The sequence below is a fragment of the Chelonoidis abingdonii genome, chromosome 1 (assembly GCF_003597395.2).
Source record: "Chelonoidis abingdonii isolate Lonesome George chromosome 1, CheloAbing_2.0, whole genome shotgun sequence".
NCBI lineage: Eukaryota > Metazoa > Chordata > Testudines > Testudinidae > Chelonoidis > Chelonoidis abingdonii.
In genome coordinates, this window is record NC_133769.1 from 163,500,678 (window position 1) to 163,564,379 (window position 63,702).

The following is a 63,702-nucleotide window of genomic DNA, read 5'->3' on the forward strand; positions in this document are numbered from 1 at the left end:
TACCCCCACCCCCTGTCCAGATATTTCACATTTGCTGTCTGGTCACCTTAGGCCTGGAAGAGGAAGAAGATAGCAAAGAGGCATAAAAATAGGTTTGGGCTGCCTTTGCACTTAATGTCTGTAATATTCTATTTAAAAATAGGGGGCAAGATAATTATTCTAGAACCCCTCTCCCCTTGTAATTTCCTGGCTGTCAACTCCATTGTGAGTGTAGGGATTTCTATTTCTTTTATTCAGGAGGTTTTATTATCATTATTGTGGGTTAGTGCACAGCCATGTCATCACTATAAAGGTTCAGCTAGCCAATCAGAGCATGGTTTTGGGCCATCAGTGTTCCCAGCCAGACTCCCAAGAATAAGGGTAAGGCTGATCCTACAGTTTATCTATTTCAAATCAGTGAAGGGGAAACAAGCTAGAGGTAGGCCTGTGCTGGGTTTTTGGTACTACACAGATGTACCTGCATGAGTGCAAATGCACTGCCCCAGTGCAAAATGTGATTTGCACCAGCAGGCTCTCTCTAATTTCAAATTAAAAACTCCAGCGCAAATAAAGGCCATAGTTAACAACCCAATAATAAAGGAAACTGGAATTACTTGCTCTGGTCACTAGGTGGCAATAAAGGGGTAGTCAGTTAAAGAGTATTTTTTAGAAACACACTATAAATTACAGACAAAAACTATGTTAAAAGAACATTACGTTTGCAAAGTTAACCACTCACACGTAAATAAATACCAGATGTGCACTGCTTGTGCAACCTTACTTTGCATATGTGCTTACCTTGTGCATATGCATTATGATACAGTCTTTATTTTGTTTATCAGAGTTTTATACTGACCCCATCACTGCAGTGGCTGAGCACCTTCCATGTAAAATCAATAGGAGCAGCAAAACCCCTCACTGACTTCATACATTGTCTGGTGCTTCTGGGATAAAAACTCTGCTGGGGGAATGGTTTGTTTTTATTTTTAATGATATTTTCTGGTGTGTTAGGTTTGGTTTTTTGGCTGGGGAAAGGGGAAGCTGGTAGGGGTTTGGGAACAGAATTATATGATCACATACTAAGTTTTCCACAGGGCCCCTGCACAGAATAGACAGTGATCACTTGATCAACACACGTTCAATATTTTGTTTTTGCCTCGTCGTTCAATGTGTAGCCCAAGGTGTTGTGGGGGTATGTACACGAGTTCACCGGGGCTCGACCCTCTCCAGCGTGGAGGGGAGCCACGCCAGCTCACTACACACCGATGGGTCCAAGGAAACAGTCCAGCCGGGCTCTCCCTTGGTAGCCCTTACGGTAGTCGGCTGCATGATGGTTATGTCTGGCCCTGGCTCCGTCGAGGCAACACCCACTGGGTCAGGAGGCTCAGGCCCTCGGGGAGGGTTGAGCCGTAACAGTTATGAGCCCCGGCCCTAGGTCAGGGCGGGGCAGCAACCACTGAGTCAGGAGTGCTCAGGCCCTTAGGCAGGGCTGAACAGGCTTCGGCCTCCTCAGGCCGGGGAGAGGGAGAGTCTGCTACCCAGGAATGGGGTGGCAGGGGGGACACAGGCCCTCCCACTCCACTGCGTCCCAGCCTGGGGCCCTAGCAGCGACTGACGGTCCGCTGCTTAGTCAGTGGGGATCCTGGCCACGACACACTGACATAGGCTCCGGTAATGCTGCAGCCAGACTGGGGTCGACTGCCCCCGGGCTACTTCCGTACTCCCCCTCAGGCCTTACCTGGGTCCTGACGTTGGCCTCTGCGGGGTCCAGGAGCATAGGTTCGTCATGGCCGGGGCTGGTTGGCAGGTCCGGCAGCTTCTCCGGGGAGCGGGCACGGGGTAGCTCCGGCCAGTCTGGGCAGCTGTCTTGGGCTGCAGGAGCCTCCAAATCTCGAGCTCCCCTAGGGCGCCTGCTCTCTCTGGTTGCTGGGGACCTACTGAGCTCTGAGGGCTGGCCTTTATAGTTCCGGGTCGCCATGCTGTGCACTGAATGAGACAGGGAAAAAAAATATGTGAACATGCAATGAAAGACTGGATCATAATGTGTATGCACAAGAGGGCCAAATTAAGGGTTGCACAGACAACCTTCATTCTGGCATTCCTGCCTCTTCTCCACCTCTGGCTCCTTGATCCATTCCCATTCTCCTTGCCTACCCTGTCCCAGTCCCTACTCTTCAGGCTTCTCATCCCAGTCCCAGTCTCCTTGCTCACCTAGTCCTATTTTCTCCCTCTGGCAATGATGCCAATTAATCAGAGGTGGGGTCAAACCCCCTTGCCCCACATTTTTGAACTTGCTCAAAGTTCTGTGGGCTGCTGAGCTGGGGGAAGGGAGTTGTTGGCCCTACCACTTTTACGCAGAGGTCCCTTACTAGCGAGTACAGCTACAGCCAGAGCAGTCTGGAGTGTCACTCTAGCTGTGTGATTGTAATGCCACTGAAATTTGACCCAGCTGCCTCTCTGTACAGATGGAGGGGGCAGCTGATCCAAATATCAGTGAGGGGCATTGTGACTTGGTGCATGGGGTTATGGTGCCACTCAAACTTGGCCCAATTGCCCGTATGCCCAGACCAGTTTGGCTGGGCCAAGTGGTGTTAAGACCTGGTACATACTGTGTTCTTGTACAGCAGAGCTCAGGGGAGTTCTCCAAGAACTTGACTCCTGGTAGCACTAGCTCAAGAATCATGTGGGTAAGAGAGTGGGGAGAGTCTCTGGCTGAGGGAGACTCAGGGTTCCTAGGGAGGTGGAGATGAACAGGGACTGAAACAGGGACCTTGCCAGTGATGGGGCAAGGACCAGAATCCCCCCACCCCCCGTACACACACACACACACGCACCAAAAAGAATCTGAATTGGTTGCACTGCAGTCCAGGCTCAGTATCCGAATCTCAATGTCCTCCACCTCCCACCAACTCACAGTCCCAGTCTCTATGCTAATGCCAGTTTACCCCCACCCCTGACTCCTTGACCCCAGTCTCATTGCCCAGCCAATCCTAGTTTCCTTCTTCTGCTTCCTTGTCCCCTACCCCTGTGTCTCCACCCCATCAATGGTTCCCAGTGCCAGTCTCCTTGTCCAGCTACTCCAAGTCCCCTCCTCTTCCCCAGCTCCTCATCCAATCTCAGTGTTCCCCCCCAACTGGCTCCCAGTCCCCACAACTTTCCCTCACTGCCTCCCACTCCCACTCTCCCCACAGCTGCCAGTCCCAATCTCCTTGCACAACAAGTCCTAGTCTTGCCCCCACCCCCAAATTCCCAGTTTCTCTCTCCCCCTTCCAGTCTCACTCTCCCCAGGCTCTTTGCCCTAATCTCTTTCCCCAGTCTGGCTCTTGTCCTCTCTGCAGTAGAGTCAGACAGCTTTCACCTCACTGCCTGCTTGCCAGCAGGGATCAGCCACACTCAGGCCTGGAGCTGCCATCACAGGGAAAGTACAGCTTTACCCTGTAGCCCTGGGCTGGGGCATGGTCATCACTCTGTGGGGATGGCACATGCACAATTTGATCAGCACCAAGATCTATGAGAGGCTTGAGCATCCTCACTGAGAACAGAACCTTTGGAAATTTTAGCTGTTAAACTCTAGGATGTCTCTGAACATGTGCAAAATGAAGTTTTTTCCAAGATTGATGCAAAGGCCAGCCCCTACCACATTTCAAGTGCCTGCTTCAGAGCACAGGAACACTAGTGTTTCTCAAAGAAAAGGTCATCTGCAGAAATGGCTGGAGCATTTAGGGTGAAACTTTCCCAAATTATTGTAACCCTTCTGCCCCTGAGCTGGCAGCAACAAGGGCCGGGTTCAGTATCCAGGGGTTCCGTTTCAATAACACCATGCATAACCGGCTCGAGCCCCCACCCAGTGACCTGGGACACTTACGTACCAACCCCCGGGCACCTCTAGGAGACAATACTTCCCCACTCGCAAGCACGGAGTCTGAGTGTAGCAAAATCCTTTTAATAAAGGAGGGAAACAATGCAGCATCACATTGGAGAAATACCACAAACAGGATTATAACACAAACCATAAGCAAAAACCCACCTCCAAGTACGTTTGGCAATGTCCTTTCCCCCTTGGGGTCTTAAGTCCAATCACTCCAAAGTCCAACAACCAGAAAGTCTCTGGTCAGTGCCACTCCAGAGTTCAAAAGTTTATCTGCAGAGTTTTACCCCCTAGCCTGGGTGGAAATGGGGGGGCCCCCACACAAGGTGTTAAGGGGCTCCTTACGTGGGCCAGGGCCAACTGCTCCGCCTCTCCGTGGAGTTCTGCTGCAGACTTCCCCACGACCAGCTCCACTACACCAGCTGTGCCGCTCCTCCAGCCAACCCGTGAACCACTCCAGCCATCCCTGCAAACCGCTCCACTCCACTCACTGTTCCATGGGCTGCTCCAACATGCTGCAAACTGCTCTGCTCTGCCAGCTGCTTAGTAATAGGTCTTCAGGCTTCCCCACTAGTTAACACAGCACTCAGTGATCTCAGCTGCCTCTAGATGGACTCCTAATGGAATCAAAATTAGCTCTACTCTTTAACAGTGGAGAAAGGAGGATGTGCAATTGGTGATTCAGGCCCTCAAAAGGGGCCCATACCATCACATGTACACACCAATCCCCAGCCTCTCTCAGTTCACTGGGTTTTGGAACCCATGTCCCTTGTCTAGCAAGTACTACTTAATTGAGGTTGAGTCATCTGTCATAAAGCAGTCTCATAGTTCCTCATTCACATAATCAGGGTAACACCACTTTATTCCTCCTGCCCCAGTAACAAAGAAATTGGGGATCCCAGAGCTGTCAAAATAACCATCCCAGGCTGCCGTGGGCTATGCTAGGTGGGATGGGTGTGCCAATGCAAATACCTGAAATTCCTTTCCACACTCCCCATAATTCACCACCAGATGTCAGGGTAGAGCTCATCCTGACTCTGCTTACATTATTCCGCCGGATGCAGCTTGAGAAATTTCACCCCAAGTGGTTATAGTTTGGCAATTGATAAGCAACCAAAAACAGGCTCTTATAATGGGAAGGGTTGGGCAACCTTAAAATAGGTACAGCTATAAGCCCCTACAATAGAAGAAAATGGGGGTATATATTATACTGAGCATACATTTGCATGTGCCAAACAGGACCATCCAGAGGCTTCAGGGGTCCTGGGGCAAAGCAGGGGAGCTGCGGCGCTTGTACTCACTCAGCGGGGGTCCGGATCTTCGGCGGCATTTCGGTGGCAGGGGGCCCTTCAGTTGCTCCGTGTCTTCAGCAGCACTGAAGGGTTCCCCCCGCTGCCCAAATGCAGCCAAAGACCCAGACTGCTGCCGGGCCAGGGCTCGCGGGGCCCCAGGTAAATTGCCCCACTTGCCCCCCCTTCTCGGTGGCCCTGGTGCCAAAGATCACTGAAGATACAGACAGCTGGGTTGCTGAACTGTGCCAAAGCTGTTGATAGAACCTATTCTGTGTTCTTCCCAACAAGCCCCCGTGTACGTTAACAGAAAAGTGTACTCTGTGGTAATGTAGGTCTTAGTGGATCAATGCAGGAGATCCATGAAAAGGTAGATGGGGGGCCAGATCTAGTGCACAATGCCAGAATTTGAAAATAAAAGGCCGCACTTTCAAGAGTGAGCAAAAAGGGAACTGCACTATCAGTATCCCCTACCAATATCAATATTGATGGTGTTTCTATCCACACTGTGCCCGTGTGACCCTGCATGCCCAATAGTTTCATGGCTCAAGAAATCCTCTCTGACTTCACAAACCCATAGAGAACAAAACCCTACTGAGCAAGTGCCGGACGAGGGTGGAGTGTGCTTTTGGGAGATGGAAATTAAGACGGAGATATTCCCTGGCTGCACTGGTATCTCTGTGTCTAAGGTTTTTATTAGATGTCTGCTGCATTTTGCATGGGGATCTGTCAGTCAAGGTTACAGTGACAAGGCAGTCATGTTTGCTCTGACCTGTGTACTACTAAACAGAGAAGTGACTGTTAACCCTGCTTGCAGTCTGCGGTTGCACGTAGTTTGAAACTGAGTGCGGGGGGGGGGAAGTGGATGTAGGGCAACAGCTAGATAATATACCGTAATGCTGGTCTGTTTTGGTGATTTGCATTAAAACCATCCTTGTAAAATTCTCTGTAATTGTGCGGTGCATAGTTGATAAATTATGTATTTGTTTTTATGGTAGTGAGGTTATTTTCTGGCTGTTTTCCAAATTACTTATGATGCAACAGGGAGGCATTGTTTGATTTGCATTAAAGACCAGTGTAACTGATGTGCAAAGTACACATGCCCTTTTGTTTCAAACTCTCACTTTAATATGTGAAGAAGACATACAAACCTGATTGCGTACAGGCGCAATGTTCGCCTTACGCGTGCCTGAAATTGAGGTACATAGTCTCTTTCCATTTATCTGGCACAGTAATTGCATGACTGAGGAAAGGCTGAGAAGGGCAGGAGAAGCTGGTGTAGGTGCCCACTGTGATAAAGCTGCAGTCAATGGGTGTGATTTTGAGCCCAAGAACACCCCCACTGCCCCCATCAGCCTCTGTATACTGCTATGGGCCCAGCCCTAGGAGAATCCCACCAGTGCAGGCATTGCATCAGACAGCTGCAGGGGGTCTTATGAGGCTTCCGCCAGGACTAGAAGGGGTATGCAAATGGCATGGGGTTACAGGAGCAGGGCCAGAGCACTACAGCAATACTGAGTTAGGCTGCCACTCCCAGGCAGTTTGGGTTGGGCTGCTAACCTTAAGTAGCTCCCTGGAGCAGTCCAGAAACAGAAGGGCACTAGGTGACTTTTAACCACCTTTTCCTCGCTTCTTCCCCTTCACGCTTCCCCGTGCCTGTGAGTACATCTAAGAGTACATCTGCACTGCAGCTGGAAGGTGTAAATTCGAGATCAAGGAGACTTACCCGCACTAGCACTGAGTGAGCTAGTGCACTAAAAATAGCAGCGTAGCCCCGATGGTGTCAGTGGCTACTTGCCTAGTGACACAGATGGGATCATACTCAGGGCGTCTAGCCCGTTCCACTGCTTGCATTTCTGTTTTCAGCATGCTTGCTCTAGTGCAGGTCTGGCTCCTAGACCTGGAATTCACAACTTCTAACTCCAGTGCAGACATATCTAAGGCACAGCACAGAATCTCCCCATCTCTGTTGCTTCTAAATAGCTGTTAAACAACTGGAGATGAAGTTCTGTCTTCCCTGTGCATTGCTGTCTCCCTTCTTATGTATTCCAGCATCGGTTCCTTGTCTTCCCACTGGTACCACTCCCTGCTTTCGCAGGATGTGCCTGCTTTTTTCAAAGTGACTGGCACATGAGATTGCCAGTCTGGGAACATGGATTTTTAATAAATCTATCTATTCAGGGGTGCTACCATGTGACTAGAGAACAGCTAACATCAGACCAATATTTAAGAAAGGGAAAAAGTCACCTTTGTCATCTTTGTCCAGCTAGTCATTGTTTGTCCAGCTAGTCATTGTCAACGAATGCAAGTAAACACCATACCAGTCAGTTTTGTTAGGAGCATGTTCTTTCCATTTCTGGCCAGAGTTTTGTCATGGGATCAGCCCAGCGCATTTTCAGTCTGCCTAGCGATCGCTTGTGGTCTCTGGAGATCCAGTTACTGATATGGGTTGTCCACCTATTGTCTTGCCTGCGGACTACATGACCCGCCCATCGTTGCTTTGCGTTGAACATTGCCTGCACTACATCGGTCACTATATCTGTAATTGTATAGATCTACTAAATTCTGAATAAAAGAATAATTAAATTCATGGAGATAAATGGAAAAAGGGAAATAATGCCACATGGACTATGCCAGACTAACCTGATATCCTCCTTTGAGAAGATAACTGAATTTTTAGATAAGGGAAATGCAGTAGATCTGATATAGCTGGACTTCAGTAAAGCATTTGACATGGCATCACCTGGGAAATTATTAGTTAAATTAGGGAAGATAGGGATTAGTACAAGAATTGTGAGGTGGATGAGGAACTGGCTCATGGGGAAAGGACAACGGGGTTGAGTTAAAGGTGAGCTATTAGACTGGAGGGAGGTTACTAGTGGAGTTTCTCAAGGACTGGTCTTGGCACCAATCTTATTTAACACTTTTATTTATGACTGGCATGAAAAGTAGGAATGCACTAATGAAATTTCTTGACAAAATAAAGTTGGGTGGCATCGCCAGTACAGAGGAGGATTGGAACATTGTACAGGAGGATCTGGATTACCTTGAAGACTGGAGTGACAGCAAAGGAATGAAATTCAATAGTTCGAAGTGAAAAGTCATGCACTTAGGATCTAATAATAAGAATTTCTGCTACCAGCTGGGGGCTCACCCGTTGGAAGTGACAGAAGGAGGGAGATCTGGGTGTGTGGGCTGATCAGGGATGACTAGGAGCCACCAATGTGATATGGCTGCGAAAAAGGCAAGTGTGATCCTAGAATGTATTAGGTGAGGCATTTTCAGTAGAGGCAGAAACATATTGATGCCATTGTACAAGGTAGTGGTTAGACCTCCTCTGGGACACTGTGTGCAGTTTTGGTCACCTATGCTGAAGAAAGACAAACTTAAACTGGAACAGATGCAGAGAAGAGCTACTAGGGATGATCAGGGGATTGAAGGGCCTCTCTTATAAAAGTAGACTGGAGGAGCTTGGCTTGTTTAGTCTTGCAAAAAGAAAGCTGAGAGGGGATATAATTGCTTTCTCAAAATACATTGCGGGAGTAAAACTCCAGGAAGGGAGAAGATTTATTTAAGCCAAAGGACAATGTTGGCATAAGAACAAATAGGTATAGAGTGGCCATTAAGAAATTCGGGCTGGAAATTAGAAAGAGGTTTCTAACCTTCAGAGGAGTGAGGTTCTGGAATGGCCTCCCTATAGGAATTGTGGGGAGAACAACTTAATTAGTTTTGAGAGAGCTGGACCAGTTTGAGCGTGATTGTACAAAGGGGTTACTTGTGATGATAGGGGCAGTGCTCAGCAGCCCTGAGGGTCCCTTCGCTTTCATGTCTGGTGTTCCTAAAATCTCCTGCTTGAGGGTTTTCATTTGGTCATCTGCAGGGGTTGAGAAGGGATTTCCCCCCCCCCCCCTCACACACACTATATTCTGGTGTGGGGTGGCTCCTTCCTCTGAGACATCAGCGATGGCCACAGCTGAAGATGACACACTGGATGAGGTGGGCTGGTACTCTCTCAGGGATTCTCTTTCTCAGGGGCTTGTCTGGCTGGGTCTTGCTCACATGCTTGGAGTCTAACTGATCGCCAAATGTGGAGACAGGAGGAAGTTCCCCCCAGGTCAGACTGACAGGCACATTGGCCAATCTCTGCAATGTGTGGGTGCTGGTCATTTGCCAGAATTATCTGGGTGTATCTCATTTAATCATTTCCATGCCACTGCGGGGACTTCAGTCACTGATGCACCTCAGTCCCTCCAGTTCTTTGCCTGTGGTTCATAATATCTTAGGGTATGGCTACACTTGCAGCCTCACAGTGCTGCCGTGGGAGCACTCCTGCGGCAGTGCTTTGAAGTACGAGTGTGGTCACGGCGCCAGCGCTGCGAGACAGCTCTCCTAGCACTGCAGGTATTCCACCTTCCTGTGGGGATTAGCTTACAGTGCTAGGAGCACCGTTTACACTGGCACTTTACAGCGCTGTAACTTGCTGCGCTCAGGGGGTGTTTTTTCCACCCGAGCGAGAAACTTGCAGCGCTGTAAAGCACCAGTGTAGTCAAGGCCTTAGTCTCCTGTGAGTTGTAATACTTTGGTTTAATTTTGGTGCAGGGTTTAGTGTGCAGGGGCTGATTGGTGTGGGTGGCCTGTGACATGCAGGTCAGACTAAATGATCTGGTGACCCCTTCTTGCCTTGAACTCGGACTCTGTGACCTTCATTTTATGCGACTTACCCTCATCTAATCCTCTGAGCTCCTAGTTCCTGTGTGTTTCTGTGAACAGATCCTCTCTGCTTCCTGGACCCCCCGTGAATCATAAATAAGTAACTGGGCTGGGCTGAACTCATGCCGAGCCTGTGATGCTTGTTTATCTGGAATGGGAACTCTAATACTGTAATGGGGGAGCGGGGAAAGAGTTAGAAACTATTGTGATGCTTCATGTAACCCCAAAACACCCGGGAAGTAGACAAAAATAATGATTTCCGTTCACTTGTGAATTCCAGCAATTACTAGGGGCTCCAGTTCCTTTCTGTATAAGATAATCAGGACATAGAATGAAAGCTCAGTCAGGGCCAGCTCTAGGTTTTGCCACCCCAAGGGAGGTGGGAGGGACAAACCTCTGGGAGCGCAACTGCCGAAGCAAAAAAAAAAAAGTGTCCTGAATGCCAGCCCTGAAATTATGCTGCCCCAAGCACGTGCTTGGTTTGCTGGTACCTAGAGCCGGCCCTGCTCATAGTTAGAATTCTCACACAACAGCAGTAAAAGGAGAGGGGTGTGGGTGCAAGATAATGGGACAACGGGATGTAAAGGAGATGGAGTGTCCTTGCAAATTGAGTGACACAAATTACTTACTTTATAGAAAAACAGAATCTCAGAAAATCTTTGCTGAGGATCCCAGCAAAGGAAATTGTTCAAACATTTGAGGCAAGGCTAATGTGTTGGCACTGGAGTTCTTTGCACAGATTATATTGGAAGGCCTGCTCTGTAGCTGCAGAGGCTTTGTTAGCTATATTGAATGTAGAGTTAAAAATAGCTTTGACTAGTATCTTAATTACTAGAGTGGCTGTCCGGAGAACACGTCTATGGGAAGTTTTGACCTGCAGTCCCAGGGTAGTAGGTCTGCATTGAACTACACAGTGGGGGAGGAGGGGAGTTTTCTGTTACTCTTTCTGCCTTACTTGGCTGTTTTGTTATCGACATTATTCCTTGCTAGCTGCCTCTGTCATGTTTTGCGGAGTCACTCTACCAATTTAGATGGACGAACCAAAGTTGAGTCCCTGTTTGCTGCCACTTTGGGAAGGTTCATCCTGAGCTCTGACCTTTGCAGCTCAAGGCCAATCTCCTAATACAGATGTACAAATTCTGAGTGTGAAAGGTCTGTTAAAAGCAAGCTCCTAACCACAGACAATTTAAGCTGAAGTTTCATTCAGTGGGGAAGGCGGGGGGAGGACAGACACCTTACTGAGATGGTTTGTCTGTAAAGCGACTTCTTGAGAAGAGAAACTGCAGTTGCAGCTGCTGATGCACACAATGGAGGAGGGAATGAAGATTTTGTTCAAAACCATGGTCGGTATTTATAGTGTTTCTGGACATTAATTCAGTTGCTATTTGCAGGGCTTAACTGACAAGAATCAAACCGTAGTCAAGGGAAAAAAATTCAGAAAAGCAATCCTAAAATAGATGAGATGTTAGAATGTTCTGCTGAACATCATCCTCTTGCCTCAGCAAAATGCAGCTCAGGGTATTTCCAGGATTTCAGCAGTGTCTCATACTAGGCAAAAATTTCAACATAGTCATCCCAGACAGCAGCTGCAAGCAAGGGCTCATGGGTGGAGCACAGGACTGGAAAGCAAGAATTCCAGCTCTGTCACCAACTCCTTCTGTAGCCTTGGGCCAATCTCAACCTCTTCGTTTCAGTGTCCCCATTTGTAAAGCAGGATGTAACAATCCCTCACTTCTCGGACACCCTCTTGCAGCAGCATTGTTCTCAGGTTGTAGAGTACCCGGCCCTCCAGGTAGGCCCCGTCTCTTGTCCCACCCCTTCTGAGGCTTCACTGTCTGTAACAGTGTTCTTCACCACCATCAATACTTAAATAGTGACCCCTTCCAAATTCTCCCCCCATCAAGATTTACTTTCTCCTCAGACTCTCACCAGAGAGGTGCCAAACAAGCACTCCCATCACTCATTCTCAGTCCCACTGGTTTGAGAACTCCTGCTTCCTTCCAGATTCCCTTTTACCCCTGACCCCTTAGCAAGTCAGTGACCCCTGGGATTTCTTTCCCTCATGTTCTTGCTCCCTTCCCTAGGGCCCACTGTGAAAGCTACTTCCAGGCTCCGGCAGCTTGTTCTTTTTCTCCATCCTGGATCTGCTCCATAGGAGAGGATACAGAGCCTTCTTACCACCACATCTTCGCACCAAATTTGTACCCAGTTACTTGGGGTTTCATCCCCAGTCTGGGACTGAAGCCTTCTCACAGTTCTCTTCCCCAGGCCCTGGATTCCTGCCCAACCCTCTCTTCTCTAGGTATGCTCCAGTACAAGCTATTGGAAAGTTTTCTCTTGAGAGATTCCCCATTCTCACTTTTAATAGCACCAAGGACAACCCCCATCCTCTTAATCTGGTCCAGCTGGGGAACACCTTTCCTTAAAGGGGACAGTCACCCTGCGACATGGGGATAATAGACTTCCTTACCTCAATTCTATCCTATCTACACAGTATTTTAAAGATATAAAGCTTTAAATGTTACTACTCTGATCATCAATATTTTGATCATAAATTCTGACTGGTGCAAGAAAACAGCCAAACTCACAAAAATATCAGAATTTGTACCATCTTGTCTTTTTCCTTTCCCTGACTCCTATCCTATGCTCCCTGCAGTGGAAGTGCAGTGGCAGTGCTGCCAACTCTTTCTTGTGCTATTTGTAGTTTTTTTTTAAAGCCCCAACTCCTGGAATCATGGGATTGTGTGAGATCTCAGCTTTAATCTAAAAAAAGTAAGTTTCTAGCTCTCATGGGTGTTGCAGAGAAAAGGTGTAATATACTGGAAGGATACTGGGTGAGCTTTTGCTCTATAGGACATGACAGTAATGAGGTTCCATGCTAAAGACTCTTAAGCAAAGTAAATCATGGGAAAAGAGGGAAAGTTATCTCCTGGATCAGTAACAAAGAAAGGAAACAAAGAGTAGGAATAAATGGTCAATTTACACAATGGAGCAAGGTACATAGTGGGATTCCATGGATCTGTACTGGGTCCTGTGCAGTTAAACATACTCATAAATTAATTGGAAAAGGGGATAAACGGTGGGGTGGAATTTGCAGAGGTTAGAAAATTACTCAAGATATTAAGTCCAAAGCTGACTGAAGAATTACAAAGGGATTTCACAAAGCTGGGTGGGAGTAACAAAATGGCAGATGAAATTCAATGTTGGTAAATGCAAAGTAATGGAAAAAAATCCCAATTAGTCATACAAAATGATGGGGTCTAAATTAGCTGTTACCACTTAAAAGAGATCATGGAGTCATCATAGAATCATAAGGGACTTTGAGAGGTCATGTAGTCCAGTTCCCTGCACTCGTGGCAGGACTAAGTATTATCTAGACCAATCCTGATGGAGACTCCACAACCTCCCTAGGCAATTTATTTCAGTGCTTAATTACCCTGACAGTTAGGAAGTTTTTTCTAATGTCCAACCTAAACCTCCCTTGCTGCAATTTGAGCCCATTGCTTCTTGTCTTATCCTCAGAGATTAAGAAAAACAATTTTTCTTCTTCCTCCTTATAATAACCTTTTACATACTTGAAAACTGTTATCATGTCCCCTCTCAGTCTTCTCTTTTCCAGACTAAATAAACCCATTTTTTCCAATCTTTCCCCATAGGTCATGTTTTCTAGATCCTTAATCATTTTTGTTGCTCTTCTCTAGACTCTCTCTAGTTTGTCTATATCCTTCCTGAAATGTGGCGCCCGAAACTGGAAACAATGCTCCAGCTGAGGTCTACTCAGTGTGGAGTAGAGCAGAAAAATTATTTCTTGTGTCTTGTTTACAACACTCCTGCTACTACATCCCAGAATGATGTTCACTTTTTTGCAACAGCGTTACTCTGTTGATTCATATTTAGCTTGTGGTCCACTATGACCCCCAGATCCCTTTCTGCAGTACTCCTTCCTTCCCATTTTGTATGTATGCAACTTTCTAGGTTGAGAACTTTGTATTTGTCCTTATTGAATTTCATCTTATTTACTTCAGATCATTTCTTCAGATCATTTTGAATTTTAATCCCATCTTCCAAAGCTTTTGCAACCCCTCCCAGCTTGGTATCGTCCGCACACTTTATAAGTGTACTCTATATGCTATTATCTAAATCATTGATAAAGATATAGAACAGAACCAGACCCAGAACTGATCCCTGCGGGACCTCACTCATTATGCCCTTCCAGCGTGACTATGAACCACTGATAACTAGTCTCTGGGAATGTTTTTCCAACCAGTTTTGTACCCACCATATAGTAGCTCCATCTAGGTTGGATTTCCCTAGTTTGTTTATAAGAAGTACATGTGAGACAGTGTCAAAAGCTTTAGAAAGTCAAGATATACCACATCTACCACTTTCCCCCATCCACAAGGCTTGTTGCCGTGTCAAAGAAAGCTATCTGGTTGGTTTGACACTATTTGTTTTAGACAAATCCATGATGACTGTTACTTATCTTATTATCTTCTAGATGTTTTCAAATTGATTGTTTAATTATTTGCTCAATTATCTTTCCCGGTACAGATGTTAGTCTGACTGGTCTGTAATCCCCTGGGTTGTCCTTATTTCCTTTTTGATAGATGGGCACTTTTATTTGCCCCTTTCCGGTCTTCTGGAATCTCTCCTGTTTCCCATGACTTCTTAAAGATAATCGCTAATGGCTCAGATATCTCCTCAGTCAGCTCCTTGAGTATTCTAGGATGGATTTCATCAGGCCCCAGTGACCTGAAGACATCTAATTTGTCCAAGGAATTTTTAACTTGTTCTTTCCCTGTTTCCTATCATGGACAGTTCTCCGAAGACATCTGGTCCACATGCAATGGCAGTGAAAAAAGCTAACAGAATGTTAGGAACCATTACAAAAGGGATAGATAATATATCATAATGCCACTGTATAAATCCATGCCATGCCCACACCTTGAGTGCTGTGTGCAGTTTTAGTTCTGGAGAAGATACTGAGGACAACAAAAATGACTGGGATATGGAAGAGCTTCCATATGAGGAGAGATTAAAAAATTGGGACTGTTCATTTTAGAAAAGAGACAGCTAAGGGGGAATATGATAGAGGTCTATAAAATCATGAATGGTGAGGAGACAGTGAATAGGGAAGTGATATTTACCACTTCACGTAGCACAAGAATTAGGAGTCACCCAATGAGATTGTAAATGAGCAGACTCAGCACTGCAGCGCCTCCTGCTGGTGACTTCTGGGAATTAGCTCACTCCAGCTCCAGAGCGCCCTCTGTAGGCCAGTGATCCACCTTTCCTCTGGCCCCCATATCCCTCCCTGGACCTGGTGCCCCTTTTACCTGGGATGCTGCCCCCCAGCGGTAGCCCACCAATCTGGGTCTTCCCTCCAGAGAACCCCCAACCCACTGTTCCCACTTTGCCTCAGTTTTGGCTACTGCCCAGTCTCCATCTAGCCCCTGTTCACTGGGGCAGACTGCAGTATCAGCCACTCATCATAGGCAAAGGGGTTTGGACTTGCTGCCTTTGCCTACCCCTGGGTTGCCCCCTGCAACTCCCAGTACCTCTTGGCCTTATGCTAGGCTGTAGCCTGGGGCTTTCCAGGCAGGAGCTCCCCAGCTCCTCTGCCTTTCCCCAGACCTGCTCCACTCAGGTACCCTGGGTCTAGCTTCCTTCAGCCAGGCCCTTCTCCCTCTACAGGCAGAGGAAGACTGACTGAGCTTCTGGCTTACAGCCTCTTACAGGAGCCAGCTGGGCCTGATTGGAGCACGGCCACAGGTGAGCCTACTTTCCCTAATCAGCCCAGGCTTCTTGCCCCAGCTACAGCCCTCTCCTGGGCTGTTTTTAACCCTTCAGGACAGGAGTGGGGGTCTACCCCGCTACACAGATTAATACGCAGCAGGTTTAAAACATACACAAGGAAGTAATACTTCATATAACTCACAATCAACCTGTGGAACTCATTGTCAGGTGATGTTGTGATGGCCCAAAGTATAACTGGGTTAAAAAAAGAATTAGATCTAAGTTCCTGTAGGATAGGTCCATTGCTAGCTATTAGCCAAGATGGTCAGAGACACGACTCCATGCTCTGGGTATCCCTAGGCCTCTGACTGCCAGAAGTTGGGACTGGACAACAGGGAATGGATCACTCGATAATTGACCTGTTCTGTTCATTTCCTCTGAAGCATCTGGCACTGGTCACTGTCACAAGACAGGATATTGCGGTAGCTGGGCCATTGATCTGAGCCAGTATGGCCGTTGTTACGTGCGGTGTTGTTTCAGAATGATCTGAGTCCTACAGAGCAGATCTATAGTATAAATGAACTGTAGAAGTAAAAACAGGGTTTCTCTTTCGCTCAGAGATAAGAATAAATATTTTAAAATACAAACAGAAGGTGACTGCTAATTCTTTATGATAACATAGCTGCCTTTTGCAAAGCCATTGTGAATCCAGGATCAGAAAACCAGGCTAGACTCATTTATATTTTTAATCACCTGGATGACTTAATTCACAGTTTAAATGAATTTACTGCACATAAGAGGTACTGGATTGACAGCAAGAGTGAAATCCTCTATTTGTTCAAAGAACAGGTACAGCACAAACAGCAGCTACTGCGCTACACTGCCACACACACATACACCTCACCCACCAGTGTGAGTGCCTGGGAGGGATCATTTCCAAGGTTAAAGGGGGAGTGCACACTTCAAGACTCATTCAAACAAAAGGAAGTTTCATAGGTGGCAGGTTTAAAACAAACAAAAGGAAGTATTTCTTCACACAACACACAGTCAACCTTGCCAGAGAATGCTGTGAAGGCCAAGATTATAACAGGATTCAAAAAAGAACTAGATAAGTTCATGGTGGATAGGTCCATAAATCGCTATTAGCCAGGATGATGTCCCTAGCTTCTGTTTGCCAGAAGCTGGGGATGAGCAACAGGGATGGATTACTTGATGATTATCTGTTAGGTTCACTCCCTCTGGGACATCTTGCATTGGCCACTGTCGGAAGACAGGATACTAGGCTAGATGGACCTTTGGTCTGACCGAGTATGGCCGTTCTTATGATTTTATTCAGATTTTTGTCTCTCTTCTGACTGGGCCAGTCATTGTCAAACGTAATAGGGTTTATGATGTGGACACGTATCCACTAGGAACTGATGGCCATCTCATGTTTTCACAGTTGTCTTTTGGTAGTAACTTCCCTTCTCTGCCAGCCACCTTTAGATTTGAACCAGCAACCTTATCTTATTTCTTGTCCCCTTGGATCTCCTAATTGTGACTTCCTTTTCTTCCTGATTGGTTGGTATCTAGGTGGAGTGCAGGAGAGAGCACTAACTAGGACTTTGAAAGAAGCTCAAGATCAGTCTAGTGAAAAGTGAAGATTTCTTACTCCACCCAGTAATTGGATGGATAGGATGCAAGGATAATTCTGGCTCATGATATTTATTGTAGGCAGAGCTGGGAGTGCCATCTGCAGTTAAGGCTGTCTGATTCTTCCCATTATACTTCCTAGTTGTTTAGAACTTTGCCAAACTTTAACTCTTTGGGCTGAAATTTTCCATGCCAGGTATCTGCCTCAGGCTGAATTTCTTTGGGGAAATTTCAGCCAAAACAGCCATTTCCAAGGACAAGATTAGGGGACAATGCCTTGTTTTGCCAGTGTTAACAAAAACTCACAACCCTTTTGTTGAGAATCTCTAGCACCTTCATGCTTTGAAGCAGGAACTTGAAATTTGGCAATGTTAAGAATGCACCATTTACTGTCCTTTTGAAAATCTGCCCAAATTTGGCCAAATTAGAAGCCTCTGAAAAACCTCTGTTTACACATATTCAGTGGAGGCTTGTGAGTGCTTGGCAGCTAAATTCTCTGACCAGTCCATCTGCACTGGACATGCTCCACATCCCCTCACACCTCCTGCCTGCCAACTGGGCACTCATGCATCTCCCACAAAGTGACTGAGCCTGCTCCATCCAGGGACTGCTGGACTGAGCAGGACTATCCCTGTACTTGCTCCTCCAGGCTGCCAGGGCACCAGGCACCAGAACTGAAAGTAGAGAGACTCTGTCTCCTGTGTACTTCCAATGCACCCCCTCCACCCAAACCTGGTAGTCCCCGGTAGTGAAGAAGAGAAGGAAGAAACATCTGACTAAAATGCAGGAGACAAGGAATGGGGGGAAGATGTTCTTGACCTGGGGTCCGATTCACAGAAGTGCTGAGCACTCACAGCTGCGACTGAAGCCAATGGAGGCTAAGCTTTGAACATATACAGTGCTAAATAATGTGAAGGACTCTGCAAAATCAAGCCCCAGGGTCTCAAGTTGGCCACCCAAAATTAGTGGACACTTTTTTCCTTTGTGTCTCCATGCCTCATTTCTAGCCTATAAAATGTGGACAACTTACACCACCTCACCTCACACAGGTGTTGTGAAAATGAATTTATTAGTGGTTGTAAAGCACGAAGATACTACAATGGGTGCTGCACAGAAGCCCAGGAGAGAATTCAGTATATTCAATGCAGGGTTTAGATTGTGTGCAGTAAATAATTTGTGGGAGCACATGTTGAATGGGGAGGGTAAAAAGCAATATTGAATAGCTACTCATTTCAGAAGCGCCATTTTTCCTGAGCACTTTGTAAAGCAGGAGTCCTGTGGAAAAAAACAATATGTGAGCCTGTCAATAAATCATTTTACATAGTAGCCTTGCCACATGTCCAGGATTTCCCAGGGCTGTCCCTTTTTCGAGGTAGTCGTCCCAGGAAATCTGTAAGAGGGCTCAGTACATGCTGCCAGTGGGACAGTTTTATGGGTTCAAAAGCATCCTGGATGTCCTGGGGTTTTTTTTACCTAAGAGGTGGCAACTCTACTGCATATACGCAAGTTGACAGAAGGCAGGCTGCCCAGGCAACTGTAAATCTGGCATTGCCTAACTTTTGAGTTGACTTTGCAACCTTAATAATGTTCTTTTCATGATTTTTTCAAGGTAATATGATAACAATATTAAGACAACATGAATAAGTAATGAGAAAATCTTCTTGTGAAACATCTTGAGATTGCCCCTAACTTTCCCCTTTCAAAAGGAATAGAAATCGGTAAGTTTCAAACCTTCCTACATCATATGTGCTTTTATCTCTGAGACAGCAGACCTTTGACCACAGGCTCTTATTCTTTGTCACTTGGTGAACCTGTCCAGCAGAATATCATAGTTTAATCCACCCACATCCTGTTAGCATGTAGGATTTCCTTAGGGTTAATGTCACTGGAAAGCTATGTATGTAGCTTTCTAGATAAGGTATTTATATAGTCTCATTCCCCTAGTATCTAAGTGCTTCAACAATCTGTAAAGTATTTATCTTCACAAAAACCCTAGGATGGTCACCATGGCATCCCCAGAATGCAGGGCGTCCCCTCGGTGCGAGGTCACATTGCAGAGTGGATGCCATGTTGCAGAATGTGCTGCTCCACCCTGGCTGGCATAACCTCGCATGCATGTGCAGAGTGTGTATGAAGTCTGCCTCACAGAGGATGCCATTTTGCAGAGCATGCAGCTCCGTTCCGACTGGCATGATGGTGCATGTGAGAGCACGCCAGCAGAAAAGTGCATTACAGAGAGACTAAGTGACCTGCTCAAGGTCACACATAAGTCTGTGACAGAGCAAAGAAATGAACCAAGGTCTCCTAACGACCAGGCTAGCACCCTAACCTCTTGGTCTTCTTTCCTGTCTTGCCTGTGCTGTTAGTCACAGAAGAGGTCAGGGAAATTTTATGAAGCACAAAGGCCTGATTCTACATACGGTGTCTCCCGGTCACAGAAGACATGGTCAACATGTGAGGCACATAAAACAGAACCCCAAATTTATGATTTTAGGAGGAAAAGAGTTTTCACTCTGACCGAGCTGACGTCTAACCTTTCAGCCAGATTTTGAGTGTCAAAAATTGCTGTTCAAAGTTGAACTGTTGAGAGTAGGCAGGGCTGGCAGTATCACCTAATACTATGGTGGCCTGATACTTCCTGTCATAAGATCCTGTTTTCAGTTGCTTATAACATTACCAAACTTTAACAGTTTGAGCTGAAATTTTCCATGCTGGATGACTGCCTCAAGCTGAACATTTTTGGAAAGTCTCAGCCAAAAAAATTCAGTTATTTCTGAGTATGAAGCTACATTGTTTGCACATTTTAAAAAAAATTCTGTCAATCTTCTCTTCGAGAATTTATAGTGCCCCATGCTTTGGAGCAGGGCCTGAAAAATTGACAGGGATTGGCCTTTATGTCAGGGAAATCCTAGAATATCAAGGTTAGAAAGGACTTGAGGAGATCATTTACTCCAACCCCATGCTTAAAGCAGGACCAATCCCCAGACAGATTTTTGGCCCAGATCCCTAAATGGCCCCCTCAAGGATTGAACTTACAACCCTGGGTTTAGCGGACTAATGCTCAAACAACTGAGCTGTCTCTCCTCCCAGTGTTTTTCCAATCCCCACCCAGGCAACCTTAATTCTGGCTTTTCCTAATGTCTGAGTGCTTGATTTTGCAACCTTAATAATGTTCTTTTAATGTAGTTATTTTGAGTGACATTAAAATATAATTAAAATAGAAAGGGAATGTTATAAGCTTCTGTCTGTTAAACAGGACCTGTCCCACTCTGGGCATGGCTGAATGTATGACTGATGTTCCCTGTGTTCTCAGTTCCAACTTGAGTTGGCCTTTTAGAAGGGTTGAGATCGTGCCTGTGCATTGACCCACAATCTCAGATGTTTCAAACTACCTACGGACCTGCTGACTGGGTAAATTGTTAGGTCCATGGACTTCCTGGGCCTGAAGTTATTGGAATGGGAAGGTTCTTCATTGCCATAAAGGTAACTTAACTGGACCCCATTTAGTGGCACCAGCCACCTCAGAAGAGAATTCCAGTCTGATTCATCAAGAAGCTCCTAAGAAGAATTCCAAGGGGAGGAACAAGCCAGATGTCCTGATCCGTAAAATGGAGATTAATGATGTTTCCCCCTGTGATAAAGTTCTTTGAGATCTCTGGATCACCATACAAGAATTATTCTTATTGTTGTTTTTTACAGGGATATTGATTAGCCTTTTGGGATCACACACACAAAAGCCCCTCAGAAACCTGCTCTGCAGAGCTCTTTAGACCAGTGGCTCTCAACCTTGCCAGACTCCTGTACCCCTTTCAGGAGTCTGATTTGTCTTCTATACGCCCAAGTTTCACCTCACTTAAAAACTACTTGCTAACAAAATCAGACATAAAAATACAAAAGTGTCATAGCGCACTGTTACTGAAAAATTGCTTACTCCCTCATTTTTATCATATAATTATAAAATAAATCAACTGGACTATAAATATTGTACTTACAGTTCAGTGTGTAGTATATACAGCAGTATAAACAAGTCATTGTCTGTATGAAATTTGAGTTTGTACTGACCTCGCTAGAGCTTTTTATGTAGCCTGTTGTAAAATTAGGCAAATATCTAGATGAGCTGATGTACCCCCTGGAAGGCCTCCAAGTACCCCCAGCAGTATGTGTGCCCCTGGTTGAGAACCACTGCTTTAGATGGTCATTCAGCAATGTTACTTTGGCCTGTTGAAGTTCAAACATTCAAATCCCGTACAGGAGAACTGGCATAAAAAATACCCTGGCAGTCTGCTCACTCTTGTTCCCTTTTGCTGTTTGTATCCTCCACCTACTTATGTTCATGCCTTTTTTCACATTCCTCCTATGACTGGAATGATTTCCTTCTTCCTACACACCATGCATCCTTCCTTGCCTTCACCCTCCAAATCCCTCCCTCTCACTTTGCTTTGCACCACTAACTTCCTTCTGCTCCAAGGCTGCCTGCTTCTCTCCTCTTACTATATCTCCATCTACATTTTTAACAGACTATGCAGCTCACTTTACTTTCAGAACATGCCCCTCAGGTCTCTGTCCTAATGGGCAACATAAAAGGATCTAGGGCCTGTTTTTCTGTCACTCTGTAGCTTGTGCTGTCATTTATGCTAATACAAAGCAGGTGTGAAATGCTCCCACAGACAGAATAGTAACATTTTTACACCCACTTTGTACTGGTGCAAACACAAGCACAAGCAGCAGAGCGGCAGAGAGTCAGGAGCCTGATGTGTTATGTTTCTCCATGAACAAGGTGCAAGCAGATACTTCTGGCCTGAATTACTTATTTGAAAAGAACAAGAGAGGAGAACAGTAAAGTATCCATGATGAGAGAACTCAGTTCCTTCCTTCGTGGTCACTTTGTGCTCTGAACTGAACACAAAATGACCACCTTTCTCTTTATTGCAAAGAAAACAAAAAGCGTAGGAGTCACACAGCCAAATAAAGCAAGTGGTTTTAAGGGAAAAGAGTACAAGTTTCATGCTGAAATCCTCCTTTCTGCTTGGGTTAACCCCTGCTAGCCCTACACACCTGCACATGAGGGGTGTTTCTCTCCTAATTAACCCCATCTGCAAATAATCTTCCTCCACCCTCACCTGACCTTTTACAGGGTGAAATGCAATTGAGAAGTTGTTCCTCAAAAGGAGGGCTCAGCAGGAATGTCTGCAAACTCCCCTCCCCACATCATTTCCTTGCTGTGCCTGTGGTATGTCCCAGTTATCCAGTGCGTAAAGTTGGGGGGGAAGTGTTGCAAAGGGTCGCAGACCAGCAAAAAATAAGTAAATGAAAAATCAAGCTAGGTCACTGACGGGTGCTAGTTAAGCACTGTTTTACCAAAGCGACTGCTCCCAGATTCTGATAGCAGCCCCACTTATTTCAGACCACTTTATGCACTGCTGTCATGTGCGAGTGTGCCACTCGTCATTGCTTTTCCACTCACTGCATGATACCAGTGAGAGGTGAAGTACCTCTACCTGGGGAAGGGGGGGTGGAATCCATCATATGCTTTTATAGGATCCCTAAATTAATAAGCCTTTTCACTTCTCTTTGATCAGCAGATAAAAGATAAAGGGTCATTCTTTCAGCTTGTAACTTCAGTGAAGGCCATGGAGTTACACCACAGAGTGATTTGGCCCCTCTAAGCAGGAGAGGCATTTTCAGAAGCGCACAGTTACATCCTTCCTCTAGGCTTTGTGCAGCCTGGCTGCTTTTTTTGTTCCTATTTGTTCTGTTGATACGTTTATGCTGCTTGCCAACAAACAAATACAAATGCTAATGTCACATTAAAGGTGAGATTTTAATCAGACATATCAAGTCAGGAAATGCAAAATTAAGGTTTCCACAGCAACAGCATCTCTACCACACTGCACAGTCTGCTCACAGTCATGCTACTGTAAACCCAGAGTAATTACACTAACTACAGGGGATTTACACTGATGTAATAGAGCAGAATTTGACCCAATGAACAAATTAAAGTTTACATCTAAACAACTTGTACAAATCAAAAATTAGGAGGCTACACTGTTGTATTAGTCAGTCTACGCTGCATTATTGCATTTCTGTAGAGCTCGTCTGTCCCTCCCTTGCACAGACAAACTGATGAGGGCTGGTCTACACTAGGGGAGGGGATCAATCTAAGATACGCAACTTCAGCTACGTGAATTACGTAGCTGAAATTGAAGTATCTTAGAGCGAATTACCTACCGTCCTCATGGCGCGGGATCGACATCCGCGGCTCCCCGTCGACTCCACTACCGCCGCTCGCTCCGGTGGAGTTCCGGAGTCGACAGGAGGGCGTTCGGAGATCGATATATCGCATCTAGATGAGACACGATATATCGATCCCTGAGAAATCGACTGCTACCCGCCGATATGGTGGGTAGTGAAGACGTAGCCTGATGGACTAACCAAGGTTCATTTCATCCACCTGCCTTTGGGTGAACAGCAACACTACCGCTAAAAACTAAGCAAGTTTAGGGAAATAACTGACTTCTACTTGGAGCGTCTCTTCTCCCTGCCTCATAACATAGGAACAAGGCATTATAATGTAGCAACTTCAAAACAAATACAAGGAAATACTTTGTCACTCAATGCACAGTTGGGCTGTGGAACCCACTGGCACTTTATGTCACAGGCCAAAATCTTAGCAAGATTCAAAACAGGACTGGCCATTTACATGGATATCAAGAATATTCTGAATTACAGTAGTGCAAACGTACATCTTGGAAGAGATAGTAAACCTCATGTGTCAGGGCTTAAACCCACCTCTAACTATAAGGGATTAACAGGTTTCATACCCCTTCCTCTGAAGTATTTGGATCTAACAAGTCAGAGACAGGATACTGGACTAGATGGAGCTCAGGTCTGATCCAGTCTGGTAACTCCTATGTGTGGAATTGAAACTGGAGGGAGATATAAAAACACAGAGTGTAATTACCTGTGTAGAAATTTGACCAAGACACTAGAGGAAATACCCCTACCCTTGTAAAAAGTTCCACAAGATCTTTAGCAACCAAACTTGGTCAGGACCTTGGTCTTACATCCAACTTTCTGCTGTGGTATTGGCTCATCGTCGAACCACAGAAAAGAGTCCCATACCACTGCCTGCAGGACCTGTGTCTTCCATCCAAGCACCGGCCCAGTCCAATGCTCCTTAGCTTGGGAGAGTTGTTTGGATCACAGCAAAATGACTCCAGCTTTACCAGGAGGCAGAGCCACAGCTGTTTTAGGAAAAGTAACTGAATTCCCTGACTTATGTGCCATTAAATTACCATCTATTTTTCTCCTCCTCTTCTCCGAACTTTAATGCTGCTCATAAGGCCTAAGTCAGAGAAAAAAGGCAAGAAAAAATACACAAAGTAATAGGAGGAGTTCAACCCCACATAAACCACGAAGTTTGGCAGATAAGTCTCAGACCTAGTCTAGCCTTAAGTAGTCGCATGCCAGTGCAGCACATGTGATGAAAGACAATCCAAGGTCTTGAGAGCCCTGAAATGCTCACATACAATATCATTCCATTGACTTCCATTGAATTATACCAGGGTGGCCAACCTGTGGCTCCGGAGCCACATGCGGCTCTTCAGAAGTTAATATGCGGCTCCTTGTATAGGCACAAACTCCAGGGCTGAAGCTACAGGTGACAACTTTCTAATGTGCCAGGGGGTGCTCACTGCTCAACCTCTGGCTCTGCCACAGGCCCTGCCCCCACTCCACCCCTTCCCACTCCCTCCCCTTAGCCTGCTGTGCCCTTGCTCCCCCTCCCCAAGCCTCCTGCACACCACAAAACAGCTGATTGGGAGGTGTGGGAAGGGAGGGGGAGGTGCTGATCGGCAGGGCTGCTGGTGGGCAGGAGGCACTGGAGCTGATGTGGGAGCTGCTAATGTATTACTGGGGCTCTTTGGCAATGTACATTGGTAAATTCTGGCTTCTTCTCAGGCTCAGGTTGGCCACCCCTGAATTATACAGTGATGAATCTGTCCCAGAATTTCTATCATTTTCTTCCTTGGTTGTTTTAAATTAGAGTGCATAGGTCAGATTTATATTCCATGCAATGCCATTGAAGTCAATAGGAATTGCCTGACATGAAGGTCACTGCAGAATTTGGGCTCATACTGGTATGCTTTCCTTGCAATTATGGGAATTTAACCACCTGATTCCCAGTTAATGTTCCTGAGAGTCCCCTGTCTAAATACCCATGCTGTAGTGTTTCGTTTTTCATAACACAGTAAACGTTGGCTTGTCCTCACAAAGGAATGGTTATGTCATATCCCTGTTGAAAGAAAATTAGCCTCAGGAGCTGTCAGTTGAAGAAATCCAGATAATTCCATCCAGCAGGGCATTTGTACTTCTTAAACTGTCTCAAAGAGAACCTGAGAAATCATCTTCTTCCTTCTGTTCATGTGAAATCAGAGTTATACATTTGTTCTGGTATGATCCTCCTGCACAATTCTCCCCAAGACCAGTAAAACAGAGGTTGGCTCCAGCTGTGCTGCAGACTCAAAAACAGAAGCAGGGGAACTTTCTGGAAATAGCATCATGCTTCCTTTCTCCCATTAACCCCCCCATCTCAGCAACTCATCCAGCCTTCTCCAAGAACTTTCCTCTCCTCAAGGGCCTTCACTACTCAGTCATCAGGCACCCTCCTCTCCAAATGTGCTCAGATCCCTTTGCCCAGCTGGCAGTAGTGCTGGTTGGACATCTTGCTAAAAGATAAGCTCTAGTTCACAGCTGAGCTATTGGACTAGAAGAAGGAATCACTGGGTGATGTTCTGTGGCCTGTGCTGTGCAGGAAGTCAGACTAGAGCAGAGGTCCCCAAACTATGGGGCATGCCTGCCTAGAGGGGGGTGGGTTGCAGCTGGAGCCCAGGCCAGGCCCCATGGGGAGCTGGCAAGGAGTGCCACCCAGCTCCACTCCTGGTTCTGGCTCTGGCTCTGGCTGCTGACCCCAGCTGCCAAACCCCACCTGGCTACCAGCCTTGGCCAATGCTCCACTCCCATCCCCATCCCCAGCTGTGGCCTCAGCCTTGGCCCCCTTACCTCTGTCCATATGTCCCCTTCTCAAGGCTGTGTCCTTGCTCCCAGCTCCCAGCTCACAGGGGGCCTGTGGCCTGTGGCAAAAGGGGAGGTAAATAGTTTGGGGACTACTGGACTAGAGGATCATAATGATCCCTTCTGGCCTTAAAATTAACTTAATGGAGCTGTCAGAATTTACATCCACTGAGGATTTGCCCCTATAAATCTTTGAGAAAGCAGATATTTCATTCTGGAGGCAGAAGGATTGTAAGAGACACTGGTTCAGATCCTGCAGCCAGGGGCAGGACAGGGGAGGAGTATCCAAATAGATTTACATATAAACCCACTCCTCTAAATCTGCCTTGAAATGCTGACAAAAATTCTCAGTCTATCTATGATTATATACAATACAATACAGACAAGAAGGAATTTAAACCTGCAGATTCAAGTTCAGGACAATTCTGGTCCTTCAACTGGAAAGAAAAGAAGCTAAAGGCACCAAGTCAGGGCTCAGTCATTTCAGTTTTGATATGAAATAAAAGCGCCTTTGATATGTGAGGGTGCTGCACTCTGCCTCTGCCCCTTGTAGCCTCCGGGGGGAGTCACAGAAGAAACCATATTCTCATCAGGACTTTCAGGTGTGTGGGTGTTTCCAGGAATAAACAATATCAACTAACCACAGAGCACCTACAAAGCTGCTTCAGAAACAGCCCCAACCCCTTTACTATGTGACGTTCTCCTCCAGGTTTTACTTTATCACTCTGTTAGCGGAGCAGGTTGGTCAGAGTTTGTTGTTATTTTCTGGGACTGAACTGATAGGAAACGACCACAGCTTGATGTCCTTTACAGAGCGCTGCATGTAACTACTGAAGCTGGAGTCTATTATTTTAGCTGCCTTTGCAGTCACATTTCAGGTGGGTTTGCAGGTTAGATTCAAGCTGCTTTGGTGGAACTCTTTGAAGGACTATGACTGGACTAGCAGGGGGGCTGCAGGGCTGGATTGAGGGGCACTGTAGGGTGACCAGACAGCAAGTGTGAAAAATCGGGACGGGGGCGGGGGGTAATAGGAGTCTATATAAGAAAAAGACCCAAAAATTGGGACTGTCCATATAAAATCGGGACATCTGGTCACCCTAGGGCACTGGCACAGCTGTGTGAGGTGAAGAGATGGAACAATGGGAGCGGGGCTGCAGGTCAGGATTCAGGAACATTGGCAGAGCTGTGCGGAGAGTTCAGAACGGGAATAGCTGCAGGACTGCACGTCAGGGTTGTTGTCGAAGAAGTTTGTACAGCATCTGCCCCCACAAAAAATGTCTCTATCCAATGCTTTTGTTAGTTCACTTTTATGACCACACCCAACAAACCCATCAAATTCATCTAGTATTTTACTTAGGGAGGAAAAGAGTTTAAAGATGAAAAAAGTTATTTAGTAAGATCAAAGGTGGAAAAAACTATCAGTAATTGTAAGTCTCTGAGGCAAATCATCAAGAAACAAGAAATTTCTATTAAGCCTGATGCTCCAACTCTATTTGTGTTTGTAGGGGAGTTAGGGGTTCTTTAAATAGACATATCATGGTGAGTAATGCACAATGCACTGGACTGCAAATGTAGCCTTCTTGTCAAAAGCCAGAACCATTCATTTAATTGATGTGACATTGTGTGTTCTGTGCAGTCAGGTGAGAGTATCAATAGTGCAGAGACCAGCACCCTTGATTGATGAGACTTTTCGCATGTATCTATTTAAGTCCAGATTACTTGGAGACATCATCACTCATTGGGGTTTCAAGGCCCAGGACTCTGGGATGCTGTGGTTGACACAATAGGCGAGATCCTCAGAAGTCAGTGGAACTCTACGCCAATTTACACTAACTGAGGATCTCACAAAATAACCACCTGTCAATATTCAGGCTATATTAAGTAGTAATTTTACTCTCAAAAACTTATTTTTTATCTATACTTCGATAGTTACAACGTATCTTCCCAAATCCCACAGCTGCCCTTTATATTGAACGAGTTATTTGATAAGTTCTGTTGTCAGGAAAGGCTTAAGTCTGAGCAAAACCACTTCAAACGGAGCTGATCACAGACTGTGCATCTCTCAGGCAATGTCTGATGATACTTTAATAAATAGGCAGTGGATCTAAAGTAACCCACATTAAAAACCACAATGGAGAACCCATACTTCAGCTACGAGAACAGCCAAGAGCTGGCTTGAGATTGGTAATGTGACAAGTCTGCATTCCATTTCAAAGAAATGATATTGGTGTTGACTCTTTGCTGTAGTGCTATGGTAAAACATGCAACCCCACAGAATGTGTGCCCTCTGAGCCCTCTCAGGACTATTTGGTGCCTGTGATTATACTGCTGTCAGGACTGTACTGTTGTCTGAAGAGATGCTGTCTGAGGAAATCATCACTACCCTCTCTCTCTGAGATTGTCTCCTCCCTTGGCTTCAGAAACGGTCATCTCTGGTGTTCTTCCTCCCTCTCCACCTGCTTCATCAGTATCTCCACTGGGGGATCTTCCTCCTCCCTTTTGTTCACTCTTGGTGACCCTCAGGCCTCAGTCCTTGGCCCTCTTCTTTTCTCCCCTCTGCACTAGCCAGAAGTAACCTCATGCAGTCTCCTGGCTTCACTTACTACCTTTAGCAGAGAGGGCTCCCAGGTCTAGCTCAGCACACTCCCCTCCCCCTCTTTGTCCAGACTCTTCTTGGATAACGCACACGCCACCAGCTCAAGTTCAACCCTGTGAAATCCAGACTCCTCCCATTTCCTGCCAGACCTTTCCTGCTTCTTCCTCATTCCCTAGCCCAGCTGCCAACTCCTCCAATCTCTGCATTGTCTTATGCATCACAATCAACTCCCCACTCCCACCCTTCCTGTTTCCTCACATTTGTGCTGTCAGTAAATCCTCTCAACTTTCCCCTCTGCCCAATCTCCAAATTCCATCTGTCCTCTTCCACCCAACTTATCCAGGCCCTGATCTTCTCTCACCTTGATGCCTACACTCTCCTCCTTGCTGGCCTCCCAGACGTACAGCTCTCCTCACCTCCTTTGTAAAAGAGCCCAAGCTCCTCCAATGTAACAGATATGCCAGTTTCTGGCTGAGAAAAGACAAAGGCATCTCCATTCTCTGGAGTGCAGAATCAAGAGAAAACATAAGTCCATCCTTAATCATTTTGTGTTTTCGTTCCGAGGCCTTTTGTTTATAGGACAGGGTTTTTTTACAAGAAAAAAAAAGAGTTCCAAAGCCCAGCAGATTCACAGTCTCTGAGCTCTCTGGTCTAACACCCTTGCTGCGAACCCCCTGGCTGGTCTCTGAGTTCCCAGGTCTCTCCCAGAAAAGATCAGCACGTTCCATAGCTCCTAAATGGCAGGTCAACAATGTCCACCTGCCAAACGAATTCAGTTGTTTAACCCTTCTTGTCCTGGACAAACCCCTACAGTAAAAGCAAGGGTAGCAGGGTTTCTGTTTGGGTGTCAATTTGGGCTGGGATGCTGTTGACCCAGAAGAGTTACTCCCTTGGCCCCCTCCCCACAGGACCATGACATCCACCCAAAGAATTTCCAGAAAATCACCTGCCTTGCCTGCCTCTATATCCATGTCTAGCTCCTCTTCAAGTCCCTGTGGCTTCTGCATCAAACTCAAGCTCCTTCATGAACAAGGCTCAGTACAACTTAGATCTTCCCTAACTCTCTTTCCACCCTGGTCTCTTAATGTGTCTCCAATCAATCACCCCCTTCCTGTCCCTTTCCCACTCTCTGAGATAATCATATTATCTGCTCACATTACTGGTTTCTAGATTAATGGTAATGACTCGGGAAACAGGCCTGAACAGCAGTGGGGGAAGCTCAGTGAAAACCTCTGCTCAATGCACTGTGGAGGTCTAAAAAGCAAACAAAATGTTCAAATGTATAAGAGATGGAATGGAAAATATTATAAAACAATGGTATGTCCTCCTATGCAGTACTGTGCTCAGTTCTGGTCCCCTGAGGATACAGCAGATTTAGAAATGGGACAGAGGCAGATGGCAAAAATGATTAGAGAATTATGTGTGAAGAAAGACTGGGGCTGTTGACTTCAAAGGAGATGAGCAAGATGGAATATAACAGAGGTACCTGGATACAAAATAACAAATGGTATAGTTAAGGTACATTGAGTGTTTCTATTCACCTTCTCTCATATTACTAGAATAAGGGACATTCAATTAAATTACATTTAAAACTAATAAGAAGAAACATTTGTTAATATAACACAGTTTACCCATGGAACTCATTGCCACGTGATATTATTTGTGGCCAAGGACTCAGGACTAGACCTTTTTATGGGTACTGAGAACATCCACAATAACATTGGGAAGGATAAAAAAAATTGCAAGTGAGATAAACTGTCATGCTTCCAAGCCTTAACTACCCCTCACGGGCAAAGATTAGAAAGAAACTGCCTCTAGGATAATCCATAATTGTGCATTATGGGATTTCTTGCATCTTCTTCTGAAGCGGTTAGTAGGAGACACTATCAGGATGGTGAACTAGACGGACCACTGGACTGGTCTGTTATGGCAGTTCTTATGTTCCCTGCTCTTTTCTCTATGCAAATCTGACACCTGGACCCCACTCCCTGGTCTGATCTGGCCTGACTCCGCCTCTCCTCCCTTCAGTAGGCCCCCAACTTTTCCCAGGAGGTCTATAAACCCTGATTCTACTAGCCAAGAGGTGTTAAAGTAACCACAAAAACATATACCAAAGTCATGGGCTTAACAAAACACATGCTGGGCACTCTGCTCAGTCTGCTTTTAATTGCAACTGTTACTCCCTTTTGGCTGCCATTCTGGATTTTAATTATTTTGGGTTATCCATTTGGCCAGCTAGAAGCCCCAGCACTTCTGTGGGACCAGAGAGTTCTGCATGTGAGATGCTGTCGGCTTATGAGAGAAGTAGCCAACCCTGAACCTGACCTGGAAGGGTCAGTGAGGAAGAGGAGAGATGAGGCCATTGTCCTAGAAAAAAGACAAAAATCTTTCAACCAGGGAGATGGGCCAGAAATTGGTGGGGGAGACAGCTGCCAAGCTTGGAAGGCTAAAGAATTTGTGTCCAAAGTTAAGTAAAAAATAGAAGTCCCCCCCTTTCACTACACATTCTCTCCTCTGAGGTCTGAGCGGGCCTCATTGTTTAAGAGCAAGATTAAGGCCCTGATCCTAACAGGGACAGAGCACCTCCTGAGGGCAATTGTTATAAGAGGTCTTTGTAGAGAAGGTCTTTTAGAATGGAAGCCCTTCAAGGACCAAACTTTTCTTGTCTGTGAAGCGCTGAGTACACTGTTATTACTGTATGCTCAAACTCCCCACGATTAATATTTCCTCTCTGACAGTAAGTCCAGGCTTGAAGAATATGCTTCATTTTTGCTCCATTCTGAGCTCTGCTGTGGAGATTATCTTCACACATCAGCACTGTGAGGAGAGCCAATGAACGGAAGGCACAGCTGCTCAATCTGTTTCCTCAATGTTCGCTTTGGCTCTCAGCACAGGAAGCCTAGTGTCATGAAAAGGCAGAAGAAGGAACCTCTCCACCTCCAAGGAGCTAATCAGTCAGGAGCAGGCAGAGTTGGGGTGGAGGAGAGGTGGGGAAGTGGAAGAGGGAACAGAGACACTGGCTGGCAAGGACACACTCTCACAGAGGGAAGCTCCCCACGTCTGCAGTTGGGCTTACAACAGGATGGATGGAGCGAGTGAGCTGTGTGAGCAATGAAAGCAAAAGCTGACATGAATTGTGTTGGGAAGACTTTTTGTGCCTTCGTTCTGCTCACCGTCGCTGTGGCCATGGTACCAATGGGTAAGTTGGACTTCTCTTTGGGACCAAGCAGCTGCTATGGACAGAGGCAAGGGGAATGTGCTAGGATGTTTCCATCATGCAAATGCTGTACCTATCAGTGTGGCTTTCATTAAAGGACACAGTCAAATATGTATTGCTACTGGCATGTTAGACCTACTCTTCATCCACTACATCTGCCTGTGATCACTAGGCCTATTGTCACTAGGCATGTGCCATGTATCTGGTTTACTTAGCAACTGGGACTGATTCACAGTTAACATTATCAGCTGCCAGAAGACTCTTTCTTGTGTCTTTAAATTCCTGTCATCTGAGAGGCTGATTTATTTAACAGACTATAGATCACACAGGGAATGGTGTGTGCAGCCCCATCTGTGAACCCAGAGTCTTAGCCGGGGCTGTGTGTGTGTGTCTCTTCTGGGTTTTGTTAGGAAGGCTGGTGATAGTTCCCCTGGGGTAGGGTGGAGGTCATAAGTTTCATTCTGAGAACTGGTGGGAGAGCCTATCAGGGAGTGGCAAGCAGCCCTGAGGATCCATTCTGAGAGCTGGTGGGAGTTTTACCATAAGGAACACCTGTCAGAGTTTGATCAAAAACAACTTCTGTAGTGAAATCAGTATCATCTAAGGCTATGCTTCCTAACCTTTTAAGGCAGCCGTCTCAATTTTATTAGCCTTTTAGTTGCTCCAGCTACTGTCCACCAGCTTCCATTCACCTGTATTTATAGTGCTCAGGATCTTCCAAGCCCTACTCTTGTGAGTGTAAGGCACATCCCTTGGGCTCACCACAGAAACTCATCACTAAAGTGGGGAGAGGCAGTCTCATGCACCAGTCACAAAAGCCTGAAGTGTTAATGCCAAGTACGCTTACCGGCAATGAGGAACTGGTCTAATGTGCTGAGCTGTTCAAACACAGGCTTCAAAGATAGGTCTCACTTCTCTAGTGCCTTCCACCAGAGGAGTTTAAAACATTTACAACCGTTGTTTAATTCAGCCTCAGCACCCCTGAGAGGTAGGTTAGTACCTTGCCCCCATTTTACAGATTGAAATACTGAGACGCAGGAGTGTTAAACAGCTCTCCCATGGAAGGCAGATAAGTTTTCACAAAAAGAATTGTTTAATCAAAACCTGAATTTTTCACAGAAAACAGCAGTGCCTACTCTTGAGTGCCCTGTTCACCAGATCAGGCTGCTTCCCTCCCTGCATAAGATTGAAGGCAGGAGGCTGCCTCAAAGCATGTAGTAAAACCAAGGCAACTCCTCTCCAATTCCTCCATTCTGGCCTCCACTCCCTCACAGACCACAGGCTTAGTGGCGTAGGTGGACCTAGTGCATGTACACTGATTGTAGACACATCTGTCCCCACAGAGTACCAAAGTTATTGGGAGTCCAGTGTCTCAGACACCTTCTGGAGGCCAGGAGTGGCTGTAAAAATGAAATGATGACATTTGAAAAATTGTGCACTTTACAGGCTCAGCCAGTCCTTAACTCCGTGAACCTTTTTCTTAAATTTCCTACTGCTGCACTATCAACTGCGCTGCTGCACTAGTTTTAGTGACATGGGAAGCACTAGCTTAGACAAGGCGCAGATGGTTTAAAAGCTATGGTGTCTAGTCCTTCTCTGAGCTGTGTTAGATCAGCGGTTTTCAAATTGTGGGTCGCGGGTCACGGAATGTAAGACACTGGGTCACGGTGGCTCTGGTCAGCACTGCTGACCGAGCCATTAAAAGTCCCATCGGTGATACTACCCAGCTAAGGCAGGCTAGTTCCTACCTGTTCTGATGCTGCGCTGTGCCCTGGAAGTGGCCAGCAGCAGGTCCAGTTCCTGGGCGTGAGGAGGTTCGGGGTTCCCAGCCAATGGGAGCTGTGGGGGGGTGATATTTGCGGGCAAGAGCCACACAGAGCTGCTTGTGCGCCTCCGCCTAGGAACTGGACTCGCTACTGGCCCTTCTGGGGCACAACACAGTCCACGGTGCTAGGGCAGGCTGGAAACCTACCTTAGCACCCCTGCTGCACCACTGACTGGGAGCCACCTGAGGTAAGCCTGCACCTCAACCCCACACCCCAACCCCCTGCCCCAGCCCAGAGCCCCTCCCACACCACTCATCCCTGGTTCCGTTGGGTTGTGGGCATCAATACTTTTCTTCAACTGGGTTGCCAGAAAAAAAGTTTGAAAACCACTGTGATAGATGACACGTCATTTATAATGCTGGTGGCCAGGGGCGCTGGAACAATTTGTATAGTGGGGGCGTTGAGAGCCATTGAACCATGCTGTAAACCCTGTATAGGATGGAAACCACTTCCACCCACTGGGTGCAGCCACACTTCAGGCACCCCTCGTTCCACTGCCTATGTTGGTGGCTGGTCTATACTAGTGATTTCACCGTTGCAGGCACCAGAGCTGCAGTAGTGGGAAGTTGTAAGAAAAGTGCCAGTGTAGAGACATCCTCAGTGATTTTCCTTACTGGGTTAAGCAGTGGAACACCCCAAATGTCTGCATATGATTGTCAAGGAATGAATGACCAGTGAGGGGAGGTGCTCAATGGAGAATTCTTTTAAGATTGATCCACAAATTTCTATTCCTACTGGACCGCAGGAATTGCCATTCTGGATGAGACCAGTGGTCCATGTATGCTGTTGGTAGTGGCCTATGACAGGCGGTTCAGAAGACGCTGCAAGAAACCATAATTGGCAGTTATGGGGCCTGATTCACCACTGTGTTACTCCAGCTTTACAGACCATAATCAGTAAAATCAGTAGTGTCATACCAGTGTGAAAGTGGAATAAAATTGTACACTAGCGTAAAAGTGGAGTAACTCAGGTGTGAATGGAGCTTATGGAGTGACCTGCCCCTAGTAGGCATACATTTGCATACATAGCTTCTATCTGAACCTTGACTACAATGAGTGATCGTCTTTCCTTAATACAGACTGTGGATTCTTGTTCTTTGATGTATGTTTCCCTGCCCCCTCTAACACTTCCTACCTCCGGCAGCCATGCCATCCTCCCAGCCGCCTGCTCTCATTCATATTGGAACTCTTCTCCTGATTTAAGACTTCATAGGACTGGGGAAATATTTTGATAAACTGCCTCGGTCTTCATCCCGGTCCTGCTTTAGTGCCCCCTTTCTTTATTGCACTGGCACCCTGCTGTTTATTTTAACACTGAAAATGTAACACATTAAAGGGGGGAAACCATTTGATTATTTTTCTTACCCAACCATTTAAATAGAGTTCTGTATTTTTTTTAAAATCATCTGAGACTTTTTCAGATGATTCCCCCCTGCCCCGCCGCAAATTCTTTAAAGGCAGATTCTGTTTTAGAACTTCAGAGTTGACATTTACGTCGTCCTGACCAAAGACTGTTATGCTTGATTGAGTCTCATTTTGAAACCCCAGCAGTAAGAAGGTTTGAAAATAGCATCCTGACCACATACAATATTGTATTTTCTTTAACTTTGACATATGAGTGTGGATGTACACATTATTGAAAACTCACCACTGTTATTTTTTGTTTTTGAAGACGTGATCATTCACATGTACAGGGAGACACAGACCTTGCCTTATATAGTTTACAGTTTAGGGGCCAGATCCTCAGCTGGTGTAAACTTTTAACTCCATTGACTTCAATTCAGGGATGATGATTTATACCCATGGAGGATCAGCCCTATGGGTTGTGCAAAATGAACGATTCCAACCGGTGACACTATGCTGTCTGTCTGGATGCCAGATCCATGTTAAAGTGGGGCCGCAATCCTTTTTCCATTTAGGCTATGTCTAGATAAAACATAGCCAACCTTTCCTAGCCTAGACATGGCCTGAGGCTTGAGTTATGTGCTTCTTACATTGCTGAAGTATCACTGGAAGACTCCACCCAGTAAGTGAGTTTTCAGGGAGGAGCTGAAGAAGAGGAGGAAGATTCTTTGGTGCCCAAGTAGAAAGAGGGAATTCCAGGCATTTGGGGTGGCATGAAAGAAGGTGTAAAGACAAGAGGAGTGTTTAGGGGTGAGGCTTGGGCAGGTTAAAGGGAATGAGAAGGTACCAGGAAGAAATAAGAGCAGAGAGCTAGGCAGATGCAGAGTTGTGTTTAGCCTGGAAGATGAAAACAAGGAGTTTGGATGTACATGTATTACTTAGCGTTGTCAGTGTGCTCAGCCGGGTACAGTACATATAGCTGAAGCCATTCCTTGGCCTGGAGAGTTTACAGTCTAACGATAAACACATCACAGACAGGCCATGATGAGGAAACCAGAGGTGGGGATGACTTTGTGGGGCATGACTTAGTACTTTATCAGTAATGACGAGAAGAAGCCATCTGGGGTGTGGGAGGGATACACCCAGAGGAGTGACATGGTAACAGTGGCAGAAGCGGCAGAAGATTGCGAGGGAATGACAGGAGAAGCTGGGAAATGAGAAAGCAGGAAGTTTGTGTAATGGAAGCAAGAGATGACTAAATAAAATAGGGTTAGCATAATAGAGATGGGGTGGGGAGCATAGATTTAGGGAAGCTGTCAGAGAATCAAGATCCTGGATGTGGTGGTGGGAATGGGGAGCTGAAGGTGACACCAAGGTATGAGTCCACACTGTCTTTATTTGTGTGTGATTCCCTTTTGCAAGCAATGGAACCCTTACCTCCTACATCTTACAGCTGCAGGGAAATCTCCCCAACACATTAACTTGTTTTTTCTACTAGTAAAGTACTATTCTTACAACTGAAAGGAGTGGGCTGGTGTTCAGAAGATAAGTGTGTTTCACAAACACTTTGGGCCACGATCATTCCTGATGTAACTCCATTCACTGCCATCGAGTTATACCAGGGATCTGTTATGTTGTCTGTCTTTTATGTTTTCCCACCCCAGCTTTGCTTAATGTCACAGATACACAGTGACAGAGTATAGCTACAGATAAAAGACTATTCATATTCAGCATATTACACCTGGCCTCTTTCAAGCAGCAAGTATTGCCCCTTGAATTGCATCATACTGTGACTCATGTAACATTCATTCCAGGATGCAATCAGTCATCTGCTTGTGGTGTATCAATTGTAACTTTGTTATACCACTAATTTGAATATGTTATAATCTGTTGCATGTGGGGCCATGTACAGAAAAGTTAAAGAAGGGTGTTGCTGCAGGAAATCAGTGTACAACAGGACTATCTCTGAGCAAAATCGTCAATCTCTTTAGAGGGCAAAATCTCTTTAAAAGCTTCAGTTTCTTAAAGAGACGACTAAGGAAATTAAGTAGTCTAAGGGCATGAGATAAAAGTTCAGTCATGGATATAAAACTGAGTTTCACCAATCTGAAATCTACTCAGCATGAAAAGAGTTAAAAGTCTTTTCAGGTTCTACATCTGCCTCCAAGACCCCCTGTGGTTTTACAATCATATTTTCCTATTGTTAAAAATGTTTCTCTCTCCTCTAGCTGTGTGAAAGATTCAAAGAAACAGGAGAAGATGACTAAGTCACTGATTATAGATGAGAAGCAGTGAAACTGACTATACCCAAAGTGCTGTCAAATGCACAACGTAAACAAACTAAAAGAAAGGAGAGAAAAATATTTTTCCCCAATCGCTTTCAGTTACCGTAATCTTAGGTTTTGCACGTGGTAGCTGACAAATTTTCAAGACAGACATATAACTTCTAAATTGACTGTCTCTTTGGAAAAAGAAACCCAAAAGGAGGGGAAATGGCCCATTGTAAACCAGAAAAGGTGTGACTAGTGGGGCACCCTAAAAACCTATACTAGGACCAGTGCTATGGAACCTTGTTTAACATTTAATGGCTGGCATATTTTTGAACATAGAAGTGGTAACATTTAGAGATGGTACAGAAATATTCAAGTGAGTCAAAGTAAGAGAATATTGAAGAACTAGAGAGGTTTGGAAATCAGGGCTTAGATTGGGGTTGGGGAAGTGGGGGTATTCTTCCAAGCTCCACCATAACATAAGCTCCACCCACATGAATCTCCATAATGAAACACTGCTCACACTAGATTTTGTGCACAAAATATGATTGTGCAGCTCTCTGAGCTGCACTAGATTGGACTCCTTGAGCTTGACTTCCCCTCAGTGGGGCTCATAGGCTCTGATAAGCTCCTGGGGCTAGCCTCCTTCTGACTGAGCAAAAAAAAAAAAAAAAAAAAAAAGTGATGATATCTCCCAAAACGTCACTGACATGCGGCACAAAAATGAGAAATCGCTCACAGTAAGTTATGACCCACTGTCTCCTTTTTCACTCAGGGAATGAAATAGTTGACATTTAAATTATCATCCCTGAGCGAATGCCTCACTGAGATGAATAGGACACTTCACATCTCTCAGACCCGTTGTTCAAGGCTCTCTGCAGACATCTTTGTATTGATTATACATGGAAAGTTAAACCAGTCTGAGGTAAGGTGTGAATTTACACCACAATTGTTATATTGGTATGGATCCCCATTTGGACACTCGTATTCTGGAATAAGAACGGGTTTTTCTGGTATAACTTAAATCACTTCCAAAATGACATATGGTAAACTGGGAAAAGTCACCTTTATTCTGTAATAAAAGTGCCTATACAGGGAGTAATACTAGTATAAATAGACCAGTCTAGTTTTGCCACTCAATTTCCCTGTGTAGACAGGTCGTAAATTCACATTTTTTAAGGTTTTCTTTGCAGCCATATCAGCTATAGACTTTCAAATGAAAGCTGAGATTCTGGAAGACAAGATACCAGCTTTGGAGAGGTAACCATATGGCATAGGCCTATGGTATGCACTGGCTGTTTCTAAGCTTTTATCTAAGGATAAAAATGTTTATGGAATATAAACTCTTATGCATCAGGACATAAAATAATCAATAATTACCTAGAGGAATCCTCAGCAGCCCCTTTAGAGCTGCTTTAAGGTCCTGGCAGCACAAAGGCACCTTAGCATATCTGCCCCAGCGTTGGGTCTGAACCAAAACCACTTCAAATCTGAACATCCCCAACTATGGGAAAAGTTCATGGCTGACAAACTGGGAGGAGAATAAGGCTGAGGACAATTTCCATTTAGAGACAATCATTTATCCTGAGGGATCTCAAAGCATTTTATTAACTATATGCACATAGGAATCACTTCACACAACACTGAAGTATAGCCACCTCTGGGGCAAAAATAGCAAGTGGTTAGCAATACCCAATACCACTTCACTACAGTTTGGGACAGAAAGTGAAGAAGAATCTCACATCCAACTGAAACTCTGAGGAGAATTTAGGGATGCAGAATTGGAATCTGGCCAACATCACTCCCTGGTAGGCTATAGCACTCTGGGTCTTGCTTGTAGGCCTCTCATCTAAATGTTGACCAGGCCCAATCCTACTTAGCTTGTGAGATGTAAGATTTGGCCCCATCCCATTTGAATCGAGCAGAATTTACATCTTTGGACTCAGCGTAATGCAACATTTTGCTCTATTCTGTGATAAGAGGAAGAAGAAATCACCCTTGAGCACTTCTTCCTGGTGTTGGATACACACCATTTCTACACTGTGATGACCTTGAGGAGAATGAAGATGGCTGTAGGCTGGACAAAGGTATCGAAATCCTTTACCAAACCCACCTCCTCCCTCAGGGTATGTCTACACTTAAAACGCTACAGCAGCACTGCTGAAGTGCTTCAGTGTAGACACTTACTATGGCGACAGGAGGGTTTCTCTTATAACTGTAGTTAACCCACCGCACCAAGATGCAGTAGCAAGGTTGATCTAGTTCTCTCAATGCCAGGGGTTAGGTCAGCATAGCTACATCTCTCAGGTGTGTGGATTTTTCACACCCCTGTGACATAACTATGCTGATATAAGTTCCCTGTGTGGACCAGTCCTCAGGTTCTTTCTAGCTCAGAGATGGAACACAACCATCATGGGGAAAACAAGCCATATGTTAGTTGTTTCCTGAGAAATGGTTAATGGGGCTCTGACATTAGATAACGGCCTGTGCTGCTAATAATACTTTTCACTTCTTCAGCAACTTTTATCAGAGGCTTTCAAACCACGTTGTTAACATGAATTAATTATACTTCACAATATGCCTCTGAAGTAGACATTACCTCCATTTTATGGATGAGTAAACACAGGCACGAAGCTCATGCTTCTAGCATCATACATTATATCAGTGGCAGAACTCGGAATAAAGACCCTGATTTGTATTTTCCCTAAGACCTCTTTGCCCCATTCTAGCAGTTAAAGACAAAGCACATTATTGTATTTACACCCAATTTAAGGTCCATACTAGAGTGGTGGAAACTGGTCTAGTGGACATGAGGCTCAGGCCCAGAATGGGCTTAAACTATCCTGCCTAGCTAAAAGCCTCCTCATTAAAACAGGATAAAGGGGAATTCAAAGCCACCCTACAACTTTGATGTAAACCTAAAAAAGATTTTACACAAACACAGTTCAGCAACTTTCAAGTTGACTGATGTGGCTTCTGGATTGTGAGTGACTTGTACCTGACTCATTCCTGGCCATTTGTGATAGAAGCTGATGGGAAAGTGTAGCAGAAAGCAGCACCTCTTTCACTTCTTCTTCCTTTCTTGCCACTGGTGATGTACAGCCATTATGTTGGAGAAACTGTACCATAAGAGAGGAGGGTCCACTAGGCCAATAAACTGGTTTCACACTTATTTTTTCAAGAACGGTGGCACAAGAGTGTTACTGTCATGCAGTGAAAGCAGCCCAGCCATCGCCGTCCACTAGCACTCTTAGATTTGCTTAGTCATATTTAGATGAGGCCAGTGGAATTGATGATGTGGCCTGACGTGCTGATGCACCTGACAAAGATAAGTCTGGCAAGGAAGCTCTTTGTTCTCCATTTCATTTTAAGAAACTTTCACAGAACTAAAATCAAGAACCCATCAAGAGACATTCAGCCTTTCTCGTTTCCTCTTCTGATGACTTTGTCTGAATTAGAAACAACCACTCTAAAAGAGTCTTTTCCTGAAATTCACTTACTCAGAACAATTTGTATATATTTAAAAATAAAATAAAACAAAAAAACAACAAAAACCCCATTTCACTCCTAGTGCAGTATTTGTGTAGTGAGAATGCTGTAGTCAATTTCATCAAATGGGCAAAGATTTGTAGCAGTGATTTTTTTTTGTATACATTTAAAAATAAATACAGAACTGGCACCAGAAAATTATGTTATATTTAGGATTTTCATCTTCAAAATACTTTTAAAAATGAACTAATTAATCCTAACAGCTCACCTTAGAGGGGAGGTAAGTATTATCCCCTTTTGGGTATGTCTACACTACAAAATTAGGTCAATTTTATAGAAGTCGATTTTTAGAAATCGATTTTATACAGTCAGTTGTGTATGTCCCCACTAAGTGCATTAAGTCGGTGGAGTGCATCCTCACTACCGTGGCTAGCATCAGCTCACGGAGCAGTGCACTGTGGGAAGCTATCCCACAGTTCCCGCAGTCTCTGCTGCCCACTGGAATTACGGGTTAAACTCCCAATGCCTGATGGGACAAAAACATTGTTGCAGGTGATTTTGGGTACATGTTGTCACTCTCCCGTCTTCCCTCCCATCTTCCCTCCCTCCCTCCATGAAAGCAACTACAGACAATCATTTCGCGCCTTTTTGCATGGGTTACCCATGCAGATGCCATAGCATGGCAAGCATGGAGCCCGCTCAGCTCGCTGCTGCTGTTACGAGCATTGTAAACACTTCGCACATTATACTGCAGTATGTGCAGAACCTGGCTAAGAGACGGCAGCGCAAGGATGAGTGTGATGAGGACATGGATACAGACATTCCTGAAAGCATGGGCTGTGGCAATTGGGACATCATGGCAGCAGCGGGGGCTGGTTGATACAGTGGAACACCGATTCTGGGCCCGGCAAATAAGCACAAACTGGTGGGACCGCATAGTGCTGCAGGTATGGGATAATTCCCAGTAGCTGCGAAACTTTTGCATGCGTAAGGCCACTTTCCTGGAACTCTGTGAGTTGCTTTTCCCTGCCCCGAAGCAGAGGAACATCAAGATGAGAGCTGCCCTGACTGGCGAGATGCGAGTGGCGATAGCACTGTGGAAGCTTGCAATGCCTGACTGCTACCGGTCAGTTGGGAATCAATTTGGAGTGGGCAAATCTACTGTAGGGTCTGCTGTGATTCAAGTAGCCAATGCAATCACTGACATTTTGCTATCAAGAGCAGTGACTCTGGGAAATGTGCAGGCCATAATGAATGGCTTTGCTGCAATGGGGTTCCCTAACTGTGGTGGGGCAATAGATGGAACCCATATCCCTATCTTGGCATCGGAGCACCTTGCCAACCAGTACATAAATTGCAAGGGGTACTTCTCAATGGTGCTGCAAGCACTGGTGGATCACAAGAGATGTTTCACTAACATCAACGTGGGATGGCTGGGAAAGGTGCATGACGCTCACATATTTAGGAACTCCAGGCTGTTTGAGCAGCTGCAAGAAGGGTCTTACTTCCCAGACCAGAAAATTACTGTTGGGGATGTTGAAATGCCAAAATTTATCCTTGGGGACCCAGCCTACCCCTTGCTCCCATTGCTCATGAAGCCATACACAGGCAGCCTGGACAGTAGTAAGGAGCTGTTCAACTATAGGCTGAGCAAATGCAGTATGGTGGTAGAATGTGTTTTTGGACATTTAAAAGTTTGCTGGTACTATTTGCTGACTAAGTTAGACCTCAGCGCAACCAATATTCTCATTGTTATTACTGATTGCTGTGTGCTCCTTAATATCTGTGAGAGTAAGGGGAAGACGTTTATGATGGGGTGGGCAGTTGAGGCAAATCGCCTGGCTGCCAATTTTGAACAGCCAGACACCAGGGCAATTGGAAGAGCACAAGTAGGTGCACTGCGCATCAGAGAGACTTTGAAAACCAGTTTCATCACTGGCCTGGCTATGGTGTGACAGCTGTGTGCGTTTCTCCGTGATGCGAACCCGCTCACTTTGTTGATTTTAATTCCCTGTAAGCCAACCACCCTCCACCCTTCGATCACAGCAGGCAAAGGAAATAAAGTCACTATTGTTTTGAAACTATGCATTCTTTCTTTATTAATTTAAAAAAAGAGAGATAACTGATAAGGTATCCTGGGTGGAGTGGGGGAGGAGGGAAGGACAAGGCCACATTGCTTATTGTAGCCACACTACAAATCAAACTGTTTGAATGACAGTCTTCTGTTGCTTGGGCCATCCTCTGGAGTGCAGTGGCTGGGTGGCCGGAGACTCTCCTCCCACCCCTGCGTTCTTGGGCGTCTGGGTGAGGAGGATATGGGACTTGGGAAGCAGGGCAGGTGGTTATACAGTGGATGCAGTGGCAGTCTGTGCTCTTGTTGCCTTTCCTGCAGCTCCACCAAGCACCTGATCATTTCCATTTCCTCCCCCATTAGCCTCAGCATTGCATCCTGCCTCTTCTCATTGCGCTCACTGAATGCTTTCCTGGACTCTGCCACTGAATGTCTCCAGGCATTCAGCTGTGCCCTATCAGTGCGGGAGAACTGCATGAGCTCAGAAAACGTGTCATCGTGAGTGCGTTTTTTTAATCTTCTAATCTGCGATAACCTCAAGGATGGAGATGATATGGGGAGCATAGAAACATCTGTACCTGTGGGGGGATAAAAAGGGAGAGTAAAATTTAAGATGATACATTTCTGAGAACAAAAGGGAGACTCTTTCACAGTGAATCAAGCAATTCACAGCAGACAGCACATGTGCTTTAGGTACGAGGTCGTATTTTGCCTTTTATATTGAGCACTTGCCGGCATGGTGACACATTACACATAGCTGGGCGGCAGAATTCAGTTTTCAGGCAGCCATAGTAAGTCAAAGATTTGGTTTCTAACACCTTCATAACATGTGGGAATGTTTTCAAAATGCAGCACCCTCTTTTCCCATAGGTTGGGTTTGCCATTTAAAAGGAGGGGCTGCGGTTTTCAGGTGGATGTGAGGCACACACCTCCTTCCACGCCTCTGCGTGGCTATTAGGGATGATCCCTTCACCCCTCTCGTCGTCACGAGGCTATTCTCAGGGATGATTCCCTTTTAGCCAAGCACAAACAGCCCAGCATGAACGGGGGCCTTTTACTGTTCCCTTACAAAAATTCCCGTATTTCAACCAGGTGACCATGAATGATATCACTCTCCGGAGGCTGACACGGAAAGATATAGACCAGATGTTGCTTGAATGCGACCAAAACCCAGGACCATTAGCTGCCATGCTTTATGCTGCAATGATTCCAGACTACTTGCTACTTGCCTGGCGTGGTAAAGTGTCCTACCATGGAGGACGGAATAAGGCAGCCCTCCCCAGAAACCTTCTGCAAAGGCTTTCAGAATACCTCCAGGAGAGTGTCACGGAGATGTCCCTGGAGGATTCCCGCTCCATCCCCAGACACATCAACAGACTTTTCCAGTAGCTGTACTGGCTGCAAATGCAATCCCAAGTCTTCAGGACATTAAACACTATTGCTTTTAGTGTACTGTAGTTACAAATGTGCACTGACCAGAGGGCCTTCTCCACCTTCAGAGTCGGGGATCCCACCTTGGGAGGGTATTGGCTCCAGGGTGATGAAAAGGTCCTGGCTGCTGGGGAGAATGGATTCACCGCTTGCCTGCTGTGCATGATTCTCCTCCTCATCTTCCTCATCCACAAAACCCTCCTCCGTGTTGTGTGAGACTCCCTCCTTGCAGGTGTTCACGGACAGTGGTGGGGTAGTGGTAGAGCCCCCCCCTAGAATGCCATGGAGCTGATCATAGAAGCAGCATGTCTGGGGCTCTGACTCAGAGACTGATCATTTGCCTCCTTTGTCTTTTAGTAGACTTGCCTGAGCTTCTTGACTTTCACACGGCACTGCTGTGTGTCCCTGGTGTAGCCTCTGTCCAACTTGCCTGTGCGATTTTGGCATATATATTAGCATTTCTTCTTTTTTGATCGGAGTTCTGCCTGCACAGATTCTTCTCCCCATATAGCAATCAGATCCAATGTCTCCCATTTGCTCCATATTGGAGCTTGTTTGCGATTCTGCGGGGACTGCATGGTCACCTGTGCTGCAGAGCTCGCCACGCTGACCAAACAGAAAATGAAATTCGAAAGCTCCCAGGGCTTTTCTGGTGTACCTGGCTAGTGCTTTGGAGTTGAAAGTGCTATCCAGAGCAGGCACATTGGAGCACTCTGGAATAGTTCCCAGAGGCCAATAACGTCAATTTTTGTCCACGCCTACCCCAAATTTGACCCAGAAAGGTTGATTTTAGTGCTGCTCCCTTCACTGGGGAGGAGTACAGAAATCGATTTTAACAGCCCTTTTGGTCAATGGAATGGAGTTGCTTGTGTAGACGCATTCATTATAAAACCAACCTAACACGGCTAAATTCAACCTAACCCTGTGGTGTAGACCAGGGCTTTGTCAGTAAAGGCGGGACATGGGAAGCACCAAAGAAATACTTCATCCGCTATATCCTCCACGGTCACCAATAACATCTGTGAGAGTTACAGATTTGTTTGTTACTGTTTGAGCTGAAGTAACAAGGATATGTTGTAGGCAGGGCACAACTGCAGCTGCATCTCTCCCCAGGACCAGCAGGATGTGGTTTTATCTTGGGAATTTTCTGTTCTGCACCTTCAGGTTATATATTATGACTCTTCTCCAAACATTGAGAAAAGGCAAGAGCACGTGGGTGTGTGTAAGCGGGTAAAAATGAAATGAACTGTATTCACTTTGCAAGTTACAAATCACTCCCAAAGGATTTTAGTTTAAGAAAAAGAAAGAAGTGGTCCTAATTAGATAGCTTATTTTTCCGATTCTTTAGCCACAAAAGAATTTACTGTGAACAGCATTACACAGGATAATGGCAAGAGTTTAGCCATCATGATAAAAGGTGAAGCCAGCTATAGTTTTTTCCACAGTCTAATAATAATGGCTTAATATAATAAATAATAAAACTTTGCACTCACTTAGTCCTTTGTTCTAAACAAAACACCCTTCGTGACTATTGATGAATTAAGCCACTCAGTGTTCCGTGGAGATGAGTACAGTAACTCCTAACATAACATCACCCTGGTTAATGTTGTTACATTGATGGTCTATTAGGGAACAAGCTCGTTTAAAGTTGCGCAATACTCCCTTATAACGTCATTCGGCATCCGCCTGCTTTGTCCACTGCTTGCAGGATTCTCTGGAAGAACAGCCCCTCCTTGTGGTGATTAGAACCACGGGAGGCCAGCAGCCCCCCCCACGTCAGCTCCCCTAAATTCCCTGTAAGGTATGTGGCTCGGCAGCTGCCCAACAGCACTTCAGCTCTGCCCAGCAGCACTTCAGCTGTCCCTCCCACCCCTGCCATACCGCTCCTGTCCTGCCCTCTCCCTTGGAGCTGCTCCCCGGAGCTTCCTGCTTGCTGGGGGAGGGGGAGAGAGGGGTGCTGATATCAGGGTGTCCCCTTCCCGCTCCATACCCCCTCTCCACAAAGCAGAGGAGGGGGACAGGGCTCAGGGACAAAAAGAAGGGAGCTTGCTGGAATCTGTTGCTTCCTGTCTGAACTGCCTGATCTGCTTAAAAGGGCAACATACTTGAAGTGGGGTAAGAATACTTAAAGGGGCAATGCATGTCTCTTTCTCTCTCACTCATGCACGCACCCCGCAGCACTTTGGAAAGTCAGCACCAGTGCAGCCATCATGTGCTGTTAGGAGAAGGGAGTGGTGCGCTCCAGCTGGATAGTGTGGGCTCATCATCACGTTCAGTTTTTGCAGGGAAATGTTTGCAGCTACTGCCCTGCATCTATTGTGTTTCCTCCCTCCTGCCTCAGTCCATGCTGCCTTGTAGAGTGTGAGGCTACATTAACAACAGCATATTAACCCTTGAGGGCTCAGCTGAGTGCTAGTTCAACATTTAGCAGCCAGGCATTCCCTGGGAAATATCCCTCCCTCTGATTCCACCACCTCAACCAAGCTTCACAATCATTCATTGCTGTGTACAAGCTTAAACTGTTTGTTTAAAACTGTTTAAAACTTATATTGTATATGTATATGATGTCTTTTGTCTGGTGAAAAAAATTTTCCTGGCACCTAACCCCCCCTTCCCCATTTACATTAATTCTTATGGGGAAACTGCATTTGCTTAACATCATTTTGCATAAAGTTGCATTTTTCAGGAACATAACTACGTTAAGTGAAAAGTTACTGTATTTTCCACACTTTAAGGGCGTATCTACTAAGGGGACTATAGTGGCACAGCTGTGGTGCCGTAGCGATACTGGCATAACCCCAGAGGGTAGATGCAGCCTACAGCAATGGAAGGGGGTTTTCCCTAGCTGTAGAAACACCACCTCCCTGAGCAAAGGTAGCTAGGTCAATGGAAGCATTCTTCTGTCAACCTAGCTGCACCTACACCAGGACTTAGGTTGGCATAGTGACAGCACTCAAGAATGTGAATTTTTCACACCGCTGAGTGCTGCAGCTATGTCTGCTTAAATATAAAGTGTAGCCCAGGCCCAGGCCTAAGAAGTAGAGAAACATAAAAGGACTGAGATGTGCCCAGAGTCACAGATGAAGTCTTCAGCAGAGTCAGGATTAGAACCCACAGAGTCATGCCACCTTGTCCTCTGCACGATATCACATTCCCACTCAGCTCTTCATTGCAACAATGCTCGCTGTGTGTGAAGCATCTTTTTAGCCATTTTGAACAGATCGTGAAGAGGTTGATTGTCAGCAACCATCTGGGTAGAGACTCTTTTTGTTCCCCTCTGAGTTAGTGAGCTAATTTGAAAGTTATACTCCTATTTTTCCTTATACAAAGGTTCTCAGGCAAGAAATTCCACCGGATCTGATACTGAGCCAAGCCAAGAAAACAATTCAAGCACTGGCAAGAAGCAAGATTTCCAGAATGCACAAAGTCCAACCCTCTGTAATGGTAATGTACTTCCTGATCGAATGGCCATCACTAAGTGGTGAGGGAAGAGAGGGTGGTCTGGTGCAGCACAGTACTGGCATAACTCAGAGCACTTAGACATCCATCACCCTGTGAGAGATTGGGAAGGAGAAGTTAATCCTATACTTGGGGATGAATCCTCTCATCCTGCCCAAAAATCTCATTATTATTAATCATGATTTGTATTATGGTAGCACCTAGGTGCCCCGGTCATGGAACAGGGCCTCACCATGCTAGGTGCTGGACTAACACAGAACAGAGAGATGGTCCCTGCCCCAAGAAGTTTAAAATCAAAGTGAATAGTTTTGCATGGAGAATCTTCATGGGGTGACAAAATGGGATCTGCAGGTTTTAAGGCTCTATAGGTAGGACTACAGCCCACGGGCTGTAGCAGCATCAAGGCCACTGGATCCCTACTATACAAGGGGTGGGTTTGGTTAGAGATCCACCTACTAGACTCCTTCTTCCACTGGCATGCCTCTAACTCACATCTAAAGCTCCCTAGCTAGGGGGTTAGTGTGCTGTCAGTAGCCTCCCAATGAAGGCTTTCTGTGGCACAGTAGAACCACACAAGTTTTTCTGTCTCTCAGGGGTATGCCTCCATCAATGGAAAAATGTGTCCCCAGCTGCTATACGGAAACCAAAGGCATTGGGGAGGGTGAGACATGCCACTGCCCCTATGCCACCGGAGGTTACATTGCGTCACCTGGTGCTATAAAAGTTTGGAATAACCCAAAACTATGGTGATTCTCAGGCCCCTGGAGGATAAACAGAAGTGACCAGGGTTTAACCCTGGGGATTACAGCCACTTTGTCACAAGTTCAGGCTGAAGGGATTTCCCTTTTCACATAGGTGGGGTAGGTCATCAACTCAGTGTCCTCATATTAGTCCCCTGTCAGCAAAGAATCACAGACCCATTGGGTTAGAAGGGACCTCAAGGGTCATCTATTGTCAACCCTGCCAAGATGCAGCATTTGATGTATCTAAACCATTCAAGACAGTTGGCCATCCAGCCTCCTTTGGAAAACCGCCAATGAAGGAGGAAGCACGTTCCTGGGGAGGCACATGCTAAGAGGCGGCATTCCGTCGTCCATTCTTGGGGCAGAACAGTCCGAGTGGCTTATTTTTTTTTGCTTGGGGTGGCAAAAATGGTAGAGCTGGCCCTGGTTTCCATGACCTCCTTAAGTGTTGTGAATGGTTCAATGGAACCACTCAAGCTTAAAGCTAAGCATGTGCTTAAAGGCTTAGATGAATCAGGGCCATTGTGAAAGGACGGAACACCCACATTTATACGTCACTGTGTCACATTTGGTGGTGGCAAGGAGTGCAGTGCCAAACGGCAAGTGCAATTCATCATTTCCAGGTGACCTCAAACAAGCAATTATGCCTCACTGCAGGCATATACCTCCTCCCCAGGGTCTCTGTGGAGGAGCTTGCCAATCAGAGGCTTTCCCCACCCCCCAAGCAGAAGAGAACATGTGGTTATGAGCCTGATCACAGAAGCATATGAGATGGTCACCAAGGCAGACAGGAAGTGAAGTTCATTCCCCTACACCATTTCTAAGGTCTTGTCTACACCGGCATTTTCCAGGAAATCTCCTCATGTCGTATTGTCACCATTGCAGTTGTATCAGTGATAACAACAGCAAGAGTTGAACTGTACAGTGGCTGAACTGAAAAATGAAAAGTAAAATTCCTTGTGTTTCAAACCCCATTGGATTTTTTCCCCTCATCAAAATGAAAATTTTTTAATTTTTTTTAAAAATGGTGTGGGTTGAATGAAAACTAAACAGTTCGTTTCTAAACGAAATGTCAAAACAAAACATTTAAGACTTTTTTGAAAAAAAAATCATTTTTTATTTAGCCAAAACTATTTGACCCAAATTCACAAATAATGTTGGTTGCTTGGCAACCACATTTTCCAACAAATTTAGTATTTACCAAAGTTTCCCCAGCTCTTGTCTGTTCCTGTTCTGACCAGGGTTAAATGACATGGTGGTAAAATATGCCTATGACCTATCTGCACTAGTGCTCACACCATTTTACTATTGGCAATAGTAAGTAATTTCCCGAGAAAAAATGTAGTTTAGATAAGACCTAAACATTGTGTAGCTCACTGAGGACCCAGAATAAAAGTTTCATCTTCTGTAATCCAGTAAATGAATCCAGAAAAGTAATTTAGGGACCTAAAAAGGTTGAAATTGTCCTTTTAATTAGTGTTGAAGTTTTTGTAATAGACTTAAGTGGACATAATATTTATAGTCTAATACATTTTCTGTTATTTGGTGATGCTGATGATTCAGCCATGAAAATGAGTTGTACTGGGCTTCATATGGATTTTATATCCAGAATAGTACCTCTAATAGGAGATGGAGGGAGGGGAGTTCCCTATTTGTTCTCAGCAATCGCAGCACAAATTTGCTCAACTTAGCAGTCATAGGATTTTTCTAACTGCCAGCTCCACAAATTTTACCTGGGATCTGAAAATGCAGCTAGGTTCTTTGTTTCTCTTATTCCACCATCGGTAGTAACTGAGACTTAACTTAACTGAAACTTAACTGAGAGTTTTGTCAATGCTCAGTGAGACAGAATGGACTCCAGCTCGCTCTCCTGTGTCTCTATGGACTTTGCAGGCCTAACAGGAGTAAACTCATTCTTGTCAGAAAAGTGACCAGATAAATATCAAATACAAACATTCAAATTTGGTTTTCAATAAAATCAAGGTAAATCTGGCATAACGCCACTAAAATCAAAGGATCTAATTCAGATTTACTCCAGTGTAGCAGGGCAGAATTTGGCATTGGGAGGGTAGAGGAAGAAAGATATGTTGAATAGAAACTATTTTCAATTTGGACTGTTTTTCCAGGATAACTGCATCTACATTGGGGCTTACACTGGCACAGCTATATTGGTAAAAAAAATAATCACACCCCTATCTGATGTAGCTGTCCCAACGTAGTTTTACGTGTAGACCGATCCTTAGCATACAGCTCCTGCAAGGATTTTCTGATTCTGCTGAGTTCCAGCTGTTCCAAGATGGCAGCTTAATTTAACTCCCATTATGGTGGAGCAGCAGGAAGTGGCTCAGAAATGTCTAACTGCTAATGTTACTCCTCCCCATCGATTTGTCTCACAATTGCTGCCAAAGCAAGAAGAAAAAAAGGAAGTTACCCCAGGAGCTCCTCCAAAATAGCTGTGCCTGCATCTCAGTCAGGCTCCACTCCGCAATAACGTCTTTATACTGAAACTTGTCAGTGATTGCAGTAGGTAAGAGGTTTTGTGGAGTATGGGAGCAGAGAAGTTAATCTTATGGACTGGTAGCAAAACCAAATGTCAGATTATTGGTCACTGTTTAAAGCTATGGCTACAAGGAGATGGGTCTAGTATCTGCAGAGGTGGGATCTTACTATGGAATATTATATAATACTAGATGTGTTACCCCCAGAGCTCCAAGGTTATAATGACATGCTAGGCGATCTTTTCAAGTGTCCTTCTCTTCCTGCATCTTTTCTAGATAACATCAACATGTCTAAAATAGCTGGTTCCAGCTTTAATCTAATCTGTGATAACATTTCAAGGGCGGATCTGGTAGTAGTGACATGGAAGATAAGACCAAGGACTGGAAATCACTGCACACTGGCATACAGAACTGATCGGAACAAGACAGACAGAACAAACTGCAGTGAGAGAATGGATTGGAAATCTAGCCCTGAAACTGATAGTGCACTTTGGATACAGCAAGTGACACTTATGGATGAGGGATGTTATATCTGTGAAATGGCAACTAGTGGTGGAAATTTGCATCGAACCTACACTCTGACTGTATTAGGTAAGTAACAGGTTCTGACGTTCTTAATTGTCTACACGATCAGATTCATGCCTGGCACATAAACCTGCCCTCCTCTTAGAATGCTGAGAATAAAGGCTCAGAGAATCCAAAAACTAAGGAGTTTAGGATGTCTGTTGGATTAATCCCCTTATGTGAATTCATTCTGGCCTCTCCTCGCATCCAAATTCTTTACATTCTGGTCCTGCTTTTCCTCCACAAACCTTTCTCCTGGTTTCTATGGATGGACAGGTTGGCCATGAGCTATTTTTCTACCTGATGTTAACATCAATCTTTGGCTATTTGGTAGAGGGGCTTCTGTACAAACACCCCCAGCCCAAGCCGTCCCCCCATGAAACTGCTTTTCAAAGGTTAATTTGGGCTCAGATCCTGAAAAGTATTTAGACTCCCAACTTCCACCTATTTCAATAGCTGTTAGGAGCCTAAATACCTTTGAGCGTCTGGCCCTTAGTGCTTGTGAGAAATTCCAGCATGACAGTTCTGGAGACTGAAATCCTCTCTCCACAGAACATGTGTAGCAAACAAGTCAAGGCACCTTAAACCCTACTTAGTTAGGCCACTTTTAGGAATAACGATAGTTCAGTCCCCCCATGTTCAATTGTTCTTTGGTCTCTTTTCTGAGACTGGATGCCCATTGGTGAGTGCAAACCAAGTCTGATAGCACCAGGACTGAGATCAGCTCAGTTCACCTACAGCGGATAGTAATGACTCTCAATTACTGCAAACCTGATCTGGTTTGGAACTGATGAGCTACAAGTAAAAGGCTAATGGAGCCTATTACCAACCCCTGGGACATCCAGTTCTTCCTATGCTATCCCTGTAACATTTCTGCCTCAAGCATAAAGAGGCTATTTGCTAGAAACATCATTAGTGCATTATCTTGTGCACAGCAAAGAAGGATGACTGTGGTGACCCACCTGAGATGAGGGCAGTAACTAGAGCAGAATACTGAAAGTTGCCCAGATAATTTTGGGAAGACTATATTAAATGATATAACCATAAGAATTTACTACTACAAAATCAGCTAAAACAGAGGGGAAGAGAGAGACAAAGACACACTAAGGATAAGAAATATACACATACCCTTGTGTTAACTAGTACTGGAGATCAGCAGCAGATGACACAAAATGGAGATCAGGTTCCAGAGCTGAACTTTTTGGATATGAGGTTTTGGATTCAGGCCCATTGCTACACACCATCCCTGAGAAAAGTGAATGAGTGGGTGAGATTGTTAGGAGCCATGACAATGAGACAATGCAGGGGAACTTGGGTGATAGACGAGTTCTTGGTTCCAGCCATTCACTTTGTAGGGTGGAGCTGGGAAACTTGGTCAGTAAAAACAGTTGCAGGAAAGGGCCTACAGGAATGCACCTCTGCTTATTGTGGTTTCCAGCCTTCCTCCTCTCTGCTGTTTTTCCTAATTCCCACTTCAGCCCTCAACATTCTCTAGTTCTGAAGTGATACAGGTTCTTTTCTTTTGTTTATGTTCCAACTCGACAGCAGAGGGTGTATGAGAGCTTATATGTCTCAAACTGAACTAGAATAAATTGCCATGTGAGGAGAGGGTACTTCATTTCCCCAAAGCCGTGTCTTGGGATATTATCTATGGTAGTCTAAATGGTACACTGAAGGTTTCCACTCACCTTCTCATCCAAGGGATACCCCTATTTCAAGAGCTATAAGGACTCCGTGTTAGCTATTTTGTTGTAACAGGTGTTTGCTATTTATTGCAATACTGTCTTCACTCCCATTCTCCTCTTTCTGCGATGTTCTTCTTGTATAGGAATGAGGAAAGTTACCATCCCATGTGCTGCAAACTAACTTCAACTCTTTCCCCTTTCTCCTGTCCTGCAGTCGCTCCTGTAGTGACCTTGACCTGTGACAGTAATGGGACCGCTGTGTGCAAGGCAGCTGCAGGGAAACCAGCTGCACAGATCTCTTGGGACCCAAATGGAGATTCCAGGACTGAGCTTAAAAATCACACAGATGGGACAGTGACTGTGCTCAGTATATACAGACCCAGAGAGACCAGTATAACCTGCCTGGTGTCTCATCCGGCTTGGCACACCAGCCAATCCAAGGAATGTGCATCAGGTAACAGAACGCATCTCTTCTCTCTATTTAGTCTTCATTCATAGCTAATAAACTATGTACTCCTCTGTTCACCAGCTCCAACAAATATTAGTGAGACTGGAGAGGGTGTGGCAGGGACCTTGCAAATTCAGCTCACCATTCCAGGTTGCTTCAGAAAATGTCTAGGGAGGGAAATCTATGAAGGCTGCAGAAATACTCTCTACAATTTAAGACTGAAGTGGGCCCTTTTTCTTATCTCCCTTCCATACAAATGTCTAACGTAGGGGACTGGGTCAGTTAGGGGGCTGTTCAATGGCTATGGAGCCTTTCACAGTGACATCACCAGAGCACACTTGGCCCAGCTTGGTAGAGACCAAGAGTCGGTGACTTATGTGATATCATGACTTGGGCCATGAAGACTCAACTATCCTACTCCCTCTCCGGAGGTGCTCCCTCTGGGGCAGGGCTGTGGTACTTTATTGGGAGTGGGAAGGCATTGATGGGACCTGAGTCACAATTGTCAGTTGCTGGTATGGACAAGACGTTTAACTGAAAGAGAAGCATAAACCCATTTTTTTGGGGATGCAAATACGATTCCTACCACCATGACTGTGAAAGGAGGAGGGGAGGAGAGCACATTCTAGTGTCTGGCCACCTGAAAATGGGTAACACTCTCATAATCTGAACAATAAACGGCTGTTATCTGGACTGTTTTATTTAATTTTCCGTGCTCTTTTGCTCTGAAGTCATATAGGAGTTAACTTGAATGGTGAGACATGCAGAGGCCTTCAGAGCAACATGATCTAGTAATTATAGTGCTTGAGGAGCCATTCTGGGAGATGAGGATTCCATTTCCAGATTGAAATCTCCAGGCATGACCTTGGACAAGCTATTTAACCTCTTTGCCTCAGTCTCCCGTTCTGTCAAGTGAGGATACTATTTATTTTACAGGCAGGCTGTGAGGTATAATTAATGTTTAAAGCACCTTGTGATCCTCAAGTCAACACAATAAAGAAATTGATTAGTGAGGAAATAACTGAAATGGTGATTCTCCCTATTTAGAAAATCATGGAAACATGTTTCTTCAGTATTTCGCCATCTCTGCTGGTCTCCTGGGCATCCTCTTCATTCTGGCTTTACTTTTCCTCTATAAGCTCCACTGTGGCAGGTATGTATGATATGTCACTAAGGAATCAGTTTGTCTAGAGCTGAGAGGAAACTTAAGGTGTTATTTGATATCAGATCAGATGACATCCAAGCAGCTCTGATTCTGTCACAGTCACCCAGGATGTGGCATGATGTGGCACAAAGAGGCACAATTATCTAAGTGAATGATACACTGGTGGAGGAGGTGGCAATGGGACACAAGATGCCATCTCCTGACTCCAGGGAAGCTTCCTGTCAGTACGGAGAGCTGGCAAAGTAAAAGTTGTTCTCTACATACTACAGAATCTCTCAGTTTGCTTCTTTGAGCCAGCACCTTGGGGAAACGGTTTCCCTACCAAACAGATGTCACCCAGCTCTGGAGGACGGAGCACAACTGTCCTGTCAGAAGGTTAATAAAGCTGAATCAAGCAGCAGAATCTTTATTCCTTTGTTGCGTGAGGGACGCTGCTGGCTGGAGCTGCACTTCAGTTCCATCAGACCTTGCTTAAACGAGTCAGAGGGATGCAGTTCCAGGGTAAAGCAGCAGGGAGCATTGTATTTAAATATTGACAATTTGTAACTGGGACGTTCTTTTCCTGGTGTCGGTGGTATTCCAGGAGAACCCCTCACTCAGCTCCTCTCCCCCCCTAGTCCAAACTCCAACTGCTTAGCCTCATGTCCTCCTCCTCCTCCCTCAGAAGAGGATTAGTTCATGTAGAGTAAAGCTTACTCAGGGCAAAGCTCTGATCCCTCCAGAGGACCTTGTCTCCTCTATTCTGCTCCCCCAATGGGCTCGGGGCTCCCACAGACAGGAGTAGGGATTTCACAAACATAGAGGCAGGAGATCACAACATCAGAGTCAAGAGCAGTGGTTCTCAAACTTTTGTACTGGTGACCCATTTCACACAGCAAGCGTCTGAGTGCGACTCCCCTTATAAATTAAAACACATTTTTTATACTTAACTCTATTATAAATTGTGGCGGTGAAGTGGGGTTTGGGGTGGAGGCTGACATCTCGCAACCCCCTATGTAATAACTTTGCAACCCCAAGGGGCACGACCCCCAGTTTGAGAACCTCCAGTCAAGAGCCACTCAGGGAAGGATCTGAGAGATGAGATTTAGCCTCGTTCTTGATGACTTGAGGAAGAAGGGGTTCATCAGTTGTGGATTACAGACTCTCTCAATAGCAGGGCCCTCATATGCCAAGATGTGTGGTCTTAGTGGCCCAATTTAACATTAAAGGTAGAATTTGTTATACTTTTTTCTGTCTTTTTTTCCCTCTTTCCCTTTCACAGAGTTTGTTATAAGTCCAAAATCCCTGAGACTGCTCCCCCACGCAACGTGCAGGTAAGAAAGAGGATGTAAGTCAAGATGTCACTAAATCTGAGATGTGCTGCCAAAGTAACTGGGAACAGTTTTATATATTAAGGGAAGCTGTCAGATTTTGGCTTTTCCTGCTTTCTGTGGGTGCAATTGTGTTCCGCAAACTGTTACTTGAAACAAAGCAGGACAGAGTCCATCTGCATTCCAAATAGCAAGATTCAGATTTGTAACATGTGCCTGTAGCACACTGCCACAGTAAAGACTCAAACTAGCGTTCTTGTGATTCAAAAAGCAGCAGCTCTGATACTTCTTCCTGATCATGTCAGGAAGAGCTGGGCTGAGTAAGGCTGTGATACATCTACTGGTTTTACAGCAAAGTGGCTGGAGAAGGGGGTTGTTTTGAAAGTTTTTCTTATTGCTCTAAATAAGAAGCAACTTTTTTTTAAAATTTACAAAAGGAAAGCTGTCACGTAACAAAATGGACTGTAAATCTGAAACAGGCACTATGTCCTGAATGGCCAGATCTGTAATTTACATACCCTTTAAGGCGCCGTTATGGCCAGAGCAGTGTAAAGAGTTCTTAGTGAAACTGAGAGTCAGACCCACACTTTAACAATAATTAGCTTTGATGTGATCAAAACATGTTACAGTACAGGTGAGCTGACTAAGGACAGGACAGGGAAGACAGGTCAGTGGTTAGAGTGCTAGCCACAGGCTCGAGAGAGCTAAGTCAATTCCTTCATCTACCATACACTTGCTGTGGTGACTTTGAGCAAGTCACTTAGGCCCAGATTTGTAAAGGTATTGAGGCATTTCTGCCCTCAGCAGTGCAACATCTAACTGATTGAGGAGCCTCAGTCTCATCTTCAAAAGGCATTTGGGCATTTAGGAGCCTATATACAATTGTTTTTACTGCCACATCATGAAATCCTCATTAGCACAGATGGGAACTTAACCTTATTTTGCAGCTTTAGCCTGGTTTATTATTATTTATTACTGGTTTGCAATAGAACCTCTAGGCACCAACTGAGATCGGGGCCCCAATATGCTCAGTATTGTACAAAGACATAGTGAGAGGCCGTCTCCAAAGATCTTATAGTCCAAATAGGTAAGAGAGACAGAGCATTGATGAGAAAACAGAGGTGAAGTAAACGTCTCCAGTTCACTCAGCAGGTCAATGAAAGAACCAGCCATTGATCCCAGTTTTGCACCCCATTCCATTGTGCTTGGTACTAGATCATGCTGCCCTTGTTGGCTCTATCTGTAAGGCAGACCTGCCATCAGCCATTTCCATAGCATCAGCCTGTGATCATTCAGATATCCGTGGAGCCCTGCTCCCTGCGTTTCTGACATTTAGGGGAGGGGAAACGTTGTTGCTCACTTCAGAAATAACTATTTCCTAATAAATCCAGTCCTAGTGTTCATGGTTATGGCCTTTGATTTACTAGGATAGTAATGAGCAGCAGGAGTTAGAGCCCTACGCCAGCTACGTGCAAAAGGAAAACGTGATCTACAGCACAGCGTATGAAGTAACAGTGAGTGAAGACCTCCCTCCAGGGCTCCAGTCAGCAACGTGAGAATCCAGCTGGGCCTGACTCACTACCTATGTGAAGAAGGGGAACAGGTTGCAGGGAAGATTAATGATACTGCATTCCTTCCAAAAGAGGATTTCCATCACCAAACACTTTCTTCGTGGGAAGCAAGGATTTTGGGAAGCAAAGATCTGCATAGCCATCGGGTGCCTCCAAACATATCTGCTTGCTGATCAATTACTCTTGTTTCCTCTTTCCCTTTTTGTCGTCCCCTATTCCCATCCTGGGAATTAGCACTGTGAAGGACAGAGTGACCCACTGCCATTGGTTTCGCCATGGACAGCTCTTGTGCTCACAGGTCCCCACTGACTGTCCTGACTTCAGCAATCCAAACATCTGACATTCACTTTTGGGCATTAGTTGTGTGTCACTTTGGGAGGGAGAGGAGGATGGAAACACTCACTGACCAAGTCTACTGTAATAATAAGGGCATTGGTTACAAGAAGATAGATCAGCTGGAATGGGAGATCAGCTGATTATCTCCTTATCCTCCCAATCCTGGGAAGAAACACTCTCTATTGAGGAGGTCCATTGTGTAGGAGGCTGGTTCACAGACCTGCTGAATAACTTGTCAGGTCCCCCATTGAACACAAAATGTTTTCTATAGTCTGTACTAAATTACAAGTCATTCTCATGAGTCTTCCCCTGGTGGAATCTCCTCCTTCAGGGAGCAAAGGCATTAACATACTGCAATAGCTTAATGGTCCAGCCACTCCATTAATCTGTTTCTAATTAATCTAATCCAATGCCAAATGTTTCAGGAAAAGAAGCAAAACACTGATAATGCATCTACTGGGACTGTGCAATAATGGACCAAGCCAGGATAATTTCTTCCTGTCCTCAGCTAGTACTCGGTTTGTCTTGAAGCATAAGATTTGCTGGCCCTTGTAATATTTATTTTAACTAATGTTAATTGCAGAGAGTGGTTTCAATTATATGCTGAAACCTTTCCTTGAATCTTATTAAGCTATTTTTTCTAAGTATAGTTGCAGCACAAGGTTAATTTACTTCATATAAAAATGAGTTTATCCATTTCAAACATATTATCTTTTAATTTCATCAAAGGGCCTCTTGTCCATGCGTTATGGACAGAGGTAAATAGGACAAGACAGTTGTCCTCTCTACCAGCATTTCTCAACCTTATTGGGTGGGTGAGCCCTTATCTGAAGTAAAAAAATTTCATGACCTCCATACTTTACTATAACGGTAGGAGTAAAAAAAAAAAAAGTATTCATGCTGAGTCTGTATGATCTGTTTGTGTGTACTTACTGAGAGGTTGACAGAGGCCACCTGACCTTGAAGGGTAGGGATGTGCAGGCCAGGGGGATGGGGGGTAAAATTTTCTTTGCGTTAGACTATAATACAATTTTCAACATCTCATAATCCCCCAGTAGCCTTTTGTGACCCTCCTGGTTGAGAGAAACATGGCTTTCTATTGGTCTCCTTTCCAAGCTGCTGTAAACAGCCCTAGACTCAAACCTTTCCTCCTATGGAAGAGCTACCCCACTCCTCAATCTCCTAAACACACCTGTTGCCCTTCTCCATTTCTGAAGTGTCCTTTTTGCATGGAGGTGGCCAGAGCTGGACACTGAATTCACGGTTAGGAAGTTCCTTGGGCTTGGAATTTCCCAGGAACCTAAAGGAGTTTAGCACACAACTCCCAATGGATTGTAATGGGACATGGCCACCAAACTCCTCTTGGTTTCTTTGAAAGTCCCAGTCATCACAGAAGTAATGTTGTCATAACAATCTGTGTTGCTGTCCTAATATAGCCAGAGATTCATTCCCTTTTTGCCCACCCCTGGGTGTTGAGCAGTCACCCCCTCTGCATTGTCAACAAGACCGATTCCCCCCCGCCCCTTGAAACTACAGCTGCTGTAGATCAGAGCGCAGCAATGTATAGCAGATTGCCTCTTTCAGTGTACACTACCTTGCATGTGTCTATATTGCATTCCATCTGCCAGCCTGTTGCCCAGTTACCTAGTTTTGTTAGGCCTTTCTGGAGTTATTCATATGCCTTCACTAAGTCAATTTAATTTTTTCCAGGCCCAGTCTCTTGCCACTATTAAACAGTCTGGTTTTTCTCACTCTTTCTGGCTCTAGGTTACGTAGACTATCCCTTCTTTGCAAAAAAGCCACTCCTCCCACAGCACCAGAATGCTTAGGTCAGGGAGTCCCACAGCCTGCTTGTGCATCTAGTCCTCTCAGTGTGTGTGTATGTATAAACCCCAGTGACTGATTACAAGCAGGTTAGCCCTGACTGAACAAGAGGGGACACATTAGCAAGAGACTTGGAACAAAATCCTGCATGCACGCTATACGCTGAATGCTGCTTTCAGTTAAAACCTTGCACTTATTCCTTGAAGTTAATGGCTTTACACAGGTGCAACAGCAGTGTCCGACCATATGAGAATAAATCAGAGCAAGTTTTACCTCCTGGGAGTTGAGTGCAGCTGGTTTCTTTGAACTGTTTTTTTTTTTTAAAGGAAATTTGTATCAGAGGCTGCTTTTAAAGTATTTGTATCACATTATTTAAATTTATCAAGATTCTTGTTCTTTCTATGTCACCTTTTAGCCTTATTTCTCCTAGCTTTCAGCCTGCTGAAATTCAGCAGCCTGCAAGTTAGCACCTCACTGAAGTAAGCAAGGTGGAGGAAAAGAGAGTTCACAGCTTCGCTACTGCTATGTAGCTGCAAAGAGTTGCCTGCAAGGACAGAACTAAAGGGGAACGGGGAAAAGGAGAATGGATATGCTTCATTTTGATGTCTAAAGGCAGTGTCACAGTTTTTCCTCCCCCTCTCCCTAAAAGGTGGGATTGTAGGCTTGTTTTTTTATATTTTATTCTCTTACTTGTAGCTGATGTGGGCTGGGAATAGAGAGCTTTCCAACCCTCCCAAGTGAAAATAGCTGTTTATCACCATAGGCTAAGATCTAGCAAGAGGCGCTAGGTGGTGCTTCAACCTCACACCATGGCCAAAGCACACAGAGTCAAAGTCATGTGGTGGAAGGAGACTGCATTATAGCTCCCCAGACACCCTCCATCAGAGTGCTGACATTCAGTGGCTCTCAGATTTTCTCACGTTATGCTCCACTTCTTAAGGGATCATCTTGTGGCCTGCCCTCCCAATCTCCCTGTCTGAAACCCATGTCTCCCCAGAGACAACTGGAGTGTTTCATTACCTAATAAGAGGGTGCTAAGCCAATGTATGTTAAGGAGAAAGGACAAAAATTCAGTCACTCTAATGAAATACACTCAACAACCAGACTCCCCTGCTCCCCTTGCATGTCACATGGGTTAATAAACCTCCCATAACTGCCACATTAGGTTCTACATGACACAAAATTGGAGTATTCTTGGGAATTGTGATAGTTATTCCCTCTCCTTTCCAGTCATCTTCAGGGGGTTGTCCATGAGCCCATTCTTCCTTTTTTTCTGGAGATGCCAACGGGGTCACTGCCCATCAGTTCCACAGGGGCAGTCACCAAAATCTTGACGGGAAAATCTACCACATCCTTTCCTCAGTCATATAGGCCTGGGGAGGCTGGCTGATTGACGGGTCTTAAAGCTGGCCCTGCATTTTATAGGTTGGGCCAGGGAAATCTCACCCCGTAATGGGTGGGTTTTCCCTGTTTTGAGAAATCCCCACAAAACACAGGGACAGATTCCTCAGCACAAAGAATACCTACCAGAGGATGAGGTTTCCCTGATCCACTCCTCCAATTCACTGCCACCCCATGGCCATGACAACCATGGCCCCCTAACAACCCTATGCCTGCACTACAACTATACACCCTAAGTCCCCTCTCACATTACTCCCTAGTGGTCTTCCACCTCTCTTGTTTCTACCTACAAAAGAATACTACTCTTTTGCCTTCCTATTGAAAGATCTCAAAACATTTCACCAACAGCTTTTAGCCTCACTAGCCCCTTGTGAAGCAGGAATGCATTCACCCTATTTTACAGATGGGGAAAAATGAAGCAGAGAGTGGTTGAATGATTTGTGCAAACTCACATAGAGGGTATGTCTACACTATGGGGTTATTCCGATTTTACAGAAATCGATTTTTGGAAACAGATTGTATAAAGTTGAGTGCACGTGGCCACACTAAGCACATTAATTCGGCGGCGTGCATCCAATGTATTGAGGCTAGCGTCGACTTCCGGACCTTTGCACTTTGGGTAGCTATCCCATAGCTATCCCATAGTTCTCGCAGTCTCCCCCACCCATTGGAATTCTGGGTTGAGATCCCAATGCCTGATGGGGCCAAAAATTTGTTGTGCGTGGTTATGGGTAAATGTCGTCAGTCAATTCTCCCTCTGTGAAAGCAAAGGCAGACAATCATTTTGCGCCCTTTTCCCTGTATTGCCCTCGCAGACGCCATAGCACGGCAACCATGGAGCCTGTTCAGCTTTTTTTCACTGTCACCTTATGTCTACTGGATGCTGCTGACAGACGCAGGACTGCAGTGCTACACAGCAGCATCCCCTTGCCTTTTGCAACAAGTTAGCAAAGACGGTTACCAGTCATACTGCTCCTGGCCGGCCTCAGTGAGGTTGGTCAGAGGCGCCTGGACAAAAATGGGAATGACTCCCCAGGTCATTCTCCTCTTTAAGTTTTGTCTAATGGAGAGTCAGTCCTGCCTAGAATAACAGGCAAGCCTATAAAAGAACCAGAGAGGCACATAACGGCTCCGGGTCAGAGCCCCAGACATCCCGCAGAAATAATGAGCTACATGCTATTCTAGGGGGTGCCCCTGCAACAACTCCACCCATTGCTTTCCTCCTCCCCCACCCCTCCTGGGCTACCATGGCAGTTATCCCTCATTTGTGTGATGAAGTAATAAAGAATGCATGAATGAGAAACAACACTGACTTTATTGCCTGTGCAGGCAGAGATCAAAGGGGGGAGGGGAGGGCGGTTGGCTTACAGTGAAGGAGAGTGAACCACCATTCTGCACTTGCTCAGCCTATAGCTGAAAATGGGAATCTGTGACAAGCACTAGGACAGAAGCACAGGCAGGACTGAATCTCCATGTGTGTGTGGACCTTTGGTTGACGCTGGTAAAATACAAAATGCCCCAGGATATGTACGTTGGAGGACAGTTCTAAACGGCAGCTTAATTTTTTTTATTTGCAACAAAATGTAGAGGTCTAAGTATCTGATTGTGAGCCCTGGTAGCAAGGAGTAGGCTAGGGTAGGTGTGACTGTGCTATGCTGCTGACTGGAAGAAAAGCCTGAGGCAGAAGCCTCCAGCTACCATGATATTCCAGGCAGGACTGAATCTCCATTAGGCAAAACTTAAAGAAGAGAATGACCTGGAGTCATTCCCATTTTTGCCCAGGTGCCCCCGGCCGACCTCACCGGGGCCAGCCAGGAGCACCCACGGGACGATGATGACGGATATCAGTCATACTGTACAGTCTGCCGTCCACAAGGCAAGGCAAGGGGATGCTGCTGTGTAGCGCTGCAGCACCAAATCTGCCAGCAGCATCAAGTAGACATACAGTGACATTGAAAAAGGTGAGAAACGATTTTTCCCCTTTGCTTTCACGGGGGGAAGGGCAGGGGCTGATGACATATTACCCTGAACCACCCGCGACAATGTTTTTGACCCTTCAGGCTTTGGGAGCTGTGACGAAGTGGGGGTTTTCTTGGGGTTTTTTGTCTTTTCCAGGGTTTGCATGCACAGGGGGTGGGACTCAATGTACCTGGGTGTTACTGGTTTAAC

General features: G+C 45.4%; 1 protein-coding gene across 2 annotated transcripts; it reads left to right on the forward strand.

The window, feature by feature from the left end:
* Positions 1-31,811: 31,811 nt before the first annotated feature.
* Positions 31,812-60,412, forward strand: LOC116828786 (cell surface glycoprotein CD200 receptor 1-A). 2 transcript variants are annotated; one of them, XM_032787237.2, is made up of 7 exons: positions 31,812-32,081; positions 47,860-47,973; positions 51,506-51,820; positions 53,693-53,932; positions 54,974-55,079; positions 56,353-56,404; positions 57,829-60,412. In XM_032787237.2, exons 1-7 carry the CDS (start codon positions 31,994-31,996, stop codon positions 57,955-57,957), a joined length of 1,044 nt encoding a protein of 347 aa, XP_032643128.1. In that variant the 5' UTR covers positions 31,812-31,993; the 3' UTR covers positions 57,958-60,412. The 2 variants fall into 2 exon arrangements, with proteins under 2 accessions (XP_032643128.1, XP_032643130.1); XM_032787239.2 differs by lacking the exon at positions 47,860-47,973 and having other exon boundaries at positions 31,813-32,081.
* The last annotated feature ends 3,290 nt before the right edge of the window (positions 60,413-63,702 follow it).

Excerpts from the sequence above, each read along its gene's own strand:
- LOC116828786 (XM_032787237.2), top strand. The coding sequence starts at position 31,994 with ATGAAAGCAAAAGCTGACATGAATTGTGTTGGGAAGACTTTTTGTGCC. Across the intron at positions 53,933-54,973 it reads ATCCAAGGAATGTGCATCAG|AAAATCATGGAAACATGTTT; the intron begins GTAACAGAACGC and ends CTCCCTATTTAG. Across the intron at positions 56,405-57,828 it reads CTCCCCCACGCAACGTGCAG|GATAGTAATGAGCAGCAGGA; the intron begins GTAAGAAAGAGG and ends TTGATTTACTAG.